Here is a 72,089-nt window from a genome sequence, read left to right as displayed (position 1 = left end):
TTCGGATGCAATTTCTGTGTTTCATCGTCAATAAGAAGGTCCAAGGGATACAGTAAACCTGAAGTGAAGCATCGGAATCTAAAACTGGACTCACAGGAGAGGTTAAAATCATAGAAAGTTAATGTGCCAGTCTTCTTGTACTTCAGTAGGCATTGTGCCTTTTGTATTAAATTCGGATGCAATTTCTGTGTTTCATCGTCAATAAGAAGGTCCAAGGGATACAGAAAACTTGAAGTGAAGCATCGGAATCGAAAACTGGACTCACAGGAGAGGTTCAAATCATAGAAAGTGAGAGTGTCAGTCCGCTTGTACTTAAGTCGGCATTGTGACTATTGTATTAAATTCGAATGCAATTTCTGTGTTTCATCGCCAATAAGAAGGTCCAAGGGATACAGTAAACCTGAAGAGAAGCATGGGAATCCAAAACTGGACTCACAGGAGAGGTTCAAATCACAGAAAGTTAGGGTGTGAGTCCTCTTGTACTTAAGTCGGCATTGTGACTTTTGTATTAAATTCGGATGCAATTTCTGTGTTTCATCGTCAATAAGAAGGTCCAAGGGATACAGTAAACCTGAAGTGCAGCATCGGAATCTAAAACTGGTCTCACAGGAGATATTCTAATTATAGAAAGTTAGAGGGTCACTCCTCTTGTACTTAAGTCGGCATTGTGAATTTTGTATTAAATTCGGATGCAATTTCTGTGTTTGATCGTCAATAAGAAGATCCGAGGGATACAGTAAACCTGAATGGAAGCATCGGAATCGAAAACAGGACTCACAGGAGAGGTTCAAATCACAGAAAGTTAGAGCGTCAGTCCTCTTGTACTTAAGTCGGCATTGTGACTTTTGTATTAAATTCGGATGCAATTTCTGTGCCTCATCGTCAATAAGAAAGTCCAAGGGAAACAGTAAACCTGAAGAGAATCATCGGAATCTAAAACTGGACTCACAGGAGAGGTTCAAATCATAGAAAGTTAGAGTGTCAGTCCTCTTGTACTTACGTCGGCATTGTGACATTTGTATTAAATTTGGATGCAATTTCTGTGTTTCATCGTCAATAAGAAGGTCCAAGGGATACAGTAAACCTGAAGTGAAGTATCCGAATCTACAACTGGACCCACAGGAGGGATTCAAATCATAGAAAGTTAGAGTGTCAGTTCTCTTGTACTTAAGTCGACATTGTGACTTTTGTATTAAATTCGGATGCAATTTCTGTGTTTCATCGTCAATAAGAAAGTCCAAGGGATACAGTTAACCTGAAGTGAATCATCGGAATCTAAAACTGGACTCACAGGAGAGGTTCAAATCATAGAATGTTAGAGTGTCAGTCGTCTTGTACTTAAGTCGGCATTGTGACTTGTGTATTAAATTCGGATGCAATTTCTGTGTTTCATCGTCAATAAGAAGGTCCAAGGGATACAGTAAACCTGAAGTGAAGTATCCGAATCTACAACTGGACTCACAGGAGGGGTTCAAATCATAGAAAGTTAGAGTGTCAGTTCTCTTGTACTTAAGTCTGCATTGTGACTTTTGTATTAAATTCGGATGCAATCTCTGTGTTTCATCGTCAATAAGAAGGTCCAAGGGATACAGTAAACCTGCAGTGAAGCATCGTAACCTAAAACTGGACTCACAGGAGAGGTTCAAATCATAGAAAGTTAGAGCGTCAGTCTTTTTGTACTTCAGTCGGCATTGTGCCTTTTGTATTAAATTCGGATGCAATTTCTGTGTTTCTTCGTCAATAAGAAGGTCCAAGGAATACAGTAAACCTTAAGTGTAGCATCGGATTCTAAAACTGGTCTCACAGGAGATATTCAAATCATAGAAAGTTAGAGGGTCACTCCTCTTGTACTTAAGTCGGCATTGTGAATTTTGTATTAAATTCGGATGCAATTTCTGTGCCTCATCGTCAATAAGGAGGTCCAAGGGATACAGTAAACCTGAAGAGAATCATCGGAATCTGAAACTGGACTCACAGGAGAGGTTCAAATCATAGAAAGTTAGAGAGTCAGTCCTCTTGTACTTAAGTCGGCATTGTGACTTTTGTATTAAATTCGGATGCAATTTCTGTGTTTCATCGTCAATAAGAAAGTCCAAGGGATACAGTTAATCTGAAGTGAATCATCGGAATCTAAAACTGGACTCACAGGAGAGGTTCAAATCATAGAAAGTTAGAGTGTCAGTCGTCTTGTATTTAAGTCGGCATTGTGACTTTTGTATTAAATTCGGATGCAATTTCTGTGTTTCATCGTCAATAAGAAGGTCCTAGGGATACAGTAAACCTGAAGTAAAGTATCCGAATCTACAACTGGACTCACAGGAGGGGTTCAAATCATAGAAAATTAGAGTGTCAGTTCTCTTGTACTTACGTCTGCATTGTGACTCTTGTATTACATTCGGATGCAATCTCTGTGTTTCATCGTCAATAAGTATGTCCAAGGGATACAGTAAACCTGAAGTGAAGCATCGTAATCCAAAACTGGACTCACAGGAGAGGTTCAAATCATAGAAATATAGGGTGTCAGTCCTCTTGTACTTAAGTCGGCATTGAGACTTTTGTATTAAATTCGGATGCAATTTCTGTATTTCTTCGTCAATAAGAAGGTCCAAGGGATACAGTAAACCTGAAGTGAAGCATCGTAATCCAAAACTGGAATCACAGGAGAGGTTCAAATCATGGAAAGTTAGAGTGTCAGTCCTCTTGTACTTATGTCGGCATTGTGACTTTTGTATTAATTTCGGATGCAATTTCTGTGTTTCATCGTCAATAAGAAGGTCCAAGGGATACAGTAAACCTGAAGTGAAGCATCGGAATCTAAAACTGGACTCACAGGAGAGGTTAAAATCATAGAAAGTTAATGTGCCAGTCTTCTTGTACTTCAGTCGGCATTGTGCCTTTTGTATTAAATTCGGATGCAATTTCTGTGTTTCATCGTCAATAAGAAGGTCCAAGGGATACAGTAAACCTGAAGTGAAGCATCGGAATCGAAAACAGGACTCACAGGAGAGGTTCAAATCACAGAAAGTTAGAGCGTCAGTCCTCTTGTACTTAAGTCGGCATTGTGACTTTTGTATTAAATTCGGATGCAATTTCTGTGCCTCATCGTAAATAAGAAAGTCCAAGGGAAACAGTAAACCTGAAGAGAATCATCGGAATCTAAAACTGGACTCACAGGAGAGGTTCAAATCATAGAAAGTTGGAGTGTCAGTCCTCTTGTACTTACGTCGGCATTGTGACATTTGTATTAAATATGGATGCAATTTCTGTGTTTCATCGTCAATAAGAAGGTCCAAGGGATACAGTAAACCTGAAGTGAAGTATCCGAATCTACAACTGGACCCACAGGAGGGATTCAAATCATAGAAAGATAGAGTGTCAGTTCTCTTGTACTTAAGACGGCATTGTGACTTTTGTATTAAATTCGGATGCAATTTCTGTGTTTCATCGTCAATAAGAAAGTCCAAGGGATACAGTTAACCTGAAGTGAATCATCGGAATCTAAAACTTGACTCACAGGAGAGGTTCAAATCATAGAATGTTAGAGTGTCAGTCGTCTTGTACTTAAGTCGGCATTGTGACTTTTGTATTAAATTCGGATGCAATTTCTGTGTTTCATCGTCAATAAGAAGGTCCAAGGGATACAGTAAACCTGATGTGAAGTATCCGAATCTACAACTGGACTCACAGGAGGGGTTGAAATCATAGAAAGTTAGAGTGTCAGTTCTCTTGTACTTAAATCTGCATTGTGACTTTTGTATTAAATTCGGATGCAATCTCTGTGTTTCATCGTCAATAAGAAGGTCCAAGGGATACAGTAAACCTGCAGTGAAGCATCGTAATCTAAAACTGGACTCACAGGAGAGGTTCAAATCATAGAAAGTTAGAGCGTCAGTCTTCTTGTACTTCAGTCGGCATTGTGCCTTTTGTATTAAATTCGGATGCAATTTCTGTGTTTCTTCGTCAATAAGAAGGTCCAAGGAATACAGTAAACCTTAAGTGTAGCATCGGATTCTAAAACTGGTCTCACAGGAGATATTCAAATCATAGAAAGTTAGAGGGTCACTCCTCTTGTACTTAAGTCGGCATTGTGAATTTTGTATTAAATTCGGATGCAATTTCTGTGTTTCATCGTCAATAAGAAAGTCCAAGGGATACAGTTAATCTGAAGTGAATCATCGGAATCTAAAACTGGACTCACAGGAGAGGTTCAAATCATAGAAAGTTAGAGTGTCAGTCGTCTTGTATTTAAGTCGGCATTGTGACTTTTGTATTAAATTCGGATGCAATTTCTGTGTTTCATCGTCAATAAGAAGGTCCTAGGGATACAGTAAACCTGAAGTAAAGTATCCGAATCTACAACTGGACTCACAGGAGGGGTTCAAATCATAGAAAATTAGAGTGTCAGTTCTCTTGTACTTACGTCTGCATTGTGACTCTTGTATTACATTCGGATGCAATCTCTGTGTTTCATCGTCAATAAGTATGTCCAAGGGATACAGTAAACCTGAAGTGAAGCATCGTAATCCAAAACTGGACTCACAGGAGAGTTTCAAATCATAGAAATATAGGGTGTCAGTCCTCTTGTACTTAAGTCGGCATTGAGACTTTTGTATTAAATTCGGATGCAATTTCTGTATTTCTTCGTCAATAAGAAGGTCCAAGGGATACAGTAAACCTGAAGTGAAGCATCGTAATCCAAAACTGGAATCACAGGAGAGGTTCAAATCATGGAAAGTTAGAGTGTCAGTCCTCTTGTACTTATGTCGGCATTGTGACTTTTGTATTAATTTCGGATGCAATTTCTGTGTTTCATCGTCAATAAGAAGGTCCAAGGGATACAGTAAACCTGAAGTGAAGCATCGGAATCTAAAACTGGACTCACAGGAGAGGTTAAAATCATAGAAAGTTAATGTGCCAGTCTTCTTGTACTTCAGTCGGCATTGTGCCTTTTGTATTAAATTCGGATGCAATTTCTGTGTTTCATCGTCAATAAGAAGGTCCAAGGGATACAGTAAACCTGAAGTGAAGCATCGGAATCGAAAACAGGACTCACAGGAGAGGTTCAAATCACAGAAAGTTAGAGCGTCAGTCCTCTTGTACTTAAGTCGGCATTGTGACTTTTGTATTAAATTCGGATGCAATTTCTGTGCCTCATCGTAAATAAGAAAGTCCAAGGGAAACAGTAAACCTGAAGAGAATCATCGGAATCTAAAACTGGACTCACAGGAGAGGTTCAAATCATAGAAAGTTGGAGTGTCAGTCCTCTTGTACTTACGTCGGCATTGTGACATTTGTATTAAATATGGATGCAATTTATGTGTTTCATCGTCAATAAGAAGGTCCAAGGGATACAGTAAACCTGAAGTGAAGTATCCGAATCTACAACTGGACCCACAGGAGGGATTCAAATCATAGAAAGATAGAGTGTCAGTTCTCTTGTACTTAAGACGGCATTGTGACTTTTGTATTAAATTCGGATGCAATTTCTGTGTTTCATCGTCAATAAGAAAGTCCAAGGGATACAGTTAACCTGAAGTGAATCATCGGAATCTAAAACTTGACTCACAGGAGAGGTTCAAATCATAGAATGTTAGAGTGTCAGTCGTCTTGTACTTAAGTCGGCATTGTGACTTTTGTATCAAATTCGGATGCAATTTCTGTGTTTCATCGTCAATAAGAAGGTCCAAGGGATACAGTAAACCTGATGTGAAGTATCCGAATCTACAACTGGACTCACAGGAGGGGTTGAAATCATAGAAAGTTAGAGTGTCAGTTCTCTTGTACTTAAATCTGCATTGTGACTTTTGTATTAAATTCGGATGCAATCTCTGTGTTTCATCGTCAATAAGAAGGTCCAAGGGATACAGTAAACCTGCAGTGAAGCATCGTAATCTAAAACTGGACTCACAGGAGAGGTTCAAATCATAGAAAGTTAGAGCGTCAGTCTTCTTGTACTTCAGTCGGCATTGTGCCTTTTGTATTAAATTCGGATGCAATTTCTGTGTTTCTTCGTCAATAAGAAGGTCCAAGGAATACAGTAAACCTTAAGTGTAGCATCGGATTCTAAAACTGGTCTCACAGGAGATATTCAAATCATAGAAAGTTAGAGGGTCACTCCTCTTGTACTTAAGTCGGCATTGTGAATTTTGTATTAAATTCGGATGCAATTTCTGTGTTTCATCGTCAATAAGAAAGTCCAAGGGATACAGTTAATCTGAAGTGAATCATCGGAATCTAAAACTGGACTCACAGGAGATGTTCAAATCATAGAAAGTTAGAGTGTCAGTCCTCTTGTACTTAAGTCGGCATTGTGACTTTTGTATTAAATTCGGATGCAATTTCTGTGTTTCATCGTCAATAAGAAGGTCCAAGGGATACAGTAAACCTGAAGTGAAGTATCCGAATCTACAACTGGACCCACAGGTGGGATTCAAATCATAGAAAGTTAGAGTGTCAGGACTCTTTTACTTAAGTCGGCAATGTGACTTTTGTATTAAATTCGGATGCAATTTCTGTGTTTCATCGTCAATAAGAAGGTCCAAGGGATACAGTAAACCTGAAGTGAAGTATCCGAATCTACAACTGGACCCACAGGAGGGATTGAAATCATAGAAAGTTAGAGTGTCAGTTCTCTTGTACTTAAGTCGACATTGTGACTTTTGTATTAAATTCGGATGCAATTTCTGTGTTTCATCGTCAATAAGAAAGTCCAAGGGATACAGTTAACCTGAAGTGAATCATCGGAATCTAAAACTGGACTCACAGGAGAGGTTCAAATCATAGAATGTTAGAGTGTCAGTCGTCTTGTACTTAAGTCGGCATTGTGACTTGTGTATTAAATTCGGATGCAATTTCTGTGTTTCATCGTCAATAAGAAGGTCCAAGGGATACAGTAAACCTGAAGTGAAGTATCCGAATCTACAACTGGACTCACAGGAGGGGTTCAAATCATAGAAAGTTAGAGTGTCAGTTCTCTTGTACTTAAGTCTGCATTGTGACTTTTGTATTAAATTCGGATGCAATCTCTGTGTTTCATCGTCAATAAGAAGGTCCAAGGGATACAGTAAACCTGCAGTGAAGCATCGTAACCTAAAACTGGACTCACAGGAGAGGTTCAAATCATAGAAAGTTAGAGCGTCAGTCTTTTTGTACTTCAGTCGGCATTGTGCCTTTTGTATTAAATTCGGATGCAATTTCTGTGTTTCTTCGTCAATAAGAAGGTCCAAGGAATACAGTAAACCTTAAGTGTAGCATCGGATTCTAAAACTGGTCACACAGGAGATATTCAAATCATAGAAAGTTAGAGGGTCACTCCTCTTGTACTTAAGTCGGCATTGTGAATTTTGTATTAAATTCGGATGCAATTTCTGTGCCTCATCGTCAATAAGGAGGTCCAAGGGATACAGTAAACCTGAAGAGAATCATCGGAATCTGAAACTGGACTCACAGGAGAGGTTCAAATCATAGAAAGTTAGAGTGTCAGTCCTCTTGTACTTAAGTCGGCATTGTGACTTTTGTATTAAATTCGGATGCAATTTCTGTGTTTCATCGTCAATAAGAAAGTCCAAGGGATACAGTTAATCTGAAGTGAATCATCGGAATCTAAAACTGGACTCACAGGAGAGGTTCAAATCATAGAAAGTTAGAGTGTCAGTCGTCTTGTATTTAAGTCGGCATTGTGACTTTTGTATTAAATTCGGATGCAATTTCTGTGTTTCATCGTCAATAAGAAGGTCCTAGGGATACAGTAAACCTGAAGTAAAGTATCCGAATCTACAACTGGACTCACAGGAGGGGTTCAAATCATAGAAAATTAGAGTGTCAGTTCTCTTGTACTTACGTCTGCATTGTGACTCTTGTATTACATTCGGATGCAATCTCTGTGTTTCATCGTCAATAAGTATGTCCAAGGGATACAGTAAACCTGAAGTGAAGCATCGTAATCCAAAACTGGACTCACAGGAGAGGTTCATATCATAGAAATTTAGGGTGTCAGTCCTCTTGTACTTAAGTCGGCATTGAGACTTTTGTATTAAATTCGGATGCAATTTCTGTATTTCTTCGTCAATAAGAAGGTCCAAGGGATACAGTAAACCTGAAGTGAAGCATCGTAATCCAAAACTGGAATCACAGGAGAGGTTCAAATCATGGAAAGTTAGAGTGTCAGTCCTCTTGTACTTATGTCGGCATTGTGACTTTTGTATTAATTTCGGATGCAATTTCTGTGTTTCATCGTCAATAAGAAGGTCCAAGGGATACAGTAAACCTGAAGTGAAGCATCGGAATCAAAAACTGGACTCACAGGAGAGGTTAAAATCATAGAAAGGTAATGTGCCAGTCTTCTTGTACTTCAGTCGGCATTGTGCCTTTTGTATTAAATTCGGATGCAATTTCTGTGTTTCATCGTCAATAAGAAGGTCCAAGGGATACAGTAAACCTGAAGTGAAGCATCGGAATCGAAAACAGGACTCACAGGAGAGGTTCAAATCACAGAAAGTTAGAGCGTCAGTCCTCTTGTACTTAAGTCGGCATTGTGACTTTTGTATTAAATTCGGATGCAATTTCTGTGCCTCATCGTAAATAAGAAAGTCCAAGGGAAACAGTAAACCTGAAGAGAATCATCGGAATCTAAAACTGGACTCACAGGAGAGGTTCAAATCATAGAAAGTTGGAGTGTCAGTCCTCTTGTACTTACGTCGGCATTGTGACATTTGTATTAAATATGGATGCAATTTCTGTGTTTCATCGTCAATAAGAAGGTCCAAGGGATACAGTAAACCTGAAGTGAAGTATCCGAATCTACAACTGGACCCACCGGAGGGATTCAAATCATAGAAAGATAGAGTGTCAGTTCTCTTGTACTTAAGACGGCATTGTGAATTTTGTATTAAATTCGGATGCAATTTCTGTGTTGCATCGTCAATAAGAAAGTCCAAGGGATACAATTAACCTGAAGTGAATCATCGGAATCTAAAACTTGACTCACAGGAGAGGTTCAAATCATAGAATGTTAGAGTGTCAGTCGTCTTGTACTTAAGTCGGCATTGTGACTTTTGTATTAAATTCGGATGCAATTTCTGTGTTTCTTCGTCAATAAGAAGGTCCAAGGAATACAGTAAACCTTAAGTGTAGCATCGGATTCTAAAACTGGTCTCACAGGAGATATTCAAATCATAGAAAGTTAGAGGGTCACTCCTCTTGTACTTAAGTCGGCATTGTGAATTTTGTATTAAATTTGGATGCAATTTCTGTGCCTCATCGTCAATAAGGAGGTCCAAGGGATACAGTAAACCTGAAGAGAATCATCGGAATCTGAAACTGGACTCACAGGAGAGGTTCAAATCATAGAAAGTTAGAGTGTCAGTCCTCTTGTACTTAAGTCGGCATTGTGACTTTTGTATTAAATTCGGATGCAATTTCTGTGTTTCATCGTCAATAAGAAGGTCCAAGGGATACAGTAAACCTGAAGTGAAGTATCCGAATCTACAACTGGACCCACAGGAGGGATTCAAATCATAGAAAGTTAGAGTGTCAGGACTCTTTTACTTAAGTCGGCAATGTGACTTTTGTATTAAATTCGGATGCAATTTCTGTGTTTCATCGTCAATAAGAATGTCCAAGGGATACAGTTAACCTGAAGTGAATCATCGGAATCTAAAACTGGACTCACAGGAGAGGTTCAAATCATAGAAAGTTAGAGTGTCAGTCGTCTTGTACTTAAGTCGGCATTGTGACTTTTGTATTAAATTCGGATGCAATTTCTGTGTTTCATCGTCAATAAGAAGGTCCAAGGGATACAGTAAACCTGAAGTGAAGTATCCGAATCTACAACTGGACCCACAGGAGGGATTCAAATCATAGAAAGTTAGAGTGTCAGGACTCTTTTACTTAAGTCGGCAATGTGACTTTTGTATTAAATTCGGATGCAATTTCTGTGTTTCATCGTCAATAAGAAAGTCCAAGGGATACAGTTAACCTGAAGTGAATCATCGGAATCTAAAACTGGACTCACAGGAGAGGTTCAAATCATAGAAAGTTAGAGTGTCAGTCGTCTTGTACTTAAGTCGGCATTGTGACTTTTGTATTAAATTCGGATGCAATTTCTGTGTTTCATTGTCAATAAGAAGGTCCTAGGGATACAGTAAACCTGAAGTGAAGTATCCGAATCTACAACTGGACTCACAGGAGGGGTTCAAATCATAGAAAGTTAGAGTGTCAGTTCTCTTGTACTTAAGTCTGCATTGTGACTCTTGTATTACATTCGGATGCAATTTCTGTGTTTCATCGTCAATAAGAAAGTCCAAGGGATACAGTTAATCTGAAGTGAATCATCGGAATCTAAAACTGGACTCACAGGAGAGGTTCAAATCATAGAAAGTTAGAGTGTCAGTCGTCGTGTATTTAAGTCGGCATTGTGACTTTTGTATTAAATTCGGATGCAATTTCTGTGTTTCATCGTCAATAAGAATGTCCTAGGGATACAGTAAACCTGAAGTAAAGTATCCGAATCTACAACTGGACTCACAGGAGGGGTTCAAATCATAGAAAATTAGAGTGTCAGTTCTCTTGTACTTAAGACGGCATTGTGACTTTTGTATTAAATTCGGATGCAATTTCTGTGTTTCATCGTCAATAAGAAAGTCCAAGGGATACAGTTAACCTGAAGTGAATCATCGGAATCTAAAACTTGACTCACAGGAGAGGTTCAAATCATAGAATGTTAGAGTGTCAGTCGTCTTGTACTTAAGTCGGCATTGTGACTTTTGTATTAAATTCGGATGCAATTTCTGTGTTTCTTCGTCAATAAGAAGGTCCAAGGAATACAGTAAACCTTAAGTGTAGCATCGGATTCTAAAACTGGTCTCACAGGAGATATTCAAATCATAGAAAGTTAGAGGGTCACTCCTCTTGTACTTAAGTCGGCATTGTGAATTTTGTATTAAATTTGGATGCAATTTCTGTGCCTCATCGTCAATAAGGAGGTCCAAGGGATACAGTAAACCTGAAGAGAATCATCGGAATCTGAAACTGGACTCACAGGAGAGGTTCAAATCATAGAAAGTTAGAGTGTCAGTCCTCTTGTACTTAAGTCGGCATTGTGACTTTTGTATTAAATTCGGACGCAATTTCTGTGCCTCATCGTAAATAAGAAAGTCCAAGGGAAACAGTAAACCTGAAGAGAATCATCGGAATCTAAAACTGGACACACAGGAGAGGTTCAAATCATAGAAAGTTGGAGTGTCAGTCCTCTTGTACTTACGTCGGCATTGTGACATTTGTATTAAATATGGATGCAATTTCTGTGTTTCATCGTCAATAAGAAGGTCCAAGGGATACAGTAAACCTGAAGTGAAGTATCCGAATCTACAACTGGACCCACCGGAGGGATTCAAATCATAGAAAGATAGAGTGTCAGTTCTCTTGTACTTAAGACGGCATTGTGACTTTTGTATTAAATTCGGATGCAATTTCTGTGTTTCATCGTCAATAAGAAAGTCCAAGGGATACAATTAACCTGAAGTGAATCATCGGAATCTAAAACTTGACTCACAGGAGAGGTTCAAATCATAGAATGTTAGAGTGTCAGTCGTCTTGTACTTAAGTCGGCATTGTGACTTTTGTATTAAATTCGGATGCAATTTCTGTGTTTCTTCGTCAATAAGAAGGTCCAAGGAATACAGTAAACCTTAAGTGTAGCATCGGATTCTAAAACTAGTCTCACAGGAGATATTCAAATCATAGAAAGTTAGAGGGTCACTCCTCTTGTACTTAAGTCGGCATTGTGAATTTTGTATTAAATTTGGATGCAATTTCTGTGCCTCATCGTCAATAAGGAGGTCCAAGGGATACAGTAAACCTGAAGAGAATCATCGGAATCTGAAACTGGACTCACAGGAGAGGTTCAAATCATAGAAAGTTAGAGTGTCAGTCCTCTTGTACTTAAGTCGGCATTGTGACTTTTGTATTAAATTCGGATGCAATTTCTGTGTTTCATCGTCAATAAGAAGGTCCAAGGGATACAGTAAACCTGAAGTGAAGTATCCGAATCTACAACTGGACCCACAGGAGGGATTCAAATCATAGAAAGTTAGAGTGTCAGGACTCTTTTACTTAAGTCGGCAATGTGACTTTTGTATTAAATTCGGATGCAATTTCTGTGTTTCATCGTCAATAAGAATGTCCAAGGGATACAGTTAACCTGAAGTGAATCATCGGAATCTAAAACTGGACTCACAGGAGAGGTTCAAATCATAGAAAGTTAGAGTGTCAGTCGTCTTGTACTTAAGTCGGCATTGTGACTTTTGTATTAAATTCGGATGCAATTTCTGTGTTTCATCGTCAATAAGAAGGTCCAAGGGATACAGTAAACCAGAAGTGAAGTATCCGAATCTACAACTGGACCCACAGGAGGGATTCAAATCATAGAAAGTTAGAGTGTCAGGACTCTTTTACTTAAGTCGGCAATGTGACTTTTGTATTAAATTCGGATGCAATTTCTGTGTTTCATCGTCAATAAGAAAGTCCAAGGGATACAGTTAACCTGAAGTGAATCATCGGAATCTAAAACTGGACTCACAGGAGAGGTTCAAATCATAGAAAGTTAGAGTGTCAGTCGTCTTGTACTTAAGTCGGCATTGTGACTTTTGTATTAAATTCGGATGCAATTTCTGTGTTTCATTGTCAATAAGAAGGTCCTAGGGATACAGTAAACCTGAAGTGAAGTATCCGAATCTACAACTGGACTCACAGGAGGGGTTCAAATCATAGAAAGTTAGAGTGTCAGTTCTCTTGTACTTAAGTCTGCATTGTGACTCTTGTATTACATTCGGATGCAATTTCTGTGTTTCATCGTCAATAAGAAAGTCCAAGGGATACAGTTAATCTGAAGTGAATCATCGGAATCTAAAACTGGACTCACAGGAGAGGTTCAAATCATAGAAAGTTAGAGTGTCAGTCGTCGTGTATTTAAGTCGGCATTGTGACTTTTGTATTAAATTCGGATGCAATTTCTGTGTTTCATCGTCAATAAGAATGTCCTAGGGATACAGTAAACCTGAAGTAAAGTATCCGAATCTACAACTGGACTCACAGGAGGGGTTCAAATCATAGAAAATTAGAGTGTCAGTTCTCTTGTACTTAAGACGGCATTGTGACTTTTGTATTAAATTCGGATGCAATTTCTGTGTTTCATCGTCAATAAGAAAGTCCAAGGGATACAGTTAACCTGAAGTGAATCATCGGAATCTAAAACTTGACTCACAGGAGAGGTTCAAATCATAGAATGTTAGAGTGTCAGTCGTCTTGTACTTAAGTCGGCATTGTGACTTTTGTATTAAATTCGGATGCAATTTCTGTGTTTCTTCGTCAATAAGAAGGTCCAAGGAATACAGTAAACCTTAAGTGTAGCATCGGATTCTAAAACTGGTCTCACAGGAGATATTCAAATCATAGAAAGTTAGAGGGTCACTCCTCTTGTACTTAAGTCGGCATTGTGAATTTTGTATTAAATTTGGATGCAATTTCTGTGCCTCATCGTCAATAAGGAGGTCCAAGGGATACAGTAAACCTGAAGAGAATCATCGGAATCTGAAACTGGACTCACAGGAGAGGTTCAAATCATAGAAAGTTAGAGTGTCAGTCCTCTTGTACTTAAGTCGGCATTGTGACTTTTGTATTAAATTCGGATGCAATTTCTGTGTTTCATCGTCAATAAGAAGGTCCAAGGGATACAGTAAACCTGAAGTGAAGTATCCGAATCTACAACTGGACCCACAGGAGGGATTCAAATCATAGAAAGTTAGAGTGTCAGTTCTCTTGTACTTAAGTCTGCATTGTGACTCTTGTATTACATTCGGATGCAATCTCCGTGTTTCATCGTCAATAAGAATGTCCAAGGGATACAGTAAACCTGAAGTGAAGCATCGTAATCCAAAACAGGACTCACAGGAGAGGTTCAAATCATAGAAATTTAGAGTGTCAGTCCTCTTGTACTTAAGTCGGCATTGAGACTTTTGTATTAAATTCGGATGCAATTTCTGTGTTTCATCGTCAATAAGAAGGTCCAAGGGATACAGTAAACCTGAAGTGAAGCATCGGAATCCAAAACTGGACTCACAGGAGAGGTTCAAATCATGGAAAGTTAGAGTGTCAGTCCTCTTGTACTTATGTCGGCATTGTGACTTTTGTATTAATTTCGGATGCAATTTCTGTGTTTCATCGTCAATAAGAAGGTCCAAGGGATACAGTAAACCTGAAGTGAAGCATCGTAATCTAAAACTGGACTCACAGGAGAGGTTAAAATCATAGAAAGTTAATGTGCCAGTCTTCTTGTACTTCAGTCGGCATTGTGCCTTTTGTATTAAATTCGGATGCAATTTCTGTGTTTCATCGTCTATAAGAAGGTCCAAGGGATACAGAAAACTTGAAGTGAAGCATCGGAATCGAAAACTGGACTCACAGGAGCGGTTCAAATCATAGAAAGTGAGAGTGTCAGTCCGCTTGTACTTAAGTCGGCATTGTGACTATTGTATTAAATTCGAATGCAATTTCTGTGTTTCATCGCCAATAAGAAGGTCCAAGGGATACAGTAAACCTGATGGGAAGCATGGGAATAGAAAACTGGATTCACAGGAGAGGTTCAAATCACAGAAAGTTAGAGTGTGAGTCCTCTTGTACTTAAGTCGGCATTGTGACTTTTGTATTAAATTCGGATGCAATTTCTGTGTTTCATCGTCAATAAGTAGGTCCAAGGGATACAGTAAACCTGAAGTGCAGCATCGGAATCTAAAACTGGTCTCACAGGAGATATTCTAATTATAGAAAGTTAGAGGGTCACTCCTCTTGTACTTAAGTCGGCATTGTGAATTTTGTATTAAATTCGGATGCAATTTCTTTGTTTGATCGTCAATAAGAAGATCCAAGGGATACAGTAAACCTGAAGTGAAGCATCGGCATCGAAAACAGGACTCACAGGAGAGGTTCAAATCACAGAAAGTTAGAGCGTCAGTCCTCTTGTACTTAAGTCGGCATTGTGACTTTTGTATTAAATTCGGATGCAATTTCTGTGCCTCATCGTCAATAAGAAAGTCCAAGGGAAACAGTAATCCTGAAGGGAATCATCGGAATCTAAAACTGGACTCACAGGAGAGGTTCTTATCATAGAAAGTTAGAGTGTCAGTCCTCTTGTACTTAAGTCGGCATTGTGATATTTGTATTAAATTTGGATGCAATTTCTGTGTTTCATCGTCGATAAGAAGGTCCAAGGGATACAGTAAACCTGAAGTGAAGTATCCGAATCTACAACTGGACCCACAGGAGGGATTCAAATCATAGAAAGTTAGAGTGTCAGTTCTCTTGTACTTAAGTCGGCATTGTGACTTTTGTATTAAATTCGGATGCAATTTCTGTGTTTCATCGTCAATAAGAAAGTCCAAGGGATACAGTTAACCTGAAGTGAATCATCGGAATCTAAAACTGGACTCACAGGAGAGGTTCAAATCATAGAATGTTAGAGTGTCAGTCGTCTTGTACTTAAGTCGGCATTGTGACTTTTGTATTAAATTCGGATGCAATTTCTGTGTTTCATCGTCAATAAGAAGGTCCAAGGGATACAGTAAACCTGAAGTGAAGTATTCGAATCTACAACTGGACTCACAGGAGGGGTTCAAATCATAGAAAGTTAGAGTGTCAGTTCTCTTGTACTTAAGTCTGCATTGTGACTTTTGTATTAAATTCGGATGCAATCTCTGTGTTTCATCGTCAATAAGAAGGTCCAAGGGATACAGTAAACTTGAAGTGAAGCATCGGAATCGAAAACTGGACTCACAGGAGAGGTTCAAATCATAGAAAGTGAGAGTGTCAGTCCGCTTGTACTTAAGTCGGCATTGTGACTATTGTATTAAATTCGAATGCAATTTCTGTGTTTCATCGCCAATAAGAAGGTCCAAGGGATACAGTAAACCTGAAGAGAAGCATGGGAATCGAAAACTGGACTCACAGGAGAGGTTCAAATCACAGAAAGTTGGAGTGTGAGTCCTCTTGTACTTAAGTCGGCATTGTGACTTTTGTATTAAATTCGGATGCAATTTCTGTGCTTCATCGTCAGTAAGAAGGTCCAAGGGATACAGTAAACCCGAGGTGAAGCATCGGAATCTAAAACTGGTTTCACAGGAGAGGTTCATAACATAGAAAGTTAGAGTGTCAGTCCTTTTGTACACAAGTCAGCTTTGTGACTTTTGTATTAAATTCGGATGCAATTTGTGTGTTTCATCGTCAATAAGAAGGTCCAAGGGATACAGTAAACCTGAAGTGAAGCATCGGAATCTGAAACTGGACTCACAGGAGAGGTTCAAATCATAGAAAGTGTGAGTGTCAGTCCGCTTGTACTTAAGTCGGCATTGTGAATTTTGTATTAAATTCGGATGCAATTTCTGTGTTTCATCGTCAATAAGAAGATCCAAGGGATACAGTAAACATGAAGTGAAGCATCGGAATCGAAAACAGGACTCACAGGTGAGGTTCAAATCACAGAAAGTTAGAGTGTCAGTCCTCTTGTACTTAAGTCGGCATTGTGACTTTTGTATTAAATTCGGATGCAATTTTTGTGCCTCATCGTCAATAAGAAGGTCCAAGGGATACTGTAAACCTGAAGTGAATCATCGGGATCTATAACTGGACTCACAGGAGAGGTTCAAATCATAGAAAGTCAGAGTGTCAGTCCTCTTGTACTTAAGTCGCCATTGTGACTTTTGTATTAAATTCGGATGCAATTTCTGTGTTTCATCGTCAATAAGAAGGACCAAGGGATACAGTAAACCTGCAGTGAAGCATCGGAATCTAAAACTGGACTCACAGGAGAGGTTCAAATCATAGAAAGTTAGAGTGTCAGTCTTCTTGTACTTCAGTCGGCATTGTGCCTTTTGTATTAAATTCGGATGCAATTTCTGTGTTTCATCGTCAATAAGAAGGTCCAAGGGATACAGTAAACCTGAAGTGAAGCATCGGAATCGGAAACTCTACTCACAGGAGAGGTTCAAATCATAGAAAGTGAGAGTGTCAGTCCGCTTGTACTAAAGTCGCCACTGTGACTATAGTATTCAATTCGGATGCTAATTCTGTATTTCATCGCCAATAAGAAGGACCAAGGGATACAGTAAACCTGAAGAGAAGCATGGGAATCGAAAACTGGACTCACAGGAGAGGTTCAAATCACAGAAAGTTAGAGTGTCAGTTCCCTTGTACTTAAGTCGGCATTGTGACTTTTGTATTAAATTCGGATGCAATTTCTGTGCCTCATCGTCAATAAGAAGGTCCAAGGGATACAGTAATCCTGAAGTGAATCATCGGAATCTAAAACTGGAATCACAGGAGAGGTTCAAATCACAGAAAGTTAGAGTGTCAGTCCTCTTGTACTTAAGTCGGCATTGTGACTCTTGTATTAAATTCGGATGCAATTTCTGTGTTTCATCGTCAATAAGAAGGTCCAAGGGATACAGTAAACCTGAAGTGAAGTATCCGAATCTACAACTGGACTCACAGGAGGGGTTCAAACCATAGAAATTTAGCGTGTCAGTCTTCTTGTACTTCAGTCGGCATTGTGCCTTTTGTATTAAATTCGGATGCAATTTCTGTGTTTCATCGTTAATAAGAAGGTCCAAGGGATACAGTAAACCTGAAGTGAAGCATCGGAATCTAAAACTCTACTCACAGGAGAGGTTCAAATCATAGAAAGTTTAAGTGTCAGTCCTCTTGTACATAAGTCGGCATTGTGACCTTTGTATTAAATTCGGATGCAATTTCTGTGTTTCATCGTCAATAAGAAGGTCCAAGGGATACAGTAGATCTGAAGTGAAGCATCAGAATCTAAAACTGGACTCACAGGAGAGGTTCAAATCATGGAAAGTTAGAGTGTCAGTCCTTTTGTACTTAAGTCGGCATTGTGACTTTTGCATTAAATTCGGATGCAATTTCTGTGTTTCATCGTCAATAAGAAGGTCCAAGGGATACAGTAAACCTGAAGTGAAGCATCGTAATCTAAAACTGGACTCACAGGAGAGGTTAAAATCATAGAAAGTTAATGTGCCAGTCTTCTTGTACTTAAGTCGGCATTGTGAATTTTGTATTAAATTTGGATGCAATTTCTGTGCCTCATCGTCAATAAGGAGGTCCAAGGGATACAGTAAACCTGAAGAGAATCATCGGAATCTGAAACTGGACTCACAGGAGAGGTTCAAATCATAGAAAGTTAGAGTGTCAGTCCTCTTGTACTTAAGTCGGCATTGTGACTTTTGTATTAAATTCGGATGCAATTTCTGTGTTTCATCGTCAATAAGAAGGTCCAAGGGATACAGTAAACCTGAAGTGAAGTATCCGAATCTACAACTGGACCCACAGGAGGGATTCAAATCATAGAAAGTTAGAGTGTCAGGACTCTTTTACTTAAGTCGGCAATGTGACTTTTGTATTAAATTCGGATGCAATTTCTGTGTTTCATCGTCAATAAGAAAGTCCAAGGGATACAGTTAACCTGAAGTGAATCATCGGAATCTAAAACTGGACTCACAGGAGAGGTTCAAATCATAGAAAGTTAGAGTGTCAGTCGTCTTGTACTTAAGTCGGCATTGTGACTTTTGTATTAAATTCGGATGCAATTTCTGTGTTTCATCGTCAATAAGAAGGTCCAAGGGATACAGTAAACCTGAAGTGAAGTATCCGAATCTACAACTGGACCCACAGGAGGGATTCAAATCATAGAAAGTTAGAGTGTCAGTTCTCTTGTACTTAAGTCTGAATTGTGACTCTTGTATTACATTCGGATGCAATCTCCGTGTTTCATCGTCAATAAGAATGTCCAACGGATACAGTAAACCTGAAGTGAAGCATCGTAATCCAAAACAGGACTCACAGGAGAGGTTCAAATCATAGAAATTTAGAGTGTCAGTCCTCTTGTACTTAAGTCGGCATTGAGACTTTTGTATTAAATTCGGATGCAATTTCTGTGTTTCATCGTCAATAAGAAGGTCCAAGGGATACAGTAAACCTGAAGTGAAGCATCGGAATCCAAAACTGGACTCACAGGAGAGGTTCAAATCATGGAAAGTTAGAGTGTCAGTCCTCTTGTACTTATGTCGGCATTGTGACTTTTGTATTAATTTCGGATGCAATTTCTGTGTTTCATCGTCAATAAGAAGGTCCAAGGGATACAGTAAACCTGAAGTGAAGCATCGTAATCTAAAACTGGACTCACAGGAGAGGTTAAAATCATAGAAAGTTAATGTGCCAGTCTTCTTGTACTTCAGTCGGCATTGTGCCTTTTGTATTAAATTCGGATGCAATTTCTGTGTTTCATCGTCTATAAGAAGGTCCAAGGGATACAGAAAACTTGAAGTGAAGCATCGGAATCGAAAACTGGACTCACAGGAGCGGTTCAAATCATAGAAAGTGAGAGTGTCAGTCCGCTTGTACTTAAGTCGGCATTGTGACTATTGTATTAAATTCGAATGCAATTTCTGTGTTTCATCGCCAATAAGAAGGTCCAAGGGATACAGTAAACCTGATGGGAAGCATGGGAATAGAAAACTGGATTCACAGGAGAGGTTCAAATCACAGAAAGTTAGAGTGTGAGTCCTCTTGTACTTAAGTCGGCATTGTGACTTTTGTATTAAATTCGGATGCAATTTCTGTGTTTCATCGTCAATAAGTAGGTCCAAGGGATACAGTAAACCTGAAGTGCAGCATCGGAATCTAAAACTGGTCTCACAGGAGATATTCTAATTATAGAAAGTTAGAGGGTCACTCCTCTTGTACTTAAGTCGGCATTGTGAATTTTGTATTAAATTCGGATGCAATTTCTTTGTTTGATCGTCAATAAGAAGATCCAAGGGATACAGTAAACCTGAAGTGAAGCATCGGCATCGAAAACAGGACTCACAGGAGAGGTTCAAATCACAGAAAGTTAGAGCGTCAGTCCTCTTGTACTTAAGTCGGCATTGTGACTTTTGTATTAAATTCGGATGCAATTTCTGTGCCTCATCGTCAATAAGAAAGTCCAAGGGAAACAGTAATCCTGAAGGGAATCATCGGAATCTAAAACTGGACTCACAGGAGAGGTTCTTATCATAGAAAGTTAGAGTGTCAGTCCTCTTGTACTTAAGTCGGCATTGTGATATTTGTATTAAATTTGGATGCAATTTCTGTGTTTCATCGTCAATAAGAAGGTCCAAGGGATACAGTAAACCTGAAGTGAAGTATCCGAATCTACAACTGGACCCACAGGAGGGATTCAAATCATAGAAAGTTAGAGTGTCAGTTCTCTTGTACTTAAGTCGGCATTGTGACTTTTGTATTAAATTCGGATGCAATTTCTGTGTTTCATCGTCAATAAGAAAGTCCAAGGGATACAGTTAACCTGAAGTGAATCATCGGAATCTAAAACTGGACTCACAGGAGAGGTTCAAATCATAGAATGTTAGAGTGTCAGTCGTCTTGTACTTAAGTCGGCATTGTGACTTTTGTATTAAATTCGGATGCAATTTCTGTGTTTCATCGTCAATAAGAAGGTCCAAGGGATACAGTAAACCTGAAGTGAAGTATTCGAATCTACAACTGGACTCACAGGAGGGGTTCAAATCATAGAAAGTTAGAGTGTCAGTTCTCTTGTACTTAAGTCTGCATTGTGACTTTTGTATTAAATTCGGATGCAATCTCTGTGTTTCATCGTCAATAAGAAGGTCCAAGGGATACAGTAAACTTGAAGTGAAGCATCGGAATCGAAAACTGGACTCACAGGAGAGGTTCAAATCATAGAAAGTGAGAGTGTCAGTCCGCTTGTACTTAAGTCGGCATTGTGACTATTGTATTAAATTCGAATGCAATTTCTGTGTTTCATCGCCAATAAGAAGGTCCAAGGGATACAGTAAACCTGAAGAGAAGCATGGGAATCGAAAACTGGACTCACAGGAGAGGTTCAAATCACAGAAAGTTAGAGTGTGAGTCCTCTTGTACTTAAGTCGGCATTGTGACTTTTGTATTAAATTCGGATGCAATTTCTGTGCTTCATCGTCAATAAGAAGGTCCAAGGGATACAGTAAACCCGAGGTGAAGCATCGGAATCTAAAACTGGTTTCACAGGAGAGGTTCATAACATAGAAAGTTAGAGTGTCAGTCCTTTTGTACACAAGTCAGCTTTGTGACTTTTGTATTAAATTCGGATGCAATTTCTGTGTTTCATCGTCAATAAGAAGGTCCAAGGGATACAGTAAACCTGAAGTGAAGCATCGGAATCTGAAACTGGACTCACAGGAGAGGTTCAAATCATAGAAAGTGTGAGTGTCAGTCCGCTTGTACTTAAGTCGGCATTGTGAATTTTGTATTAAATTCGGATGCAATTTCTGTGTTTCATCGTCAATAAGAAGATCCAAGGGATACAGTAAACATGAAGTGAAGCATCGGAATCGAAAACAGGACTCACAGGTGAGGTTCAAATCACAGAAAGTTAGAGTGTCAGTCCTCTTGTACTTAAGTCGGCATTGTGACTTTTGTATTAAATTCGGATGCAATTTCTGTGCCTCATCGTCAATAAGAAGGTCCAAGGGATACTGTAAACCTGAAGTGAATCATCGGGATCTATAACTGGACTCACAGGAGAGGTTCAAATCATAGAAAGTCAGAGTGTCAGTCCTCTTGTACTTAAGTCGCCATTGTGACTTTTGTATTAAATTCGGATGCAATTTCTGTGTTTCATCGTCAATAAGAAGGACCAAGGGATACAGTAAACCTGCAGTGAAGCATCGGAATCTAAAACTGGACTCACAGGAGAGGTTCAAATCATAGAAAGTTAGAGTGTCAGTCTTCTTGTACTTCAGTCGGCATTGTGCCTTTTGTATTAAATTCGGATGCAATTTCTGTGTTTCATCGTCAATAAGATGGTCCAAGGGATACAGTAAACCTGAAGTGAAGCATCGGAATCGGAAACTCTACTCACAGGAGAGGTTCAAATCATAGAAAGTGAGAGTGTCAGTCCGCTTGTACTAAAGTCGCCACTGTGACTATAGTATTCAATTCGGATGCTAATTCTGTATTTCATCGCCAATAAGAAGGTGCAAGGGATACAGTAAACCTGAAGTGAAGCATCGGAATCTAAAACTCGACTCACGGGAGAGGCTCAAAACACAGAAATTTAGAGTGTCAGGCCTCTTGTACTTAAGTCGGCATTGAGACTTTTGTATTAAATTCGGATGCAATTTCTGTGTTTCATCGTCAATAAGAAGGTCCAAGGCATACAGTAAACCTGAAGTGAAGCATCGGAATCTGAAACGGGACTCCCAGGAGATATTCAAACCATGGAAAGTTAGAGTGTCTGTCCGCTTGTACTTAAGTCGGCATTGTGACTATTGTATTAAATTCGGATGCAATTTCTGTGTATCATCGCCAATAAGAAGGACCAAGGGATACAGTAAACCTGAAGAGAAGCATGGGAATCGAAAACTGGACTCACAGGAGAGGTTCAAATCACAGAAAGTTAGAGTGTCAGTTCCCTTGTACTTAAGTCGGCATTGTGACTTTTGTATTAAATTCGGATGCAATTTCTGTGCCTCATCGTCAATAAGAAGGTCCAAGGGATACAGTAATCCTGAAGAGAATCATCGGAATCTAAAACTGGAATCACAGGAGAGGTTCAAATCACAGAAAGTTAGAGTGTCAGTCCTCTTGTACTTAAGTCGGCATTGTGACTCTTGTATTAAATTCGGATGCAATTTCTGTGTTTCATCGTCAATAAGAAGGTCCAAGGGATACAGTAAACCTGAAGTGAAGTATCCGAATCTACAACTGGACTCACAGGAGGGGTTCAAACCATAGAAAGTTAGCGTGTCAGTCTTCTTGTACTTCAGTCGGCATTGTGCCTTTTGTATTAAATTCGGATGCAATTTCTGTGTTTCATCGTTAATAAGAAGGTCCAAGGGATACAGTAAACCTGAAGTGAAGCATCGGAATCTAAAACTCTACTCACAGGAGAGGTTCAAATCATAGAAAGTTTAAGTGTCAGTCCTCTTGTACATAAGTCGGCATTGTGACCTTTGTATTAAATTCGGATGCAATTTCTGTGTTTCATCGTCAATAAGAAGGTCCAAGGGATACAGTAGATCTGAAGTGAAGCATCAGAATCTAAAACTGGACTCACAGGAGAGGTTCAAATCATGGAAAGTTAGAGTGTTTGTCCTTTTGTACTTAAGTCGGCATTGTGACTTTTGCATTAAATTCGGATGCAATTTCTGTGTTTCATCGTCAATAAGAAGGTCCAAGGGATACAGTAAACCTGAAGTGAAGCATCGGAATCAAATACTGGACTCACAGGAGTGGTTCAAATCGTAGAAAGTTAGTGTGTCAGTCTTCTTGTACTTAAGTCAGCATTGTGCCTTTTCTATTAAATTCGGATGCAATTTCTGTGTTTCATCGTCATTAAGAAGGTCAAAGGGATACAGTAAACCTGAAGTGAAGCATCGGATTCAAAACTGAACTTACCGGAGAGGTTCAAATCATAGAAAGTGAGAGTGTCAGTCCGCTTGTACTTAAGTCGGCATTGAGAATTATGTATTATATGCAGATGCAATTTCTGTGTTTCATCGTCAATACGAAGGTCCAAGGGATACAGTAAACCAGAAGTGAAGCATCGGAATCTATAACTGGAGTCACAGGAGAGGTTCAAATCATAGAAAGCTAGATTGTCAGTCCTCTTGTACTTAAGTCGGCATTGTGACTATTGTATTAAATTCGGATGCAATTTCTGTGTTTCATCGTCAATAAGAAGGTCCAAGGAATACAGTAAACGTGAAGTGAAGTATCGGAATCTAAAACTGGACTCACAGGAGGGGATCAAATCATAGAAAGTTAGAGTGTCAGTTCTCTTGTACTTAAGTCGGCATTGAGACTTTTGTATTAAATTCGGATACAATTTCTGTGTTTCATCGTCAATAGGAAGGTCCAAGGGATACAGTAAACCTGAATTGAAGCATCGGAATCTAAAACTGGACTCACAGGAGAGGTTCAAATCATAGAAAGTTAGAGTGTCAGTCCTCTTGTACTTAAGTCGGTAATGAGACTTTTGTATTAAATTCGGATGCAAACTCTGTGTTTAATCGTCAATAAGAAGGTCCAAGGAATACAGTAAACCAGAAGTGAAGCATCGGAATCTAAAACTGGAATCACAGGACAGGTTCAAATCATAAAAAGTTTGAGTTTCAGTCCTCTTGTACTTAAGTCGGCATTGTGACATTTGTATTAAATTCGGAAGCAATTTCTGTGTTTCATCGTTAATAAGAAGGTCCAAGGGATACAGTAAACCTGATGTGAAGCATTGGAATCTAAAACAAGACTCACAGGAGAGGTTCAAATCATAGCAAGTTAGAGTGTCAGTCCTCTTGTACTTAAGTCGGCATTGTGACTTTTGTATTAAATTCGGATGCAATTTCTGTGTTTCATCGTCAATAAGAAGGTCCAAGGAATACAGTAAACGTGAAGTGAAGTATCGGAATCTAAAACTGGACTCACAGGAGGGGATCAAATCATAGAAAGTTAGAGTGTCAGTTCTCTTGTACTTAAGTCAGCAATGAGACTTTTGTATTAAATTCGGATGCAATTTCTGTGTTTTATCGCCAATAAGAAGGTCCAAGGGATACAGTAAACCTGAAGTGAAGCATCGGAATCTAAAACTGGACTCACAGGAGATATTGAAACCATAGATAGTTAGAGTTTCAGTCCTCTTGTACTCAAGTCGGCATTGTGAATTTTGTATTAAATTCGGATGCAATTTCTGTGTTTCATGGTTAATAAGAAGGTCCAAGGGATACAGTAAACCTGAAGTGAAATATCGGAATCTAAAACTGGACTCACAGGAGAGGTTCAAATCATAGAAAGTTAGAGTGTCAGTCCTCTTGCACATAAGTCGGCATTGTGACTTTTGTATTAAATTCGGATGCAATTTCTGTGTTTCATCGTCCATAAGAAGGTACAAGGGATACAGTAAACCTGTTTGAAGTATCCGAATCTACAACTGGACTCACAGGAGGGGTTCAAAACATAGAAAGTTAGAGTGTCAGTTCTCTTGTACTTATGTCGGCATTGTGACTTTTGTATTAAGTTCGGATGCAATTTCTGTGTTTCATCGCCAATACGAATATCCAAGGGATACAGTAAACCTGAAGTGAAGCATCGGAATCTAAAACTGGACTCACAGGAGAGGTTCAAATCACAGAAATTTAGAGTGTCAGTCCTCTTGTACTTAAGTCGGCATTGAGACTTTTGTATTAAATTCGGATGCAATTTCTGTGTTTCATCGTCAATAAGAAGGTCCAAGGGATACAGTAAACATGAAGTGAAGCATCGGAATCTAAAACTGGACTCACAGGAGAGGTTCAAATCACAGAAATTTAGAGTGTCAGTCCTCTTGTACTTAAGTCGGCATTGAGACTTTTGTATTAAATTCGGATGCAATTTCTGTGTTTCATCGTCAATAAGAAGGTCCAAGGGATACAGTAAACCTGAAGTGAAGCATCGGAATCAAAAACTGGACTCACAGGAGATATTCCAACCTTAGAAAGTTAGAGTGTGATTCCTCTTGTACTTAAGTCGGCATTGTGCCTTTTGTATTAAATTCGGATGCAATTTTTGTGTTTCATCGTTAATAAGAAGGTTCAAGGGATACAGTAAACCTGAAGTGAATCATCGGAATCTAAAACTGGACTCACAGGAGAGGTTCAAATCTTAGAAAGTTAGAGTGTCAGTTCTCTTGTACTTATGTCGGCATTGTGACTTTTGTATTAAGTTCGGATGCAATTTCTGTGTTTCATCGTCAATAAGATGGACCAAGGGATACAGTAAACCTGAAGTGAAGCATCGGAATCGAAAACTCTACTCACAGGAGACGATCAAGTCATAGAAAGTGAGAGGGTCAGTCCGCTTGTACTAAAGTCGCCATTGTGACTATTGTATTAAATTCGGATGCAGTTTCTGTGTTTCATCGCCAATAAGAAGGTCCAAGTGATACAGTAAACCTGAAGTTAAGCATCGGAATCTAAAACTGGACTCACAGGAGAGGCTCAAAACACAGAAATTTAAAGTGTCAGTCCTCTTGTACTTAAGTCGGCATTGTGACTTTTGTATTAAATTCGGATGCAATTTCTGTGTTTCATCGTCAATAAGAAGGTCCAAGGCATACAGTAAACCTGAAGTGAAGCATCGGAATCTAAAGCTGGACTCACAGGAGATATTCAAACCATAGAAAGGTAGAGTGTCTGACCTCTTGTACTTAAGTCGGCCTTGTGAATTTTGTAATAAATTCGGATGCAATTTGTGTGTTTCATCGTTAACAAGAAGGTCCAAGGATTCAGTAAATCTGGAGTTAAGCATCGGAATCTAGAGCTGGACCCACAGGAGAGGTTCAAATCACAGAAATTTAGAGTGTCAGTCCTCTTTTACTTAAGTCGGCATTGTGACTTTTGTATTAAATACGGATGCAATTTCTGTGTTTCATCGTCAATAAGATGGTCCAAGGGATACAGTAAACCTGAAGTGAAGTACCGGAATCTAAAACTGGACTCACAGGAGGGGTTTAAATCATAAAAATTAGAGTGTCAGTTCTCATGTACATAAGTCGGCATTGTGACTTTTGTATTAAATTCGGATACAATTTCTGTGTTTCATCGTCAATAAGAAGGTTCAAGGGATACAGTAAACCTGAATTGAAGCATCGGAATCTAAAACTGGACTCATAGGAGAGGTTCAAATCATAGAAAGTTAGAGTGTCAGTCCTCTTGTACTTAAGTCGGTAATGAGACTTTTGTATTAAATTCGAATGCAATTTCTGTGTTTAATCGTCAATAAAAAGGTCCAAGGAATACAGTAAACCTGAAGTGAAGCATCGGAATCTAAAACTGGATTCACAGGACAGGTTCAAATCATAAAAAGTTGGAGTTTCAGTCCTCTTGTACTTAAGTCGGCATTGTGACTTTTGTATTAAATTCGGAAGCAATTTCTGTGTTTCATCGTTAATAAGAAGGTCCAAGGGATACAGTAAACCTGATGTGAAGCATTGGAATCTAAAACAGGACTCACAGGAGAGGTTCAAATCATAGCAAGTTAGAGTGTCAGCCCTCTTGTACTTAAGTCGGCATTGTGACTTTTGTATTAAATTCGGATGCAATTTCTGTGTTTCATCGACAATAAGAATGTGCAAGGGATACAGTAAACCTGAAGTGAAGTATCGGAATCTGCAATTGGACTCACAGGAGGGGATCAAATCACAGAAAGTTAGAGTGTCAGCTCTCTTGTACTTAAGTAGTCATTGTGACTTTTGTATTAAATTCGGATGCAATTTCTGTGTTTCATCGTCAAATAAGAAGGTCCAAGGGATACAGTAAACGTGAAGTGAAGCATCGGAATCTAAAACTGGACTCACAGGAGAGGTTCAGATCACAGAAATTTACAGTGTCAGTCCTCTTGTACTTAAGTCGGCATTGAGACTTTTGTATTAATATCGGATGCAATTTCTGTGTTTCATCGTCAATAAAAAGGTCCGAGGCATACAGTAAACCTGAAGTGAAGCATCGGAATCTATAACTGGAGTCACAGGAGAGGTTCAAATCATAGAAAGCTAGATTGTCAGTCCTCTTGTACTTAAGTCGGCATTGTGAATTTTGTATTAAATTCGGATGCAATTTCTGTGTTTCATGGTTAATAAGAAGGTCCAAGGGATACAGTAAACCTGAAGTGAAATATCGGAATCTAAAACTGGACTCACAGGAGAGGTTCAAATCATAGAAAGTTAGAGTGTCAGTCCTCTTGCACATAAGTCGGCATTGTGACTTTTGTATTAAATTCGGATGCAATTTCTGTGTTTCATCGTCCATAAGAAGGTACAAGGGATACAGTAAACCTGTTTGAAGTATCCGAATCTACAACTGGACTCACAGGAGGGGTTCAAAACATAGAAAGTTAGAGTGTCAGTTCTCTTGTACTTATGTCGGCATTGTGACTTTTGTATTAAGTTCGGATGCAATTTCTGTGTTTCATCGCCAATACGAATATCCAAGGGATACAGTAAACCTGAAGTGAAGCATCGGAATCTAAAACTGGACTCACAGGAGAGGTTCAAATCACAGAAATTTAGAGTGTCAGTCCTCTTGTACTTAAGTCGGCATTGAGACTTTTGTATTAAATTCGGATGCAATTTCTGTGTTTCATCGTCAATAAGAAGGTCCAAGGGATACAGTAAACATGAAGTGAAGCATCGGAATCTAAAACTGGACTCACAGGAGAGGTTCAAATCACAGAAATTTAGAGTGTCAGTCCTCTTGTACTTAAGTCGGCATTGAGACTTTTGTATTAAATTCGGATGCAATTTCTGTGTTTCATCGTCAATAAGAAGGTCCAAGGGATACAGTAAACCTGAAGTGAAGCATCGGAATCAAAAACTGGACTCACAGGAGATATTCCAACCATAGAAAGTTAGAGTGTGAGTCCTCTTGTACTTAAGTCGGCATTGTGCCTTTTGTATTAAATTCGGATGCAATTTTTGTGTTTCATCGTTAATAAGAAGGTCCAAGGGATACAGTAAACCTGAAGTGAATCATCGGAATCTAAAACTGGACTCACAGGAGAGGTTCAAATCTTAGAAAGTTAGAGTGTCAGTTCTCTTGTACTTATGTCGGCATTGTGACTTTTGTATTAAGTTCGGATGCAATTTCTGTGTTTCATCGTCAATAAGATGGACCAAGGGATACAGTAAACCTGAAGTGAAGCATCGGAATCGAAAACTCTACTCACAGGAGACGATCAAGTCATAGAAAGTGAGAGGGTCAGTCCGCTTGTACTAAAGTCGCCATTGTGACTATTGTATTAAATTCGGATGCAGTTTCTGTGTTTCATCGCCAATAAGAAGGTCCAAGTGATACAGTAAACCTGAAGTTAAGCATCGGAATCTAAAACTGGACTCACAGGAGAGGCTCAAAACACAGAAATTTAAAGTGTCAGTCCTCTTGTACTTAAGTCGGCATTGTGACTTTTGTATTAAATTCGGATGCAATTTCTGTGTTTCATCGTCAATAAGAAGGTCCAAGGCATACAGTAAACCTGAAGTGAAGCATCGGAATCTAAAGCTGGACTCACAGGAGATATTCAAACCATAGAAAGGTAGAGTGTCTGACCTCTTGTACTTAAGTCGGCCTTGTGAATTTTGTAATAAATTCGGATGCAATTTGTGTGTTTCATCGTTAACAAGAAGGTCCAAGGATTCAGTAAATCTGGAGTTAAGCATCGGAATCTAGAGCTGGACCCACAGGAGAGGTTCAAATCACAGAAATTTAGAGTGTCAGTCCTCTTTTACTTAAGTCGGCATTGTGACTTTTGTATTAAATACGGATGCAATTTCTGTGTTTCATCGTCAATAAGATGGTCCAAGGGATACAGTAAACCTGAAGTGTAGTACCGGAATCTAAAACTGGACTCACAGGAGGGGTTTAAATCATAAAAATTAGAGTGTCAGTTCTCATGTACATAAGTCGGCATTGTGACTTTTGTATTAAATTCGGATACAATTTCTGTGTTTCATCGTCAATAAGAAGGTTCAAGGGATACAGTAAACCTGAATTGAAGCATCGGAATCTAAAACTGGACTCATAGGAGAGGTTCAAATCATAGAAAGTTAGAGTGTCAGTCCTCTTGTACTTAAGTCGGTAATGAGACTTTTGTATTAAATTCGAATGCAATTTCTGTGTTTAATCGTCAATAAAAAGGTCCAAGGAATACAGTAAACCTGAAGTGAAGCATCGGAATCTAAAACTGGATTCACAGGACAGGTTCAAATCATAAAAAGTTGGAGTTTCAGTCCTCTTGTACTTAAGTCGGCATTGTGACTTTTGTATTAAATTCGGAAGCAATTTCTGTGTTTCATCGTTAATAAGAAGGTCCAAGGTATACAGTAAACCTGATGTGAAGCATTGGAATCTAAAACAGGACTCACAGGAGAGGTTCAAATCATAGCAAGTTAGAGTGTCAGCCCTCTTGTACTTAAGTCGGCATTGTGACTTTTGTATTAAATTCGGATGCAATTTCTGTGTTTCATCGACAATAAGAATGTGCAAGGGATACAGTAAACCTGAAGTGAAGTATCGGAATCTGCAATTGGACTCACAGGAGGGGATCAAATCACAGAAAGTTAGAGTGTCAGCTCTCTTGTACTTAAGTAGTCATTGTGACTTTTGTATTAAATTCGGATGCAATTTCTGTGTTTCATCGTCAAATAAGAAGGTCCAAGGGATACAGTAAACGTGAAGTGAAGCATCGGAATCTAAAACTGGACTCACAGGAGAGGTTCAGATCACAGAAATTTACAGTGTCAGTCCTCTTGTACTTAAGTCGGCATTGAGACTTTTGTATTAATATCGGATGCAATTTCTGTGTTTCATCGTCAATAAAAAGGTCCGAGGCATACAGTAAACCTGAAGTGAAGCATCGGAATCTATAACTGGAGTCACAGGAGAGGTTCAAATCATAGAAAGCTAGATTGTCAGTCCTCTTGTACTTAAGTCGGCATTGTGACTTTTGTATTAAATTCGGATGCAATTTCTGTGTTTCTTCGTCAATAAGAAGGTCCAAGGAATACAGTAAACGTGAAGTATCGGAATCTAAAACTGGACTCACAGGAGGGGATCAAATCATAGAAATTTAGAGTGTCAGTTCTCTTGTATTTAAATCGGCATTGTGACTTTTGTATTAAATTCGGATGCATTTTCTGTGATTCATCGTTAATACGAAGGTCCAAGGGATATAGTAAACCTGCAGTGAAGCATCGGAATCTAAGACTGGACTCACAGAGATGGTTCAAATCATAGAAAGTTAGAGTGTCAGTCCTCTTGTACTTAAGTCGGCAATGAGACTTTTCTATTAAGTTCGGATGCAATTTCTGTGTTTCATGGTTAATAGGAAGGTCCAAGGGATACAGTAAACCTGAAGTGAAATATCGGAATCTAAAACTGGACTCACAGGAGAGGTTCAAATCATAGAAAGTTAGAGTGTCAGTCCTCTTGTACATAAGTCGGCATTGTGACTTTTGTATTAAATTCGGATGCAATTTCTGTGTTTCATCGTCCATAAGAAGGTACAAGGGATACAGTAAACCTGTTTGAAGTATCCGAATCTACAACTGGACTCACAGGAGGGGTTCAAATCATAGAAAGTTAGAGTGTCAGTTCTCTTGTACTTATGTCGGCATTGTGACTTTTGTATTAAGTTCGGATGCAATTTCTGTGTTTCATCGTCAATAAGAATATCCAAGGGATACAGTAAACCTGAAGTGAAGCATCGGAATCTAAAACTGGACTCACAGGAGAGGTTCAAATCACAGAAATTTAGAGTGTCAGTCCTGTTGTACTTAAGTTGGCATTGAGACTTTTGTATTACATTCGGATGCAATTTCTGTGTTTCATCGTCAATAAGAAGGTCCAAGGGATACAGCAAACATGAAGTGAAGCATCGGAATCTAAAACTGGACTCACAGGAGTTATTCAAACCATAGAAAGTTAGAGTGTCAGTCCTCTTGTACTTAAGTCGGCATTGTGCCTTTTGTATTAAATTCGGATGCAATTTGTGTGTTTCATCGTTAATAAGATGGTCCAAGGGATACAGTAAATCTGAAGTGAAGCATCGGAATCTACAACTGGACTTACAGGAGGGGTTCAAATCATAGAAAGTTAGAGTGTCAGTTCTCTTGTACTTATGTCGTCATTGTGACTTTTGTATTAAGTTCAAATGCAATTTCTGTGTTTCATCGTCAACAAGAAGGTCCAAGGGATACAGTAAACCTGAAGTGAAGCATCGGAATCTAAAACTGGACTCACAGGAGAGGTTCAAATCATAGAAATTTAGAGTGTCAGTCCTCTTGTACTTAAGACGGCATTGAGACTTTCGTATTAAATTCGGATGCAATTTCTGTGTTTCATCGTCAATAAGAAGGTCCAAGGGACACAGTAAACCTGAAGTGAAGCATCGGAATCAAAAACTGGACTCACAGCAGATATTCAAACCATAGAAAGTTAGAGTGTCAGTCCTCTTGTACTTAAGTCGGCATTGTGCCTTTTGTATTAAATTCGGATGCAATGTTTGTGTTTCATCGTTAATAAGAAGGTCCAAGGGATTCAGTAAATCTGAAGTGAAGCATCGGAATCTAAAACTGAACTCACAGGACAGGTTCAAATCATACAAAGTTAGAGTTTCAGTCCTCTTGTACTTAAGTCGGCATTGTGACTTTTGTATTAACTTCGGATGCAATTTCTGTGTTTCATCGTTAATAAGAAGGTCCAAGGGATACAGTAAACCTGAAGTGAATCATCGGAATCTAAAGCTGGACTCACAGGAGAGGTTCAAATCTTAGAAAGTTAGAGTGTCAGTTCTCTTGTACTTATGTCGGCATTGTGACTTTTGTATTAAGTTCGGATGCAATTTCTGTGTTTCATCGTCAATAAGATGGTCCAAGGGATACAGTAAACCTGAAGTGAAGCATCGGAATCGAAAACTCTACTCACAGGAGACGATCAAGTCATAGAAAGTGAGAGGGTCAGTCCGCTTGTACTAAAGTCGCCATTGTGACTATTGTATTAAATTCGGATGCAGTTTCTGTGTTTCATCGTTAATAAGAAGGTCCAAGGCATACAGTAAACCTGAAGTGAAGCATCGGAATCTAAAGCTGGACTCACAGGAGATATTTAAACCATAGAAAGGTAGAGTGTCTGACCTCTTGTACTTAAGTCGGCGTTGTGCCTTTTGTAATAAATTCGGATGCAGTTTGTGTGTTTCATCGTTAACAAGAAGGTCCATGGGTTCAGTAAATCTGGAGTTAAGCATCGGAATCTAGAGCTGGACCCACAGGAGAGGTTCAAATCACAGAAATTTAGAGTGTCAGTCCTCATGTACTTAAGTCGGCATTGTGACTTTTGTATTAAATACGGATTCAATTTCTGTGTTTCATCGTCAATAAGATGGTCCAAGGGAAACAGTAAACCTGAAGTGAAGTACCGGAATCTAAAACTGGACTCACAGGAGGGGTTTAAATCATAAAAATTAGAGTGTCAGTTCTCTTGTACTTAAGTCGGCATTGTGACTTTTGTATTAAATTCGGATACAATTTCTGTGTTTCATCGTCAATAAGAAGGTCCAAGGGATACAGTAAACCTGAATTGAAGCATCGGAATCTAAAACTGGACTCACAGGAGAGGTTCAAATCATAGAAAGTTAGAGTGTCAGTCCTCTTGTACTTAAGTCGGTAATGAGACTTTTGTATTAAATTCGGGTGCAATTTCTGTGTTTAATCGTCAATAAGAAGGTCCAAGGAATACAGTATACCTGAAGTGAAGCATCGGAATCAAAAACTGGATTCACAGGAGAGGTTCAAATCATAAAAAGTTAGAGTTTCAGTCCTCTTGTACTTAAGTCGGCATTGTGACTTTTGTATTAAATTCGGAAGCAATTTCTGTGTTTCATCGTTAATAAGAAGGTCCAAGGGATACAGTAAACCTGATGTGAAGCATTGGAATCTAAAACAGGACTCACAGGAGAGGTTCAAATCATAGCAAGTTAGAGTGTCAGTCCTCTTGTACTTAAGTCGGCATTGTGACTTTTGTATTAAATTCGGATGCAATTTCTGTGTTTCATCGACAATAAGAATGTCCAAGGGATACAGTAAACCTGAAGTGAAGTATCGGAATCTGCAATTGGACTCACAGGAGGGATCAAATCACAGAAAGTTAGAGTGTCAGTTCTCTTGTACTTAAGTAGTCATTGTGACTTTTGTATTAAATTCGGATGCAATTTCTGTGTTTCATCGTCAAATAAGAAGGTCCAAGGGATACTGTAAACGTGAAGTGAAGCATCGGAATCTAAAACTGGACTCACAGGAGAGGTTCAGATCACAGAAATTTAGAGTGTCAGTCCTCTTGTACTTAAGTCGGCATTGAGACTTTTGTATTAATATCGGATGCAATTTCTGTGTTTCATCGTCAATAAGAAGGTCCAAGGCATACAGTTAACCTGAAGTGAAGCATCGGAATCTATAACTGGAGTCACAGGAGAGGTTCAAATCATAGAAAGCTAGATTGTCAGTCCTCTTGTACTTAAGTCGGCATTGTGACTTTTGTATTAAATTCGGATGCAATTTCTGTGTTTCATCGTCAAAAAGAAGGTCCAAGGAATACAGTAAACGTGAAGTGAAGTATAGGAATCTTAAAACTGGACTCACAGGAGGGGATCAAATCATAGAAAGTTAGAGTGTCAGTTCTCTTGTACTTAAATCGGCATTGTGACTTTTGTATTAAATTCGGATGCATTTTCTGTGATTCATCGTTAATACGAAGGTCCAAGGGATACAGTAAACCTGCAGTGAAGCATCGGAATCTAAGACTGGACTCACAGAGATGGTTCAAATCATAGAAAGTGAGAGTGTCAGTCCTCTTGTACTTAAGTCGGCAATGAGACTTTTCTATTAAATTCGGATGCAATTTCTGTGTTTTATCGCCAATAAGAAGGTCCAAGGGATACAGTAAACCTGAAGTGAAGCATCGGAATGTAAAACTGGACTCACAGGAGATATTCAAACCATAGATAGTTAGGGTTTCAGTCCTCTTGTACTTAAGTCGGCATTGTGACTTTTGTATTAAATTCGGATGCAATTTCTGTGTTTCATGGTTAATAAGAAGGTCCAAGGGATACAGTAAACTTGAAGTGAAATATCGGAATCTAAAACTGGACTCACAGGAGAGGTTCAAATCATAGAAAGTTAGAGTGTCAGTCCTCTTGTACTTAAGTCGGCATTGTGACTTTTGTATTACATTCGGATGCAATTTCTGTGTTTCATCGTCCATAAGAAGGTACAAGGGATACAGTAAACCTGTTTGAAGTATCCGAATCTACAACTGGACTCACAGGAGGGGTTCAAATCATAGAAAGTTAGAGTGTCAGTTCTCTTGTACTTATGTCGTCATTGTGACTTTTGTATTAAGTTCGGATGCAATTTCTGTGTTTCATCGTCAATAAGACTATCCAAGGGATACAGTAAACCTGAAGTGAAGCATCGGAATCTATAACTGGACTCACAGGAGAGGTTCATATCACAGAAATTTAGAGTGTCAGTCCTCTTGTACTTATGTTGGCATTGAGACTTTTGTATTACATTCGGATGCAATTTCTGTGTTTCATCGTCAATAAGAAGGTCCATGGGATACAGCAAACATGAAGTGAAGCATCGGAATCTAAAACTGGACTCACAGGAGATATTCAAACCATAGAAAGTTAGAGTGTCAGTCCTCTTGTACTTAAGTCGGCATTGTGCCTTTTGTATTAAATTCGGATGCAATTTGTGAGTTTCATCGTTAATAAGAAGGTCCAAGGGATACAGTAAATCTGAAGTGAAGCATCGGAATCTACAACTGGACACACAGGAGGGGTTCAAATCATAGAAAGTTGGAGTGTCAGTTCTCTTGTACTTATGTCGTCATTGTGACTTTTGTATTAAGTTCGGATGCAATTTCTGTGTTTCATCGTCAATAAGACTATCCAAGGGATACAGTAAACCTGAAGTGAAGCATAGGAATCTAAAACTGGACTCACAGGAAAGGTTCAAATCATAGAAATTTAGAGTGTCAGTCCTCTTGTGCTTAAGTCGGCATTGAGACTTTTGTATTAAATTCGGATGCAATTTCTGTGTTTCATCGACAATAAGAAGGTCCAAGGGATACAGTAAACATGAAGTGAAGCATCGGAATCAGAAACTGGACTCACAGGAGATATTTAAACCATAGAAAGTTAGATTGTCAGTCCTCTTGTACTTATGTCGTCATTGTGACTTTTGTATTAAGTTCGGATGCAATTTCTGTGTTTCATCGTCAATAAGAAGGTCCAAGGGATACAGTAAACCTGAAGTGAAGCATAGGAATCTAAAACTGGACTCACAGGAAAGGTTCAAATCATAGAAATTTAGAGTGTCAGTCCTCTTGTGCTTAAGTCGGCATTGAGACTTTTGTATTAAATTCGGATGCAATTTCTGTGTTTCATCGTCAATAAGAAGGTCCAAGGGATACAGTAAACGTGAAGTGAAGCATCGGAATCGAAAACTCTACTCACAGGAGACGATCAAATCATAGAAAGTGAGAGGGTCAGTCCGCTTGTACTTAAGTCGGCATTGTGACTTTTGTATTAAATTCGGATGCAATTTCAGTGTTTCATCGTCAATGAGAAGGTCCAAGGCATACAGTAAACCTGAAGTGAAGCATCGGAATCTAAAGCTGGACTCACAGGAGATATTCAAACCATAGAAAGGTAGAGTGTCTGACCTCTTGTACTTAAGTCGGCATTGTGCCTTTTGTAATAAATTCGGATGCAATTTGTGTGTTTCATCGTTAATAAGAAGGTCCAAGGGTTCAGTAAATCTGGAGTGAAGCATCAGAATCTAAAACTGGACTCACAGGACAGGTTCAAATCATAGAAAGTTAGAGTTTCAGTCCTCTTGTACTTAAGTCGGCATTGTGACTTTTGTATTAAATTCGGATGCTAATTCTGTGTTTCATCGTCAATAAGAAGGTCCAAGGGATACAGTAAACCTGTTTGAAGTATCCGAATCTACAACTGGACTCACAAGAGGGGTTCAAATCATAGAAAGTTAGAGTGTCAGTTCTCTTGTACTTATGTCGGCATTGTGACTTTTGTATTAAGTTCGGATGCAATTTCTGTGTTTCATCGTCAATAAGAAGATCCAATTGATACAGTAAACCTGAAGTGAAGCATCGGAATCTAAACCTGGACCCACAGGAGAGGTTCAAATCACAGAAATTTAGAGTGTCAGTCCTCTTGTACTTAAGTCGGCATTGAGACTTTTGTATTACAAATCGGATGCAATGTCTGTGTTTCATTGTCAATAAGTAGGTCCAAGGGATACAGTAAACATGAAGTGAAGCATCGGAATCTAAAACTGGACTCACAGGAGATATTCAAACCATAGAAAGTTAGAGTGTCAGTCCTCTTGTACTTAAGTCGGCATTGTGCCTTTTGTATTAAATTCGGATTCAATTTGTGTGTCTCATCGTTAATAAGAAGGTCCAAGGGATACCGTAAATCTGAAGTGAAGCATCGGAATCTAAAACTGGACTCACAGGACAGGTTCAAATCATACAAAGTTAGAGTTTCAGTCGTCTTATACTTCAGTCGGCATTGGGACTTTTGTATTAAATTCGGATGCAATTTCTGTGTTTAATCGTTAATAAGAAGGTCCAAGGGATACAGTAAACCTGAAGTGAATCATCGGAATCTAAAACTGGACTCACAGGAGAGGTTCAAATCGTGGAAAGTTAGAGTGTCAGTACTTTTGTACTTAAGTCGGCATTGTGACTTTTGTATTAAATTCGGATGCAATTTCTGTGTTTCATCGTCAATAAGAAGGTCCAAGGGATACAGTAAACATGAAGTGAAGCATCGGAATCTAAAACTGGACTCACAGGAGATATTCAAACCATAGAAAGTTAGAGTGTCAGTTCTCTTGTACTTAAGTCTGCATTGTGACTTTTGTATTATATTCGGATGCAATGTCTGTGTTTCATCGTCAATAAGAACGTCGAAGGGATACAGGAAACCTGAAGTGAAGCATCGTAATCTAAAACGGGACTCACAGGAGAGGCTCAAATCATAGAAAGTTAGAGTTTCAGTCCTCTTGTTCTTAAGTCGGCATTGAGACTTTTGTATTAAATTCGGATGCAATTTGTGTGTTTCATCGTTAATAAGATGGTCCAAGGGATACAGTAAATCTGAAGTGAAGCATCGCAATCTAAAACTGGACTCACAGGACAGGTTCAAATCATAGAAAGTTAGAGTTTCAGTCCTCTTGTACTTAAGTCGGTATGAGACTTTTGTATTAAATTCGGATGCAGTTTCTGTGTTTCATCGTTAATAAGAAGGTCCAAGGCATACAGTAAACCTGAAGTGAAGCATCGGAATCTAAAGCTGGACTCACAGGAGATATTTAAACCATAGAAAGGTAGAGTGTCTGACCTCTTGTACTTAAGTCGGCGTTGTGCCTTTTGTAATAAATTCGGATGCAATTTGTGTGTTTCATCGTTAACAAGAAGGTCCAAGGGTTCAGTAAATCTGGAGTTAAACATCGGAATCTAGAGCTGGACCCACAGGAGAGGTTCAAATCACAGAAATTTAGAGTGTCAGTCCTCATGTACAAAAGTCGGCATTGTGACTTTTGTATTAAATACGGATGCAATTTCTGTGTTTCATCGTCAATAAGATGGTCCAAGGGATACAGTAAACCTGAAGTGAAGTACCGGAATCTAAAACTGGACTCACAGGAGGGGTTTAAATCATAAAAATTAGAGTGTCAGTTCTCTTGTACTTAAGTCGGCATTGTGACTTTTGTATTAAATTCGGATACAATTTCTGTGTTTCATCGTCAATAAGAAGGTCCAAGGGATACAGTAAACCTGAATTGAAGCATCGGAATCTAAAACTGGACTCACAGGAGAGGTTCAAATCATAGAAAGTTAGAGTGTCAGTCCTCTTGTACTTAAGTCGGTAATGAGACTTTTGTATTAAATTCGGGTGCAATTTCTGTGTTTAATCGTCAATAAGAAGGTCCAAGGAATACAGTATACCTGAAGTGAAGCATCGGAATCAAAAACTGGATTCACAGGAGAGGTTCAAATCATAAAAAGTTAGAGTTTCAGTCCACTTGTACTTAAGTCGGCATTGTGACTTTTGTATTAAATTCGGAAGCAATTTCTGTGTTTCATCGTTAATAGGAAGGTCCAAGGGATACAGTAAACCTGATGTGAAGCATTGGAATCTAAAACAGGACTCACAGGAGAGGTTCAAATCATAGCAAGTTAGAGTGTCAGTCCTCTTGTACTTAAGTCGGCATTGTGACTTTTGTATTAAATTCGGATGCAATTTCTGTGTTTCATCGTCAATAAGAAGGTCCAAGGCATACAGTAAACCTGAAGTGAAGCATCGGAATCTATAACTGGAGTCACAGGAGAGGTTCAAATCATAGAAAGCTAGATTGTCAGTCCTCTTGTACTTAAGTCGGCATTGTGACTTTTGTATTAAATTCGGATGCAATTTCTGTGTTTCATCGTCAAAAAGAAGGTCCAAGGAATACAGTAAACGTGAAGTGAAGTATCGGAATCTAAAACTGGACTCACAGGAGGGGATCAAATCATAGAAAGTTAGAGTGTCAGTTCTCTTGTACTTAAATCGGCATTGTGACTTTTGTATTAAATTCGGATGCATTTTCTGTGATTCATCGTTAATACGAAGGTCCAAGGGATACAGTAAACCTGCAGTGAAGCATCGGAATCTAAGACTGGACTCACAGAGATGGTTCAAATCATAGAAAGTTAGAGTGTCAGTCCTCTTGTACTTAAGTCGGCAATGAGACTTTTCTATTAAATTCGGATGCAATTTCTGTGTTTTATCGCCAATAAGAAGGTCCAAGGGATACAGTAAACCTGAAGTGAAGCATCGGAATCTAAAACTGGACTCACAGGAGATATTCAAACCATAGATAGTTAGGGTTTCAGTCCTCTTGTACTTAAGTCGGCATTGTGACTTTTGTATTAAATTCGGATGCAATTTCTGTGTTTCATGGTTAATAAGAAGGTCCAAGGGATACAGTAAACTTGAAGTGAAATATCGGAATCTAAAACTGGACTCACAGGAGAGGTTCAAATCATAGAAAGTTAGAGTGTCAGTCCTCTTGTACATAAGTCGGCATTGTGACTTTTGTATTAAATTCGGATGCAATTTCTGTGTTTCATCGTCCATAAGAAGGTACAAGGGATACAGTGAACCTGTTTGAAGTATCCGAATCTACAACTGGACTCACAGGAGGGGTTCAAATCATAGAAAGTTAGAGTGTCAGTTCTCTTGTACTTATGTCGGCATTGTGACTTTTGTATTAAGTTCGGATGCAATTTCTGTGTTTCATCGTCAATAAGACTATCCAAGGGATACAGTAAACCTGAAGTGAAACATCGGAATCTATAACTGGACTCACAGGAGAGGTTCAAATCACAGAAATTTAGAGTGTCAGTCCTCTTGTACTTATGTAGGCATTGAGACTTTTGTATTACATTCGGATGCAATTTCTGTGTTTCATCGTCAATAAGAAGGTCCAAGGGATACAGCAAACATGAAGTGAAGCATCGGAATCTAAAACTGGACTCACAGGAGATATTCAAACCATAGAAAGTTAGAGTGTCAGTCCTCTTGTACTTAAGTCGGCATTGTGCCTTTTGTATTAAATTCGGATGCAATTTGTGAGTTTCATCGTTAATAAGAAGGTCCAAGGGATACAGTAAATCTGAAGTGAAGCATCGGAATCTACAACTGGACTCACAGGAGGGGTTCAAATCATAGAAAGTTAGAGTGTCAGTTCTCTTGTACTTATGTCGTCATTGTGACTTTTGTATTAAGTTCGGATGCAATTTCTGTGTTTCATCGTCAATAAGAAGGTCCAAGGGATACAGTAAACCTGAAGTGAAGCATAGGAATCTAAAACTGGACTCACAGGAAAGGTTCAAATCATAGAAATTTAGAGTGTCAGTCCTCTTGTGCTTAAGTCGGCATTGAGACTTTTGTATTAAATTCGGATGCAATTTCTGTGTTTCATCGACAATAAGAAGGTCCAAGGGATACAGTAAACATGAAGTGAAGCATCGGAATCAGAAACTGGACTCACAGGAGATATTTAAACCATAGAAAGTTAGATTGTCAGTCCTCTTGTACTTATGTCGTCATTGTGACTTTTGTATTAAGTTCGGATGCAATTTCTGTGTTTCATCGTCAATAAGAAGGTCCAAGGGATACAGTAAACCTGAAGTGAAGCATAGGAATCTAAAACTAGACTCACAGGAAAGGTTCAAATCGTAGAAATTTAGAGTGTCAGTCCTCTTGTGCTTAAGTCGGCATTGAGACTTTTGTATTAAATTCGGATGCAATTTCTGTGTTTCATCGTCAATAAGAAGGTCCAAGGGATACAGTAAACGTGAAGTGAAGCATCGGAATCGAAAACTCTACTCACAGGAGACGATCAAATCATAGAAAGTGAGAGGGTCAGTCCGCTTGTACTTAAGTCGGCATTGTGACTTTTGTATTAAATTCGGATGCAATTTCTGTGTTTCATCGTCAATGAGAAGGTCCAAGGCATACAGTAAACCTGAAGTGAAGCATCGGAATCTAAAGCTGGACTCACAGGAGATATTCAAACCATAGAAAGGTAGAGTGTCTGACCTCTTGTACTTACGTCGGCATTGTGCCTTTTGTAATAAATTGGGATGCAATTTGTGTGTTTCACCGTTAATAAGAAGGTCCAAGGGTTCAGTAAATCTGGAGTGAAGCATCAGAATCTAAAACTGGACTCACAGGACAGGTTCAAATCATAGAAAGTTAGAGTTTCAGTCCTCTTGTACTTAAGTCGGCATTGTGACTTTTGTATTAAATTCGGATGCTAATTCTGTGTTTCATCGTCAATAAGAAGGTCCAAGGGATACAGTAAACCTGTTTGAAGTATCCGAATCTACAACTGGACTCACAGGAGGGGTTCAAATCATAGAAAGTTAGAGTGTCAGTTCTCTTGTACTTATGTCGGCATTGTGACTTTTGTATTAAGTTCGGATGCAATTTCTGTGTTTCATCGTCAATAAGAAGATCCAATTGATACAGTAAACCTGAAGTGAAGCATCGGAATCTAAACCTGGACCCACAGGAGAGGTTCAAATCACAGAAATTTAGAGTGTCAGTCCTCTTGTACTTAAGTCGGCATTGAGACTTTTGTATTACAAATCGGATGCAATGTCTGTGTTTCATTGTCAATAAGAAGGTCCAAGGGATACAGTAAACATGAAGTGAAGCATCGGAATCTAACACTGGACTCACAGGAGATATTCAAACCATAGAAAGTTAGAGTGTCAGTCCTCTTGTACTTAAGTCGGCATTGTGCCTTTTGTATTAAATTCGGATTCAATTTGTGTGTCTCATCGTTAATAAGAAGGTCCAAGGGATACCGTAAATCTGAAGTGAAGCATCGGAATCTAAAACTGGACTCACAGGAGAGGTTCAAATCATAGAAAGTTAGAGTGTCAGTCCTCTTGTACTTAAGTCGGTAATGAGACTTTTGTATTAAATTCGGGTGCAATTTCTGTGTTTAATCGTCAATAAGAAGGTCCAAGGAATACAGTATACCTGAAGTGAAGCATCGGAATCAAAAACTGGATTCACAGGAGAGGTTCAAATCATAAAAAGTTAGAGTTTCAGTCCTCTTGTACTTAAGTCGGCATTGTGACTTTTGTATTAAATTCGGAAGCAATTTCTGTGTTTCATCGTTAATAAGAAGGTCCAAGGGATACAGTAAACCTGATGTGAAGCATTGGAATCTAAAACAGGACTCACAGGAGAGGTTCAAATCATAGCAAGTTAGAGTGTCAGTCCTCTTGTACTTAAGTCGGCATTGTGACTTTTGTATTAAATTCGGATGCAATTTCTGTGTTTCATCGTCAATAAGAAGGTCCAAGGCATACAGTAAACCTGAAGTGAAGCATCGGAATCTATAACTGGAGTCACAGGAGAGGTTCAAATCATAGAGAGCTAGATTGTCAGTCCTCTTGTACTTAAGTCGGCATTGTGACCTTTGTATTAAATTCGGATGCAATTTCTGTGTTTCATCGTCAAAAAGAAGGTCCAAGGAATACAGTAAACGTGAAGTGAAGTATCGGAATCTAAAACTGGACTCACAGGAGGGGATCAAATCATAGAAAGTTAGAGTGTCAGTTCTCTTGTACTTAAATCGGCATTGTGACTTTTGTATTAAATTCGGATGCATTTTCTGTGATTCATCGTTAACACGAAGGTCCAAGGGATACAGTAAACCTGCAGTGAAGCATCGGAATCTAAGACTGGACTCACAGAGATGGTTCAAATCATAGAAAGTTAGAGTGTCAGTCCTCTTGTACTTAAGTCGGCAATGAGACTTTTCTATTAAATTCGGATGCAATTTCTGTGTTTTATCGCCAATAAGAAGGTCCAAGGGATACAGTAAACCTGAAGTGAAGCATCGGAATCTAAAACTGGACTCACAGGAGATATTCAAACCATAGATAGTTAGGGTTTCAGTCCTCTTGTACTTAAGTCGGCATTGTGACTTTTGTATTAAATTCGGATGCAATTTCTGTGTTTCATGGTTAATAAGAAGGTCCAAGGGATACAGTAAACTTGAAGTGAAATATCGGAATCTAAAACTGGACTCACAGGAGAGGTTCAAATCATAGAAAGTTAGAGTGTCAGTCCTCTTGTACATAAGTCGGCATTGTGACTTTTGTATTAAATTCGGATGCAATTTCTGTGTTTCATCGTCCATAAGAAGGTACAAGGGATACAGTAAACCTGTTTGAAGTATCCGAATCTACAACTGGACTCACAGGAGGGGTTCAAATCATAGAAAGTTAGAGTGTCAGTTCTCTTGTACTTATGTCGGCATTGTGACTTTTGTATTAAGTTCGGATGCAATTTCTGTGTTTCATCGTCAATAAGACTATCCAAGGGATACAGTAAACCTGAAGTGAAGCATCGGAATCTATAACTGGACTCACAGGAGAGGTTCAAATCACAGAAATTTAGAGTGTCAGTCCTCTTGTACTTATGTTGGCATTGAGACTTTTGTATTACATTCAGATGCAATTTCTGTGTTTCATCGTCAATAAGAAGGTCCAAGGGATACAGCAAACATGAAGTGAAGCATCGGAATCTAAAACTGGACTCACAGGAGATATTCAAACCATAGAAAGTTAGAGTGTCAGTCCTCTTGTACTTAAGTCGGCATTGTGCCTTTTGTATTAAATTCGGATGCAATTTGTGAGTTTCATCGTTAATAAGAAGGTCCAAGGGATACAGTAAATCTGAAGTGAAGCATCGGAATCTACAACTGGACTCACAGGAGCGTTCAAATCATAGAAAGTTAGAGTGTCAGTTCTCTTGTACTTATGTCGTCATTGTGACTTTTGTATTAAGTTCGGATGCAATTTCTGTGTTTCATCGTCAATAAGAAGGTCCAAGGGATACAGTAAACCTGAAGTGAAGCATAGGAATCTAAAACTGGACTCACAGGAAAGGTTCAAATCATAGAAATTTAGAGTGTCAGTCCTCTTGTGCTTAAGTCGGCATTGAGACTTTTGTATTAAATTCGGATGCAATTTCTGTGTTTCATCGACAATAAGAAGGTCCAAGGGATACAGTAAACATGAAGTGAAGCATCGGAATCAGAAACTGGACTCACAGGAGATATATAAACCATAGAAAGTTAGATTCTCAGTCCTCTTGTACTTATGTCGTCATTGTGACTTTTGTATTAAGTTCGGATGCAATTTCTGTGTTTCATCGTCAATAAGAAGGTCCAAGGGATACAGTAAACCTGAAGTGAAGCATAGGAATCTAAAACTGGACTCACAGGAAAGGTTCAAATCGTAGAAATTTAGAGTGTCAGTCCTCTTGTGCTTAAGTCGGCATTGAGACTTTTGTATTAAATTCGGATGCAATTTCTGTGTTTCATCGTCAATAAGAAGGTCCAAGGGATACAGTAAACGTGAAGTGAAGCATCGGAATCGAAAACTCTACTCACAGGAGACGATCAAATCATAGAAAGTGAGAGGGTCAGTCCGCTTGTACTTAAGTCGGCATTGTGACTTTTGTATTAAATTCGGATGCAATTTCTGTGTTTCATCGTCAATGAGAAGGTCCAAGGCATACAGTAAACCTGAAGTGAAGCATCGGAATCTAAAGCTGGACTCACAGGAGATATTCAAACCATAGAAAGGTAGAGTGTCTGACCTCTTGTACTTACGTCGGCATTGTGCCTTTTGTAATAAATTGGGATGCAATTTGTGTGTTTCACCGTTAATAAGAAGGTCCAAGGGTTCAGTAAATCTGGAGTGAAGCATCAGAATCTAAAACTGGACTCACAGGACAGGTTCAAATCATAGAAAGTTAGAGTTTCAGTCCTCTTGTACTTAAGTCGGCATTGTGACTTTTGTATTAAATTCGGATGCTAATTCTGTGTTTCATCGTCAATAAGAAGGTCCAAGGGATACAGTAAACCTGTTTGAAGTATCCGAATCTACAACTGGACTCACAGGAGGGGTTCAAATCATAGAAAGTTAGAATGTCAGTTCTCTTGTACTTATGTCGGCATTGTGACTTTTGTATTAAGTTCGGATGCAATTTCTGTGTTTCATCGTCAATAAGAAGATCCAATTGATACAGTAAACCTGAAGTGAAGCATCGGAATCTAAACCTGGACCCACAGGAGAGGTTCAAATCACAGAAATTTAGAGTGTCAGTCCTCTTGTACTTAAGTCGGCATTGAGACTTTTGTATTACAAATCGGATGCAATGTCTGTGTTTCATTGTCAATAAGAAGGTCCAAGGGATACAGTAAACATGAAGTGAAGCATCGGAATCTAAAACTGGACTCACAGGAGATATTCAAACCATAGAAAGTTAGAGTGTCAGTCCTCTTGTACTTAAGTCGGCATTGTGCCTTTTGTATTAAATTCGGATTCAATTTGTGTGTCTCATCGTTAATAAGAAGGTCCAAGGGATACCGTAAATCTGAAGTGAAGCATCGGAATCTAAAACTGGACTCACAGGACAGGTTCAAATCATACAAAGTTAGAGTTTCAGTCGTCTTATACTTCAGTCGGCATTGGGACTTTTGTATTAAATTCGGATGCAATTTCTGTGTTTAATCGTTAATAAGAAGGTCCAAGGGATACAGTAAACCTGAAGTGAATCATCGGAATCTAACACTGGACTCACAGGAGAGGTTCAAATCGTGGAAAGTTAGAGTGTCAGTACTTTTGTACTTAAGTCGGCATTGTGACTTTTGTATTAAATTCGGATGCAATTTCTGTGTTTCATCGCCAATAAGAAGGTCCAAGGGATACAGTAAACCTGAAGTGAAGTATCCGAATCTACAACTGGACTCACAGGAGGGGTTCAAATCATAGAAAGTTAGAGCGTCAGTTCTCTTGTACTTAAGTCTGCATTGTGACTTTTGTATTATATTCGGATGCAATGTCTGTGTTTCATCGTCAATAAGAAGGTCGAAGGGATACAGGAAACCTGAAGTGAAGCATCGTAATCTAAAACGGGACTCACAGGAGAGGCTCAAAACACAGAAATTTAGAGTGTCAGTCCTCTTGTTCTTAAGTCGGCATTGAGACTTTTGTATTAAATTCGGATGCAATTTCTGTGTTTCATAGTCAATAAGAAGGTCCAAGGCATACAGTAAACCTGAAGTGAAGTATCGGAATCTAAAGCTGGACTCACAGGAGATATTCAAACCCTAGAAAGTTAGAGTGTCTGTCCTCTTGTTCTTAAGTCGGCATTGTGACTTTTGTATTAAATTCGGATGCAATTTGTGTGTTTCATCGTTAATAAGAAGGTCCAAGGGATACAGTAAATCTGAAGTGAAGCATCGCAATCTAAAACTGGACTCACAGGACAGGTTCAAATCATAGAAAGTTAGAGTTTCAGTCCTCTTGTACTTAAGTCGGTATGAGACTTTTGTATTAAATTCGGATGCAATTTCTGTGTTTCATCGTCAATAAGAAGGTCCAAGGGAGACAGTAAAATTGAAGTGAAGCATCGGAATCAAAAACTGGACTCACAGGAGATATTCAAACCATAGAAAGTTAGAGTGTCAGTCCTCTTGTACTTAAGTCGGCATTGTGCCTTTTGTATTAAATTCGGATGCAATTTGTGTGTTTCATCGTTAATAAGAAGGTCCAAGGGATACAGTAAATCTGAAGTGAAGCATCGGAATCGAAAACTCTACTCACAGGAGACGTTCAAATCATAGAAAGTGAGAGTGTCAGTCCGCTTGTACTAAAGTCGCCATTGTGACCATTGTATTAAATTCGGATGCAGTTTCTGTGTTTCATCGCCAATAAGAAGGACCAAGGGATACAGTAAATCTGAAGTGAAGCATCGGAATCTAAAACTGGACTCACAGGACAGGTTCAAATCATAGAAAGTTAGAAATTCAGTCCTCTTGTACTTAAGTCGACATTGTGATTTTTGTATTAGATTCGGATGCAAATTCTGTGTTTCATCGTCAATAAGAAGGTCAAGGGATACAGTAAACCTGTTTGAAGTATCCGAATCTACAACTGGACTCACAGGAGGGGTTCAAATCACAGAAATTTAGAGTGACAGTTCTCTTGTACTTATGTCGGCATTGTGCCTTTTGTATTAAATTCGGATGCAATTTGTGTGTTTCATCGTTAATAAGAAGGTCCAAGGGATACAGTAAATCTGAAGTGAAGCATCGGAATCTAAAACTGGACTCACAGGACAGGATCAAATCATACATAGTTAGAGTTTCAGTCCTCTTGTACTTAAGTCGGCATTGGGACTTTTGTATTAAATTCAGATGCAATTTTTGTGTTTCATCGCTAATAAGAAGGTCCAAGGGATACAGTAAACCTGAAGTGAAGCATCGGAATCTTAAACTGGACTCACAGGAGAGGTTCAAATCATGGAAAGTTAGAGTGTCAGTCCTCTTGTATTTAAGTCGTATTTGTGACTTTTGCATTAATTTCGGATGCAATTTCTGTGTTTCATCGTCAATAAGAAGGTCCAAGGGATACAGTAAACCTGAAGTGAAGCATCGGAATCTAAAACTGGACTCACAAGAGTGGTTAAAATCATAGAAAGTTAGTGTGCCAGTCTTCTTGTACTTCAGTCGGCATTGTGCCTTTTGTATTAAATTCGGATGCAATTTCTGTGTTTCATCGTCAATAAGAAGGTCCAAGGGATACAGTAAACCTGAAGTGAAGCATCGGAATCTAAAACTGGACTCACAGGAGAGGTTCAAATCATAGAAAGTGAGAGTGTCAGTCCACTTGTACTTAAGTCGGCATTGTGACTATTGTATTAAATTCGGATGCAATTTCTGTGTTTCATCGCCAGTAAGAAGGTCCAAGGGATACAGTAAACCTGAAGAGAAGCGTGGGAATCGAAAACTGGACTCACAGTAGAGGTTCAAATCACAGAAAGTTAGAGTGTGAGTCCTCTTGTACTTAAGTCGGCATGTTGACTTTTGTATTAAATTCGGATGCAATTTCTGTGCTGCATCGTCAATAAGAAGGTCAAGGGATACAGTAAACCTGTTTGAAGTATCCGAATATACAACTGGACTCACAGGAGGCGTTCAAATCATAGAAAGTTGGTGTGTCAGTTCTCTTGTACTTATGTCGGCATTGTGACTTTCGTATTAAGTTCGGATGCAATTTCTGTGTTTCATCGTCAATAAGAAGGTCCAAGGGATACAGTAAACCTGAAGTGAAGCATCGGAATCTAAAACTGGACTCACAGGAGAGGTTCAAATCATAGAAATTTAGAGTGTCAGTCCTCTTGTACTTAAGTCGGCATTGAGACTTTTGTATTAAATTCGGATCCAATTTCTGTGTTTCATCGTCAATAAGAAGGTCCAAGGGATACAGTAAACATGAAGTGAAGCATCGGAATCTAAAACTGGACTCACAGGAGATATTCAAACCATAGAAAGTTAGAGTGTCGGTCCTCTTGTACTTAAGTCGGCATTGTGCGTTTTGTATTAAATTCGGATGCAATTTGTGTGTTTCATCGTTAATAAGAAGGTCCAAGGGATACAATAAATCAGAAGTGAAGCATCGGAATCTAAAACTGGACTCACAGGACAGGTTCAAATCATACAAAGTTAAAGCTTCAGTCCTCTTGCACTTAAGTCGGCATAGTGACTTTTGTATTAAATTCGGATGCAATTTCTGTGTTTCATCGTTAATAAGAAGGTCCAAGGGATACAGTAAATCTGAAGTGAAGCATCGGAATCTAAAACTGGACTCACAGGCCAGGATCAAATCATACAAAGTTAGAGTTTCAGTCGTCTTGTACTTAAGTCGGCATTGGGACTTTTGTATTACATTCGGATGCAATTTGTGTGTTTCATGGTTAATAAGAAGGTCCAAGGGATACAGTAAACCCGAAGTGAATCATCGGAATCTAAAACTGGACTCACAGGAGAGGTTCAAATCATGGAAAGTAAGAGTGTCAGTCCTCTTGTACTTAAGTCGGCATTGTGACTTTTGTATCAAATTCGGATGCAATTTCTGTGTTTCATCGTCAATAAGAAGGTCCAAGGGATACAGTAAACCTGAAGTGAAGTATCCGAATCTACAACAGGACTCACAGGAGGGGTTCAAATCATAGAAAGTTAGAGTGTCAGTTCTCTTGTACTTAAGTCTGCATTGTGACTTTTGTATTATATTCGGATGCAATCTCTGTGTTTCATCGTCAATTAGAAGGTCCAAGGGATACAGGAAACCTGAAGTGAAGCATCTAAATCTAAAACGGGACTCACAGGAGAGGCTCAAAACACAGAGATTTAGAGTGTCAGTCCTCTTGTACTTAGGTCGGCATTGAGACTTTTGTATTAAATTCGGATGCAATTTCTGTGTTTCATCGTCAATAAGAAGGTCCAAGGCATACAGTAAACCTGAAGTGAAGTATCGGAATCTAAAGCTGGACTCACAGGAGATATTCAAACCATAGAAAGTTAGAGTGTCTGTCCTCTTGTACTTAAGTCGGCATGGTGACTTTTGTATTAAATTCGGATGCAAGTTGTGTGTTTCATCGTTAATAAGATGGTCCAAGGGATACAGTAAATCTGAAGTGAAGCATCGGAATCTAAAACTGGACTCACAGGAGAGATTCAAATCATAGAAATTTAGAGTGATAGTCCTCATGTACTTAATTCGGCATTGAGACTTTTGTATTAAATTCGGATGCAATTTCAGTGTTTCTTCGTCAATAAGAAGGTCCAAGGGATACAGTAAACCTGAAGTGAAGCATCGGAATCGAAAACTGGATTCACAGGAGAGGTTAAAATCATAGAAAGTGAGAGTGTCAGTCCACTTGTACTTAAGTCGGCATTGTGACTATTGTATTAAATTCGGATGCAATTTCTGTGTTTCATCGCCAATAAGAAGGTCCAACGGATACAGTAAACCTGAAGAGAAGCATGGGAATCGAAAACTGGACTCACAGTAGAGGTTCAAATCACAGAAAGTTAGAGTGTGAGTCCTCTTGTACTTAAGTCGGCATGTTGTCTTTTGTATTAAATTCGGATGCAATTTCTGTGCTTCATCGTCAATAAGATGGTCTAAGGGATACAGTAAACCTGAAGTGAAGCATCGGAATCTAAAACTGGACTCACAGGAGAGGTTCATATCATAGAAAGTTGGAGTGTCAGTCCTCTTGTACTCATGTCGGCTATGTGACTTTTGTATTAAATTCGGATGCAATTTCTGTGTTTCATCGTCAATAAGAAGGTCCAAGGGATACAGCAAACCTGAAGTGAAGCATCGGAATCTAATACTGGACTCACAGGAGAGGTTCAAATCATGGACAGTGAGAGTGTCAGTCCGCTTGTACTTAAGTCGGCATTATGACTTTTGTATTAAATTCGGATGCAATTTCTGTGTTTCATCGTCAAAAAGAAGATCTAAGGGATACAGTAAAACTTAAGTTAAGCATCGGAATCTAAAACTGGACTCACAGGAGGGGCTCAAAACACAGAAATTAAAAGTGTCAGTCCTCTTGTACTTAAGTCGGCATTGAGACTTTTGTATTACATTCGGATGCAATTTCTGTGTTTGATCGTCAATAAGAAGGTCCAAGGCATACAGTAAACCTGAAGTGAAGCATCGGAATCTAAAGCTGGACTCACAGGAGATATTCAAACCATAGAAAGTTAGAGTGTCTGTCCTCTTGTACTTAAGCCGGCATTGTGCCTTTTGTAATAAATTCGGATGCAATTTGTGTGTTTCATCGTTAATAAGAAGGTCCAAGGGATACAGTAAATCTGAAGTGAAGCATCGGAATCTAAAACTGGACTCACAGGACAGGTTCAAATCATAGAAAGTTAGAGTTACAGTCCTCTTGTACTTAAGTAGGCATTGTAACTTTTGTATTAAATTCGGATGCAATTTCTGTGTTTCATCGTCAATAAGAAGGTCCAAGGGATACAGTAAACCTGTTTGAAGTATCCGAATATACAACTGGACTCACAGGAGGCGTTCAAATCATAGAAAGTTGGTGTGTCAGTTCTCTTGTACTTATGTCGGCATTGTGACTTTTGTATTAAATTCGGATGCAATTTCTGTGTTTCATCGTCAATAAGAAAGTCCAAGGGATACAGTTAACCTGAAGTGAAGCATTGGAATCTAAAACTGGACTCACAAGAGAGGTTAAAATCATAGAAAGTTAGTGTGCCAGTCTTCTTGTACTTCAGTCGGCATTGTGCCTTTTGTATTAAATTCGAATGCAATTTCTGTGTTTCATCGTCAATAAAAAGGTCCAAGGGATACAGTAAACATGAAGTGAAGCATCGGAATCTAAAACTGGACTCACAGGAGAGTTTCAAATCATAGAAAGTGAGAGTGTCAGTCCACTTGTACTTAAGTCGGCATTGTGACTATTGTATTAAATTCGGATGCAATTTCTGTGTTTCATCGCCAGTAAGAAGGTCCAAGGGATACAGTAAACCTGAAGAGAAGCGTGGGAATCGAAAACTGGACTCACAGTAGAGGTTCAAATCATAGAAAGTTAGAGTGTGAGTCCTCTTGTACTTAAGTCGGCATGTTGACTTTTGTATTAAATTCGGATGCAATTTCTGTGCTGCATCGACAATCAGAAGGTCCAAGGGATACAGTAAACCTGAAGTGAAGCAACGGAATCTAAAACTGGACTCACAGGAGAGGTTCATAACATAGAAAGTTAGAGTGTTAGACCTTTTGTACTCATGTCGGCTATGTGACTTTTGTATTAAATTAGGATGCAATTTCTGTGTTTCATCGTCAATAAGAAGGTCCAAGGGATACAGTAAACCTGAAGTGAAGCATCGGAATCAAATACTGGACTCACAGGAGAGGTTCAAATCATGGACAGTGAGAGTGTCAGTCCGCTTGTACCTAAGTCGGCATTATGACTTTTGTATTAAAATCGGATGCAATTTCTGTTTTTCATCGTCAAAAAGAAGATCTAAGGGATACAGTAAAACTTAAGTTAAGCATCGGAATCTAAAACTGGACTCACAGGAGAGGCTCAAAACACAGAAATTTAAAATGTCAGTCCTCTTGTACTTAAGTCGGCGTTGAGACTTTTGTATTAAATTCGGATGCAATTTCTGTGTTTCATCGTCAATAAGAAGGTCCAAGGCATACAGTAAACCTGAAGTGAAGCATCGGAATCTAAAGCTGGACTCACAGGAGATATTCAAACCATAGAAAGTTAGAGTGTCTGTCCTCTTGTACTTAAGTCGGCATTGTGCCTTTTGTAATAAATTCGGATGCAATTTGTGTGTTTCATCGTTAATAAGAAGGTCCAAAGGATACAGTAAATCTGAAGTGAAGCATCGGAATCTAAAAGTGGACTCACAGGACAGGATCAAATCATAGAAAGTTAGAGTTTCAGTCCTCTTGTACTTAAGTCGGTATTGTGACTTTTGTATTAAATTCGGATGCAATTTCTGTGTTTCATCGTCAATAAGAAGGTCCAAGGGATACAGTACACCTGTTTGAAGTATCCGAATATACAACTGGACTTACAGGAGGCGTTCAAATCATAGAAAGTTAGTGTGTCAGTTCTCTTGTACTTATGTCGGCATTGTGACTTTCGTATTAAGTTCGGATGCAATTTCTGTGTTTCATCGTCAATAAGAAGGTCCAAGAGATACAGTAAACCTGAAGTGAAGCATCGGAATCTAAAACTGGACTCACAGGAGAGGTTCAAATCATAGAAATTTAGAGTGTCAGTCCTCTTGTACTTAAGTCGGCATTGAGACTTTTGTATTAATTTCGGATGCAATTTCTGTGTTTCATCGTCAATAAGAAGGTCCTAGGGATACAGTAAACATGAAGTGAAGCATCGGAATCTAAAACTGGACTCACAGGAGATATTCAAACCATAGAAAGTTAGAGTGTCGGTCCTCTTGTACTTAAGTCGGCATTGTGCGTTTTGTATTAAATTCGGATGCAATTTGTGTGTTTCATCGTTAATAAGAAGGTCCAAGGGATACAATAAATCTGAAGTGAAGCATCGGAATCTAAAACTGGACTCACAGGACAGGTTCAAATCATACAAAGTTAGAGTTTCAGTCGTCTTGTACTTAAGTCGGCATTGGGACTTTTGTATTAAATTCGGATGAAATTTGTGTGTTTCATGGTTAATAAGAAGGTCCAAGGGATACAGTAAACCTGAAGTGAATCATCGGAATCTAAAACTGGACTCACAGGAGAGGTTCAAATCATGGAAAGTAAGAGTGTCAGTCCTCTTGTACTTAAGTCGGATTGTGACTTTTGTATTAAATTCGGATGCAATTTCTGTGTTTCATCGTCAATAAGAATGTCCAAGGGATACAGTAAACCTGATGTGAAGTATCCGAATCTACAACTGGACTCACAGGAGGGGTTCAAATCATAGAAAGTTAGAGTGTCAGTTCTCTTGTACTTAAGTCTGCATTGTGACTTTTGTATTATATTCGGATGCAATCTCTGTGTTTCATCGTCAATAAGAAGGTCCAAGGGATACAGGAAACCTGAAGTGAAGCATCTTAATCCAAAATGGGACTCACAGGAGAGGCTCAAAACACAGAGATTTAGAGTGTCAGTCCTCTTGTACTTAAGTCGGCATTGAGACTTTTGTATTAAATTCGGATGCAATTTCTGTGTTTCATCGTCAATAAGAAGGTCCAAGGCATACAGTAAACCTGAAGTGAAGTATCGGAATCTAAAGCTGGACTCACAGGAGATATTCAAACCATAGAAAGTTAGAGTGTCTGTCCTCTTGTACTTAAGTCGGCATTGTGACTTTTGTATTAAATTCGGATGCAAGTAGTGTGTTTCATCGTTAATAAGATGGTCCAAGGGATACAGTAAATCTGAAGTGAAGCATCGGAATCTAAAACTGGACTCACAGGATAGATTCAAATCATAGAAATTTAGAGTGATAGTCCTCTTGTACTTAATTCGGCATTGAGACTTTTGTATTAAATTCGGATGCAATTTCTGTGTTTCTTCGTCAATAAGAAGGTCCAAGGGATACAGTAAACCTGAAGTGAAGCATCGGAATCCAACACTCGACTCACAGGAGAGGTTCAAATCATGGAAAGTTAGAGTGTCAGTCCTCTTGTACTTAAGTCGGCATTGAGACTTTTGTATTACATTCGGATGCAATTTCTGTGTTTCATCGTCAATAAGAAGGTCCAAGGGATACAGTAAACATGAAGTGAAGCATCGGAATCTAAAACTGGACTCACAGGAGATATTCAAACCATAGAAAGTTAGAGTGTCAGTCCTCTTGTACTTATGTCGGCATTGTCCCTTTTGTATTAAATTCGGATGCAATTTGTGTGTTTCATCGTTAATAAGAAGGTCCAAGGGATACAGTAAATCTGAAGTGAAGCATCGGAATCTAAAACTGGACTCAAAGGACAGGATCAAATCATACAAAGTTAGAGTTTCAGTCCTCTTGTACTTAAGTCGGCATTGGGACTTTTGTATTAAATTCAGATGCAATTTCTGTGTTTCATCGCTAATAAGAAGGTCCAAGGGATACAGTAAACCTGAAGTGAAGCATCGGAATCTTAAACTGGACTCACAGGAGAGGTTCAAATCATGGAAAGTTAAAGTGTCAGTCCTCTTGTATTTAAGTCGTATTTGTGACTTTTGCATTAATTTCGGATGCAATTTCTGTGTTTCATCGTCAATAAGAAGGTCCAAGGGATACAGTAAACCTGAAGAGAAGCGTGGGAATCGAAAACTGGACTCACAGTAGAGGTTCAAATCACAGAAAGTTAGAGTGTGAGTCCTCTTGTACTTAAGTCGGCATGTTGACTTTTGTATTAAATTCGGATGCAATTTCTGTGCTGCATCGACAATAAGAAGGTCCAAGGGATACAGTAAACCTGAAGTGAAGCAACGGAATCTAAAACTGGACTCACAGGAGAGGTTCATATCATAGAAAGTTAGAGTGTCAGTCCTTTTGTACTCATGTCGGCTATGTGACTTTTGTATTAAATTAGGATGCAATTTCTGTGTTTCATCGTCAATAAGAATGTCCAAGGGATACAGTAAACCTGAAGTCAAGCATCGGAATCAAATACTGGACTAACAGGAGGGGTTCAAATCATGGACAGTGAGAGTGTCAGTCCGCTTGTACCTAAGTCGGCATTATGACTTTTGTATTAAAATCGGATGCAATTTCTGTGTTTCATCGTCAAAAAGAAGATCTAAGGGATACAGTAAAACTTAAGTTACGCATCGGAATCTAAAACTGGACTCACAGGAGAGGCTCAAAACACAGAAATTTAAAATGTCAGTCCTCTTGTACTTAAGTCGGCGTTGAGACTTTTGTATTAAATTCGGATGCAATTTCTGTGTTTCATCGTCAATAAGAAGGTCCAAGGCATACAGTAAACCTGAAGTGAAGCATCGGAATCTAAAGCTGGACTCACAGGAGATATTCAAACCATAGAAAGTTAGAGTGTTTGTCCTCTTGTACTTAAGTCGGCATTGTGCCTTTTGTAATAAATTCGGATGCAATTTGTGTGTTTCATCGTTAATAAGAAGGTCCAAAGGATACAGTAAATCTGAAGTGAAGCATCGGAATCTAAAAGTGGACTCACAGGACAGGATCTAATCATAGAAAGTTAGAGTTTCAGTCCTCTTGTACTTAAGTCGGTATTGTGACTTTTGTATTAAATTCGGATGCAATTTCTGTGTTTCATCGTCAATAAGAAGGTCCAAGGGATACAGTACACCTGTTTGAAGTATCCGAATATACAACTGGACTCACAGGAGGCGTTCAAATCATAGAAAGTTAGTGTGTCAGTTCTCTTGTACTTATGTCGGCATTGTGACTTTCGTATTAAGTTCGGATGCAATTTCTGTGTTTCATCGTCAATAAGAAGGTCCAAGGGATACAGTAAACCTGAAGTGAAGCATCGGAATCTAAAACTGGACTCACAGGAGAGGTTCAAATCATAGAAATTTAGAGTGTCAGTCCTCTTGTACTTAAGTCGGCATTGAGACTTTCGTATTAATTTCGGATGCAATTTCTGTGTTTCATCGTCAATAAGAAGGTCCAAGGGATACAGTAAACATGAAGTGAAGCATCGGAATCTAAAACTGGACTCACAGGAGATATTCAAACCATAGAAAGTTAGAGTGTCGGTCCTCTTGTACTTAAGTCGGCATTGTGCGTTTTGTATTAAATTCGGATGCAATTTGTGTGTTTCATCGTTAATAAGAAGGTCCAAGGGATACAATAAATCTGAAGTGAAGCATCGAAATCTAAAACTGGACTCACAGGACAGGTTCAAATCATACAAATGTAGAGTTTCAGTCGTCTTGTACTTAAGTCGGCATTGGGACTTTTGTATTAAATTCGGATGCAATTTGTGTGTTTCATGGTTAATAAGAAGGTCCAAGGGATACAGTAAACCTGAAGTGAATCATCGGAATCTAAAATTGGACTCACAGGAGAGGTTCAAATCATGGAAAGTAAGAGTGTCAGTCCTCTTGTACTTAAGTCGGATTGTGACTTTTGTATTAAATTCGGATGCAATTTCTGTGTTTCATCGTCAATAAGAATGTCCAAGGGATACAGTAAACCTGATGTGAAGTATCCGAATCTACAACTGGACTCACAGGAGGGGTTCAAATCATAGAAAGTTAGAGTGTCAGTTCTCTTGTACTTAAGTCTGCATTGTGACTTTTGTATTATATTCGGATGCAATCTCTGTGTTTCATCGTCAATAAGAAGGTCCAAGGGATACAGGAAACCTGAAGTGAAGCATCTTCATCTAAAACGGGACTCACAGGAGAGGCTCAAAACACAGAGATTTAGAGTGTCAGTCCTCTTGTACTTAAGTCGGCATTGACACTTTTGTATTAAATTCGGATGCAATTTCTGTGTTTCATCGTCAATAAGAAGGTCCAAGGCATACAGTAAACCTGAAGTGAAGTATCGGAATCTAATGCTGGACTCACAGAAGATATTCAAACCATAGAAAGTTAGAGTGTCTGTCCTCTTGTACTTAAGTCGGCATTGTGACTTTTGTATTAAATTCGGATGCAAGTTGTGTGTTTCATCGTTAATAAGATGGTCCAAGGGATACAGTAAATCTGAAGTGAAGCATCGGAATCTAAAACTGGACTCACAGGATAGATTCAAATCATAGAAATTTAGAGTGATAGTCCTCTTGTACTTAATTCGGCATTGAGACTTTTGTATTAAATTAGGATGCAATTTCTGTGTTTCTTCGTCAATAAGAAGGTCCAAGGGATACAGTAAACCTGAAGTGAAGCATCGGAATCCAAAACTCGACTCACAGGAGAGGTTCAAATCATGGAAAGTTAGAGTGTCAGTCCTCTTGTATTTAAGTCGGATTTGTGACTTTTGCATTAATTTCGGATGCAATTTCTGTGTTTCATCGTCAATAAGAAGGTCCAAGGGATACAGTAAACCTGAAGTGAAGCATTGGAATCTAAAACTGGACTCACAAGAGAGGTTAAAGTCATAGAAAGTTAGTGTGCCAGTCTTCTTGTACTTCAGTCGGCATTGTGCCTTTTGTATTGATTTCGGATGCAATTTCTGTGTTTCATCGTCAATAAGAAGGTCCAAGGGATACAGTAAACCTGAAGTGAAGCATCGGAATCGAAAACTGGACTCACAGGAGAGGTTCAAATCATAGAAAGTGAGAGTGTCAGTCCACTTGTACTTAAGTCGGCATTGTTACTATTGTATTAAATTCGGATGCAATTTCTGTGTTTCATCGCCAATAAGAAGGTCCAAGGATACAGTAAACCTGAAGAGAAGCATCGGAATCGAAAACTGGACTCACAGTAGAGGTTCAAATCACAGAAAGTTAGAGTGTGAGTCCTCTTGTACTTAAGTCGGCATGTTGACTTTTGTATTAAATTCGGATGCAATTTCTGTGCTTCATCGTCAATAAGAAGGTCTAAGGGATACAGTAAACCTGAAGTGAAGCATCGGAATCTAAAACTGGACTCACAGGAGAGGTTCATATCATAGAAAGTTGGAGTGTCAGTCCTCTTGTACTCATGTCGGCTATATGACTTTTGTATTAAATTCGGATGCAATTTCTGTGTTTCATCGTCAATAAGAAGGTCCAAGGGATACAGTAAACCTGAAGTGAAGCATCGGAATCTAATACTGGACTCACAGGAGAGGTTCAAATCATGGACAGTGAGAGTGTCAGTCCGCTTGTACTTAAGTCGGCATTATGACTTTTGTATTAAATTCGGATGCAATTTCTGTGTTTCATCGTCAAAAAGAAGATCTAAGGGATACAGTAAAACTTAAGTTAAGCATCGGAATCTAAAACTGGACTCACAGGAGGGGCTCAAAACACAGAAATTTAAAGTGTCAGTCCTCTTGTACTTAAGTCTGCATTGTGACTTTTGTATTATATTCGGATGGAATCTCTGTGTTTCATCGTCAATAAGAAGGTCCAAGGGATACAGGAAACCTGAAGTGAAGTATCGGAATCTAAAGCTGGAATCACAGGAGATATTTAAACCATAGAAAGATAGAGTGTCTGTCCTCTTGTACTTAAGTCGGCATTGTGACTTTTGTGTTAAATTCGGATGCAATTTGTGTGTTTCATCGTTAATAAGAAGGTCCAAGGGATACAGTAAATTTGAAGTGAAGCATCGGAATCTAAAACTGGACTCACAGGACAGGTTCAAATCATAGAAAGTTAGAGTTTTAGTCCTCTTGTACTTAAGTCGGCATTGAGACTTTTGTATTAAATTCGGATGCAATTTCTGTGTTTCATCGTCAATAAGAAGGTCAAAGGGAGACAGTAAACATGAAGTGAAGCATCGGAATCAAAAACTGGACTCACAGGAGATATTCAAACCATAGAAAGTTAGAGTGTCAGTCCTCTTGTACTTACGTCGGCATTGTGCCTTTTGTATTAAATTCGGATGCAATTTGTGTGTTTCATCGTTAATAAGAAGGTCCAAGGGATACAGTAAATCTGAAGTGAAGCATCGGAATCTAAAACTGGACTCACAGGACAGGTTCAAATCACACAAAGTTAAAGCTTCAGTCCTCTTGCACTTAAGTCGGCATAGTGACTTTTGTATTAAATTCGGATGCAATTTCTGTGTTTAATCGTTAATAAGAAGGTCCAAGGCATACAGTAAATCTGAAGTGAAGCATCGGAATCTAAAACTGGACTCACAGGACAGGTTCAAATCATACAAAGTTAGAGTTTCAGTCGTCTTGTACTTAAGTCGGCATTGGGACTTTTGTATTAAATTCGGATGCAATTTCTGTGTTTCATCGTTAATAAGAAGGTCCAAGGGATACAGTAAACCTGAAGTGAATCATCGGAATCTAAAACTGGACACACAGGAGAGGCTGAAATCATGGAAATTAAAAGTGTCAGTCCTCTTGTACTTAAGTCGGCATTGTGACTTTTGTATAAAATTCGGATGCAATTTCTGTGTTTCATCGTCAATAAGAAGGTACAAGGGATACAGTAAACCTGAAGTGAAGTATCCGAATCTACAACTGGACTCACAGGAGGGGTTCAAATCATAGAAAGTTAGAGTGTCAGTTCTCTTGTACTTAAGTCTGCATTGTGACTTTTATAATATATTCGGATGGAATCTCTGTGTTTCATCGTCAATAAGAAGGTCCAAGGGATACAGGAAACCTGAAGTGAAGTATCGGAATCTAAAGCTGGAATCACAGGAGATATTTAAACCATAGAAAGATAGAGTGTCTGTCCTCTTGTACTTAAGTCGGCATTGTGACTTTTGTGTTAAATTCGGATGCAATTTGTGTGTTTCATCGTTAATAAGAAGGTCCAAGGGATACAGTAAATCTGAAGTGAAGCATCGGAATCTAAAACTGGACTCACAGGACAGGTTCAAATCATAGAAAGTTAGAGTTTTAGTCCTCTTGTACTTAAGTCGGCATTGAGACTTTTGTATTAAATTCGGATGCAATTTCTGTGTTTCATCGTCAATAAGAAGGTCCAAGGGAGACAGTAAACATGAAGTGAAGCATCGGAATCAAAAACTGGACTCACAGGAGATATTCAAACCATAGAAAGTTAGAGTGTCAGTCGTCTTGTACTTAAGTCGGCATTGTGCCTTTTGTATTAAATTCGGATGCAATTTGTGTGTTTCATCGTTAATAAGAAGGTCCAAGGGATACAGTAAATCTGAAGTGAAGCATCGGAATCTAAAACTGGACTCACAGGACAGGTTCAAATCATAGAAAGTTAGAGTTTCAGTCCTCTTGTACTTAAGTCGGCATTGTGATTTTTGTATTAAATTCGGATGCAATTTCTGTGTTTCATCATTAATACGAAGGTCCACTGGATACAGTAAACCTGAAGTGAATCATCGGAATCTAAAACTGGAGTCACAGGAGAGGTTCAAATCATAGAAAGTTAGAGTGTCAGTTCTCTTGTACTTATGTCGGCATTGTGACTTTTGTATTAAGTTCGGATGCAATTTCTGTGTTTCATCGTCAATAAGAAGGTCCAAGGGATACAGTTAATCTGAAGTGAAGCATCGGAATCGAAAACTCTACTCACAGGAGACGTTCAAATCATAGAAAGTGAGAGTGTCAGTCCGCTTGTACTAAAGTCGCCATTGTGACTATTGTATTAAATTCGGGTGCAGTTTCTGTGTTTCATCGCCAATAAGAATGTCCAAGGGATACAGTAAACCTGAAGTTAAGCATCGGAATCTAAAACTGGACTCACAGGTGAGGCTCAAAACACAGAAATTTAAAGTGTCAGTCCTCTTGTACTTAAGTCGGCATTGAGGCTGTTGTATTAAATTCGGATGCAATTTCTGTGTTTCATCGTCAATAAGAAGGTCCGAGGCATACAGTAAACCTGAAGTGAAGCATCGGAATCTCAAGCTGGACTCACAGGAGATATTCAAACCATAGAAAGTTAGAGTGTCTGTCCACTTGTACTTAAGTCGGCATTGTGCCTTTTGTAATAAATTCGGATGCAATTTGTGTGTTTCATCGTTAATAAGAAGGTCCAATTGATACAGTAAATCTGAAGCGAAGCATCGGAATCTAAAACTGGACTCACAGGACAGGTTCAAATCATAGAAAGTTAGGGTTTCAGTCCTCTTGTACTTAAGTCGACATTGTGACTTTTGTATTAGATTCGGATGCAAATTCTGTGTTTCACCGTCAATAAGAAGGTCCAAGGGATACAGTAAACCTGTTTGAAGTATCCGAATCTACAACTGGACTCACAGGAGGGGTTCAAATCATAGAAATTTATAGTGTCAGTTCTCTTGTACTTATGTCGGCATTGTGACTTTTGTATTAAGTTCGGATGCAATTTCTGTGTTTCATCGTCAATAAGAAGGTCCAGGGGATACAGTAAACCTGAAGTGAAGCATCGGAATCTAAAACTGGACTTACAGGAGAGGTTCAAATCATAGAAATTTAGAGTGTCAGTCCTCTTGTACTTAAGTCGGCATTGAGACTTTTGTATTGAATTCGGATGCAATTTCTGGGTTTCATCGTCAATAAGAAGGTCCAAGGGTTACAGTAAACGTAAAGTGAAGGATCGGAATCTAAAACTGGACTCACAGGAGATATTCAAACCATAGAAAGTTTAGAGTGTCAGACCTCTTGTACTTAAGCCGGCATTGTGCCTTTTGTATTCAATTCGGATGCAATTTGTATGTTTCATCGTTAATAAGAAGGTCCAAGGGATACAGTAAATCTGAAGTGAAGAATCGATATCTAAAACTGGACTCACAGGACAGGTTCAAATCATACAAAGTTAGAGTTTCAGTCCTCATGTACTTAAGTCGGCATTGGGACTTTTGTATTAAATTCGGATGCAATTTCTGTGTTTCATCGATAATAAGAAGGTCCAAGGGATACAGTAAACCGGAAGTGAATCATCGGAATCTAAAACTGGACTCACAGGAGAGGTTCAAATCATAGAAAGTTAGAGTGTCAGTCCTCTTGTACTTAAGTCGGCATTGTCACTTTTTTATTAAATTCCGATGCAATTTCTGTGTTTCATCGTCAATAAGAAAGTCCAAGGGATACAGTAAACCTCAAGTGAAGAGTCCGAATCTACAACTGGACTCACAGGAGGGGTTCAAATCGTAGAAAGTTAGAGTGTCATTTCTCTTGTACTTAAGTCTGCATTGTGACTTTTGTATTATATTCGGATGCAATCTCTGTGTTTCATCGTCAATAAGAAGGTCCAAGGGATACAGTAAACCTGAAGTGAAGTATCCGAATCTACAACTGGACTCACAGGAGGGGTTCAAATCATAGAAAATTAGAGTGTCAGTCCGCTTGTACTTAAGTCGGCTTTGTGAATTTTGTATTAATTCGGATGCAATTTCTGTGTTTCATCGTCAATAAGAAGATCCAAGGGATACAGTAAACCTGAAGTGAAGCATCGGAATCGAAAACAGGACTCACAGGAGGGGTTCAAATCATAGAATGTTAGAGTGTCAGTTCCCTTGTACTTAAGTCGGCATTGTGACTTTTGTATTAAATTCGGATGCAATTTCTGTGTTTCATCGTCAATAAGAAGGTCCAAGGGATACAGTAAACCTGAAGTGAGGTATCCGAATCTACAACTGGACTCACAGGAGGGGTTCAAATCATAGAAAGTGAGAGTGTCAGTCCACTTGTACTTAAGTCGGCATTGTGACTATTGTATTAAATTCGGATGCAATTTCTGTGTTTCATCGCCAATAAGAACGTCCAAGGGATACAGTAAACCTGAAGAGAAGCATGGGAATCGAAAACTGGACTCACAGTAGAGGTTCAAATCACAGAAAGTTAGAGTGTGAGTCCTCTTGTACTTAAGTCGGCATGTTGACTTTTGTATTAAATTCGGATGCAATTTCTGTGCTTCATCGTCAATAAGAAGGTCCAAGGGATACAGTAAACCTGAAGTGAAGCATCGGAATCTAAAACTGGACTCACGGGAGAGGTTCATATCATAGAAATTTAGAGTGTCAGTCCTCTTCTACTCATGTCGGCTATGTGACTTTTGTATTAAATTCGGATGCAATTTCTGTGTTTTATCGTCAATAAGAAGGTCCAAGGGATACAGTAAACCTGAAGTGAAGCATCGGAATGTAATACTGGACTCACAGGAGAGGTTCAAATCATGGACCGTGAGAGTGTCAGTCCGCTTGTACTTAAGTCGGCATTATGAGTTTTGTTTTAAATTCGGATGCAATTTCTGTGTTTCATCGTCAAAAAGAAGATCTAAGGGATACAGTAAAACTTAAGTTAAGCATCGGAATCTAAAACTGGACTCACAGTTGAGGCTCAAAACACAGAAATTTAAAGTGTCAGTCCTCTTGTACTTAAGTCGGCATTGTGACTTTTGTATTAAATTCGGATGCAATTTCTGTGTTTCATCGTCAATAAGAAGGTCCAAGGGATACAGTAAACCTGTTTGAAGTATCCGAATATACAACTGGACTCACAGGAGGCGTTCAAATCATAGAAAGTTAGTGTGTCAGTTCTCTTGTACTTATGTCGGCATTGTGACTTTTGTATTAAGTTTGGATGCAATTTCTGTGTTTCATCGTCAATAAGAAGGTCCAAGGGATACAGTAAACCTGAAGTGAAGCATCGGAATCTAATACTGGACTCACAGGAGGGGTTCAAATCATAGAAAGTGAGAGTGTCAGTCCACTTGTACTTAAGTCGGCATTGTGACTATTGTATTAAATTCGGATGCAATTTCTGTGTTTCATCGCCAATAAGAACGTCCAAGGGATACAGTAAACCTGAAGAGAAGCATGGGAATCGAAAACTGGACTCACGGTAGAGGTTCAAATCACAGAAAGTTAGAGTGTGAGTCCTCTTGTACTTAAGTCGGCATGTTGACTTTTGTATTAAATTCGGATGCAATTTCTGTGCTTCATCGTCAATAAGAATTTCCAAGGGATACAGTAAACCTGAAGTGAAGCATCGGAATCTAAAACTGGACTCACGGGAGAGGTTCATATCATAGAAATTTAGAGTGTCAGTCCTCTTGTACTCATGTCGGCTATGTGACTTTTGTATTAAATTCGGATGCAATTTCTGTGTTTTATCGTCAATAAGAAGGTCCAAGGGATACAGTAAACCTGAAGTGAAGCATCGGAATCTAATACTGGACTCACAGGAGAGGTTGAAATCATGGACAGTGAGAGTGTCAGTCCGCTTGTACTTAAGTCGGCATTATGAGTTTTGTTTTAAATTCGGATGCAATTTCTGTGTTTCATCGTCAAAAAGAAGATCTAAGGGATACAGTAAAACTTAAGTTAAGCATCGGAATCTAAAACTGGACTCACAGGGGAGGCTCAAAACACAGAAATTTAAAGTGTCAGTCCTCTTGTACTTAAGTCGGCATTGTGACTTTTGTATTAAATTCGGATGCAATTTCTGTGTTTCATCGTCAATAAGAAGGTCCAAGGGATACAGTAAACCTGTTTGAAGTATCCGAATATACAACTGGACTCACAGGAGGCGTTCAAATCATAGAAAGTTGGTGTGTCAGTTCTCTTGTACTTATGTCGGCATTGTGACTTTTGTATTAAGTTTGGATGCAATTTCTGTGTTTCATCGTCAATAAGAAGGTCCAAGGGATACAGTAAACCTGAAGTGAAGCATCGGAATCTAATACTGGACTCACAGGAGGGGTTCAAATCATAGAAAGTGAGAGTGTCAGTCCACTTGTACTTAAGTCGGCATTGTGACTATTGTATTAAATTCGGATGCAATTTCTGTGTTTCATCGCCAATAAGAACGTCCAAGGGATACAGTAAACCTGAAGAGAAGCATGGGAATCGAAAACTGGACTCACAGTAGAGGTTCAAATCACAGAAAGTTAGAGTGTGAGTCCTCTTGTACTTAAGTCGGCATGTTGACTTTTGTATTAAATTCGGATGCAATTTCTGTGCTTCATCGTCAATAAGAAGGTCCAAGGGATACAGTAAACCTGAAGTGAAGCATCGGAATCTAAAACTGGACTCACGGGAGAGGTTCATATCATAGAAATTTAGAGTGTCAGTCCTCTTGTACTCATGTCGGCTATGTGACTTTTGTATTAAATTCGGATGCAATTTCTGTGTTTTATCGTCAATAAGAAGGTCCAAGGGATACAGTAAACCTGAAGTGAAGCATCGGAATCTAATACTGGACTCACAGGAGAGGTTGAAATCATGGACAGTGAGAGTGACAGTCCGCTTGTACTTAAGTCGGCATTGTGCCTTTTGTAATAAATTCGGATGCAATTTGTGTGTTTCATCGTTAATAAGAAGGTCCAAGGGATACAGTAAATCTTAAGTGAAGCATCGGAATCTAAAACTGGACTCACAGGACAGGTTCAAATCATAGAAAGTTAGAGTTTCAGTCCTCTTGTACATAAGTCGGCATTGTGACTTTTGTATTAAATTCGGATGCAATTTCTGTGTTTCATCGTCAATAAGAAGGTCCAAGGGATACAGTAAACCTGTTTGAAGTATCCGAATATACAACTGGACTCACAGGAGGCGTTCAAATCATAGAAAGTTAGTGTGTCAGTTCTCTTGTACTTATGTCGGCATTGTGACTTTTGTATTAAGTTTGGATGCAATTTCTGTGTTTCATCGTCAATAAGAAGGTCCAAGGGATACAGTAAACCTGAAGTGAAGCATCGGAATCTAATACTGGACTCACAGGAGAGGTTCAAATCATAGAAATTTAGAGTGTCAGGCCTCTTGTACTGAAGGCGGCATTGAGACTTTTGTATTAAATTCGGATGCAATTTCTGTGTTTTATCGTCAATAAGAATGTCCAAGGGATACAGTAAACATGAAGTGAAGCATCGGAATCTAAAACTGGACTCACAGGAGATATTCAAACCATAGAAAGTTAGAGTGTCAGTCCTCTTGTACTTAAGTCGGCATTGTGCCTTTTGTATTAAATTCGGATGCAATTTGTGTGTTTCATCGTTAATAAGAAGGTCCAAGGGATACAATTAACCTGAAGTGAAGCATCGGAATCTAAAACTGGACTCACAGGACAGGTTCAAATCATACAAAGTTAAAGCTTCAGTCCTCTTGCACTTAAGTCGGCATAGTGACTTTTGTATTAAATTCAGATGCAATTTCTGTGTTTCATCGCTAATAAGAAGGTCCAAGGGATACAGTAAACTTGAAGTGAAGTATCCGAATCTACAACTGGACACACAGGAGGGGTTCAAATCGTAGAAAGTTAGAGTGTCAGTTCTCTTGTACTTAAGTCTGCATTGTGACTTTTGTTTTATATTCGGATGCAATCTCTGTGTTTCATCGTCAATAAGAAGGTCCAAGGGATACAGTAAACCTGAAGTGAAGTATCCGAATCTACAACTGGACTCACAGGAGGGGTTCAAATTATAGAAAGTTAGAGTGTCAGTCCGCTTGTACTTAAGTCGGCATTGTGAATTTTGTATTAATTCGGATGCAATTTCAGTGTTTCATCGTCAATAAGAAGATCCAAGGGATACAGTAAACCTGAAGTGAAGCATCGGAATCGAAAACAGGACTCACAGGAGGGGTTCAAATCATAGAATGTTAGAGTGTCAGTACTCTTGTACTTAAGTCGGCATTGTGACTTTTGTATTAAATACTGATGCAATTTCTGTGTTTCATCGTCAATAAGAAGGTCCAAGGGATACAGTAAACCTGAAGTGAAGTATCCGAATCTACAACTGGACTCACAGGAGGGGTTCAAATCATAGAAAGTTAGAGTGTCAGTCCTCTTGTACTTAAGTCGGCATTGTGACTTTTGTATTAAATACTGATGCAATTTCTGTGTTTCATCGTCAATAAGAAGGTCCAAGGGATACAGTAAACCTGAAGTGAAGTATCCGAATCTACAACTGGACTCACAGGAGGGGTTCAAATCATAGAAAGTTAGAGTGTCAGTTCTGTTGTACTTAAGTCGGCATTGTGACTTTTGTATTAAATTCGGATGCAATTTCTGTGTTTCATCGTCAATAAGAGGGTCCAAGGGATACAGTAAACCTGAAGAGAAGCTAGGGAATCGAAAACTGGACTCACAGGAGAGATTCAAATCACAGAAAGTTAGAGTGTGAGTCCTCTTGTACTTAAGTCGGCATGTTGACTTTTGTATTAAATTCGGATGCAATTTCTGTGCTTCATCGTCAATAAGAGGGTCCAAGGGATACAGTAAACCTGAAGCGAAGCATCGGAATCTAAAACTGGACTCACAGGAGAGGTTCAAATCATAGAAAGTCAGAGTGTCAGTCCTCTTGTACTCAAGTCGGCTATGTGACTTTTGTATTAAATTCGGATGCAATTTCTGTGCTTCATCGTCAATAAGAAGATCTAAGGGATACAGTAAAACTTAAGTTAAGCTTCGGAATCTAAAACTGGACTCACAGGAGAGGCTCAATACACAGAAATTTAAAGTGTCAGTCCTCTTGTACTTACGTCGGCATTGAGACTTTTGTATTAAATTCGGATTCAATTTCTGTGTTTCATCGTCAATAAGAAGGTCCAAGGCATACAGTAAACCTGAAGTGAAGCATCGGAATCTAAAGCTGGACTCACAGGAGATATTCAAACCATAGAAAGTTAGAGTCTCTGTCCACTTGTACTTAAGTCGGCATTGTGCCTTTTGTAATAAGTTCGGATGCAATTTGTGTGTTTCATCGTTAATAAGAAGGTCCAAGGGATACAGTAAATCTGAAGTGAAGCATCGGAATCTAAAACTGGACTCACAGGACAGGTTCAAATCATAGAAAGTTAGAGTTTCACTCCTCTTGTACTTAAGTCGGCATTGTAACTTTTGTATTAAATTCGGATGCAAATTCTGTGTTTCATCGTCAGTAAGAAGGTCCAAGGGATACAGTAAACCTGTTTGAAATATCCGAATCTACAACTGGACTCACAGGAGGGGTTCAAATCATAGAAAGTTAGAGTGTCAGTCCTCTTGTACTTAAGTCGGCATTGTGACTTTTGTATTAAATACTGATGCAATTTCTGTGTTTCATCGTCAATAAGAAGGTCCAAGGGATACAGTAAACCTGAAGTGAAGTATCCGAATCTACAACTGGACTCACAGGAGGGGTTCAAATCATAGAAAGTTAGAGAGTCAGTTCTGTTGTACTTAAGTCGGCATTGTGACTTTTGTATTAAATTCGGATGCAATTTCTGTGTTTCATCGTCAATAAGAGGGTCCAAGGGATACAGTAAACCTGAAGAGAAGCTAGGGAATCGAAAACTGGACTCACAGGAGAGATTCAAATCACAGAAAGTTAGAGTGTGAGTCCTCTTGTACTTAAGTCGGCATGTTGACTTTAAGCATCGGAATCTAAAACTGGACTCACAGGAGAGGTTCATATCATAGAAAGTCAGAGTGTCAGTCCTCTTGTACTCAAGTCGGCTATGTGACTTTTGTACTAAATTCGGATGCAATTTCTGTGTTTCATCGTCAATAAGAAGGTCCAAGGGATACAGTAAGCCTGAAGTGAAGCATCGGAATCTAAAACTGGACTCGCAGGAGAGGTTCAAATCATGGAAAGTGAGAGTGTCAGTCCGCTTGTACTTAAGACGGCATTGTGACTTTTGTATTAAATTCGGATGCAATTTCTGTGTTTCATCGTCAATAAGAAGATCAAAGGGATACAGTAAAACTTAAGTTGAGCATTCGAATCTAAAACTGGACTCAGAGGAGAGGCTCAAAACACAGAAATTTAAAGTGTCAGTCCTCTAGTACTTATGTCGGCATTGAGTTTTGTATTAAATTCGGATGCAATTTCTGTGTTTCGTCGTCAATAAGAAGGTCCAAGGCATACAGTAAACCTGAAGTAAAGCATCGGAATCTAAAGCTGGACTCACAGGAGATATTCAAACCATAGAAAGTTAGAGTGTCAGTCCTCTTGTACTTAAGTCGGCATTGTGCCTTTTGTAATAAATTCGGATGCAATTTGTGTGTTTCATCGTCAATAAGAAGGCCAAGGGTTACAGTAAACATAAAGTGAAGCATCGGAATCTTTAACTGGACTCACAGGAGATATTCAAACCATAGAAAGTTAGAGTGTCAGTCCTCTTGTACTCAAGCCGGCATTGTGCCTTTTGTATTACATTCGGATGCAATTTGTGTGTTTCATCCTTATTAAGAAGGTCCAAGGGATACACTAAATATGAAGTGAAGCATCGGAATCTAAAACTGGACTCACAGGAGAGGTTCAAATCATGGAAAGTGAGAGTGTCAGTCCGCTTGTACTTAAGTCGGCATTGTGACTTTTGTATTAAATTCGGATGCAATTTCTGTGTTTCATCGTCAATAAGAAGATCTAAGGGATACAGTAAAACTTAAGTTAAGCTTCGGAATCTAAAACTGGACTCACAGGAGAGGCTCAAAACACAGAAATTTAAAGTGTCAGTCCTCTTGTACTTAAGTCGGCATTGAGACTTTTGTATTAAATTCGGATTCAATTTCTGTGTTTCATCGTCAATAAGTAGGTCCAAATCATACAGTAAACCTGCAATGAAGCATCGGAATCTAAAGCTGGACTCACAGGAGATATTCAAACCATAGAATGTTAGAGTGTCTGTCCTCTTGTACTTAAGTCGGCATTGTGCCTTTTGTAATAAATTCGGATGCAATTTGTGTATTTCATCGTTATTAAGAAGGTCCAAGGGATACAGTAAATCTAAAGTGAATCATCGGAATCTAAAACTGGACTCACAGGAGAGGTTCAAATCATAGAAATTCAGAGTGTCAGTCCTCTTGTACTTAAGTCGGCATTGAGACTTTTGTATTAAATTCGGATGCAATTTTGTGTGTTTCATCGTCAATAAGAAGGTCCAAGGGATACAGTAAACATGAAGTGAAGCATCGGAATCGAAAACTGGACTCACAGGCGAGGTTCAAATCACAGAAAATTAGAGTGTGAGTCCTCTTGTACTTAAGTCGGCATTGTGACTTTTGTATTGAATTTGGATGCAATTTCTGTGCTTCATCGTCAATAAGAAGGTCCATGGGATACAGTAAACCTGAAGTGAAGCATCGGAATCTAAAACTGGACTCACAGGAGCGGTTCATATCATAGAAAGTTATAGTGTCAGTCCTCTTGTACTCAAGTCGGCTATGTGACTTTTGTATTAAATTCGGATGCAATTTCTGTGGTTCATCGTCAATAAGAAAATATAAGGGATACAGTAAAACTTAAGTTAAGCATCGGAATCTAAAACTGGACTCACAGGAGAGGCTCAAAACACAGAAATTTAAAGTGTCAGTCCTCTTGTACTTAAGTCGGCATTGAGACTTTTGTATTAAATTCGGATGCAATTTCTGTGTTTCATCGTCAATAAGAAGGTCCAAGGAATACAGTTAACCTGAAGTGAAGCATCGGAATCTAAAGCTGGACTCACAGGAGATATTGAAACCATAGAAAGTTAGAGTGTCTGTCCTCTTGTACTTAAGTCGGCTTTGTGCCTTTTGTAATAAATTCGGATGCAATTTGTGTGTTTCATCGTTAATAAGAAGGTCCAAGGGATACAGTAAATCTGAAGTGAAGCATCGGAATCTAAAACTGGACTCACAGGAGAGGTTAAAATCATTGAAAGTTAGTGTGCCAGTCTTCTTGTACTTCAGTCGGCATTGTGCCTTTTGTATTAAATTCGGATGCAATTTCTGTGTTTCATCGTCAATACGAAGGTCCATGGGATACAGTAAACCTGAAGTGAAGCATAGGAATCGAAAACTGGACTCACAGGAGAGGTTCAAATCATAGAAAGTGAGAGTGTCAGTCCGCTTGTACTTATGTCGGCATTGTGACTATTGTATTAAATTCGGATGCAATTTCTGTGTTTCATCGCCAATAAGAAGGTCCAAGGTATACAGTAAACCTGAAGAGAAGCATGGGAATCGAAAACTGGACTCACAGGAGAGGTTCAAATCACAGAAAGTTAGAGTGCGAGTCCTCTTGTACTTAAGTCCGCATTGTGACTTTTGTATTAAATTTGGATGCAATTTCTGTGCTTCATCGTCAATAAGAAGGTCCAAGGGATACGGTAAACCCGAAGTGAAGCATCGGAATCTAAAACTGGGCTCACAGGAGAGGTTCATATCATAGAAAGTTAGAGTGTCAGTCCTCTTGTACGCAAGTCGGCTTTGTGACTTTTGTATTAAATTCGGATGCAATTTCTGTGTTTCACAGTCAATAAGAAGGTCCAAGGGATACAGTAAACCTGAAGTGAAGCATCGGAATCTAAAACTGGACTCACAGGAGAGTTTCAAATCTTAAATGGTGGGAGTGTCAGTCCGCTTGTACTTAAGTCGGCATTGTGAAATTTGTATTAATTCGGATGCAATTTCAGTGTTTCATCGTCAATAAGAAGATCCAAGGGATACAGTAAACCTGAAGTGAAGCATCGGAATCGAAAACAGGACTCACAGGAGGGGTTCAAATCATAGAAAGTTAGAGTGTCAGTTCTCTTATACTTAAGTCGGCATTGTGACTTTTGTATTAAATTCGGATGCAATATCTGAGTTTCATCGTCAATAAGAAGGTCCAAGGGATACGGTAAACCTGAAGTGAAGTATCCGAATCTACAACTGGACTCACAGGAGGGCTTCAAATCATAGAAAGTTTGAGTGTCAGTTCTCTTGTACATAAGTCGGCATTGTGACTTTTGTATTAAATTCGGATGCAATTTCTGTGCCTCATCGTCGATAAGAAGGTCCAAGGGATACAGTAAACCTGAAGAGGAGCATGGGAATCGAAAACTGGACTCACAGGAGAGGTTCAAATCACAGAAAGTTAGAGAGTGAGTCCTCTTGTACTTAAGTCGGCATGTTGACTTTTGTATTAAATTCGGATGCAATTTCTGTGCTTTATCGTCAATAAGAAGGTCCAA

Source organism: Schistocerca americana, chromosome 10 (genome assembly GCF_021461395.2).
Source record: "Schistocerca americana isolate TAMUIC-IGC-003095 chromosome 10, iqSchAmer2.1, whole genome shotgun sequence".
NCBI lineage: Eukaryota > Metazoa > Arthropoda > Insecta > Orthoptera > Acrididae > Schistocerca > Schistocerca americana.
Note: the sequence above shows the minus strand (reverse complement) of the source record.